This window comes from Amblyomma mixtum, chromosome 8, assembly GCF_055824585.1.
Source record: "Amblyomma mixtum isolate Tamu chromosome 8, ASM5582458v1, whole genome shotgun sequence".
In the NCBI taxonomy this organism is placed as follows: Eukaryota; Metazoa; Arthropoda; class Arachnida; order Ixodida; family Ixodidae; genus Amblyomma; species Amblyomma mixtum.
Genome location: NC_143019.1, coordinates 6,569,802 through 6,640,820, shown reverse-complemented (window position 1 = coordinate 6,640,820; position 71,019 = coordinate 6,569,802). Strand labels below are relative to the sequence as shown.

Below are 71,019 nucleotides of genomic sequence, written 5' to 3'. Positions count from 1 at the left end.
AACAGCAAGGCTAGACAACATTACACAGAAACCAAATACATCTGCCGGAGGTCCTTGTAAGTTGCCGTGAAAAGGTCAAAACGGACAGAATTATAATAATTCAAGAGCATTGGTATTGTGTACTTAAGGCACTGTTTCCCGTAACTTGAACGTGACATTGGTACTGACCAATCCTCGAAGTGTCTTGTAATGTAACTTGGAGTTCTGTCCTGTAATTGGGATAGGTTACGTATATTGTTGATATTCCTGTGGATTTCTTGTTTATACACATGGCTTAAGCGATATCTATATAGATTGTGAGCTGGAATTACACCAGAGTTGCTAAAGAAAGTTGAGGTGGAAGCAGTATAAGAAGCATTATATGTGTGTCGGAGATACTTTTTCTGTAACAGGTGGATGTGTTCTATATTAGTGGATGTTGTGTTTCCCCATACTAGTTGACAATAGTTCAAGTGTGACTGAAAGAGTGAGTGATAAAGCAAACGTTTGATGTGTGTGGGAAGGATATACCTTAAACGACCTATTACACCAGTTATTTGACTTATTTTGCTTAGAACATACTTGACGTGATTATCCCAGGACATATTTGCGGAAAAGGTGACACCCAGACATTTGAAATTCTCGACTAAAGCGATGCATCGTGAGTTTATTATAATATCTTGATGTGGAGGTATGTGCTTGTTCTTCGGCCTGAATATAATCGCTTTTGTTTTGCTTTCATTTACCTTCATTGCATTTACTCTCGACCATTCCTCTAAGGATTTCATTGCACTGTTACATTGTTCAACAAGAAGATTAATATCATTGCCAGCAAAAAAATACTAGTGTCATCTGCATAGATAATATATTTTGCTTTAGGGTTAATAGTGACGATATCATTCAGATAGAGATTAAAAAGTAAAGGTCCTAAAATACTTCCCTGCGGCACTCCACAATTAACAGCTTTAGCTTTCGATGTAAAGGCACCTATTTTCACAACTTGAGTTCTATTGGATAGGTAGGATTTCATAAGAGCTAGTGCCTGTCCTCGTATTCCATACTTACTTAATTTTTCCAGCAAAATATTATGGTTAACTAAATCGAAGGCTTTAGAAAAGTCCACGAAAATGCCAACAACTATTGCTTTGTTTTCAAACGCCGTTAATATATATTCTTTCTGCTCTAGCAACGCTAATTCAACTGATTTGTTTTTACGGAAACCAAACTGGTGTGGTGTTAACAGATTATGTTTTTCAATGAAATTTGCCATCCTCGAATACAAGACTTTTTCAAACAGCTTTGAAAAGATCGGTAAAATAGATACCGGCCTGTAATTTCCCAGCTCATTACAATCTCCTTTTTTGTACAGAACAGTAACTTTTGCGCACTGCATTCTCGCTGGGAAAGTTGCTGATTCTAAACACATGTTAAAAATGTGGGTGAGGATGGGGGCAATAATATCAACTACATGTTTGATTGGGCGTACTTGAAAACCATCGATGTCACAACTGCTAGAGTTCTTTAAGGCTTGTATAACGGACATGATTTCATCCACTGTTACGGGCTGAAGGTATATTGTGTTGTTAATATAAGTGGAAACATATTTGCTAGCATGAGAGGATATAGAGGAAGCAGGAGCGATACTAGTGAAAAAATTGTTAAAAGCATCAGCTAGTTCTGCACCAGATAATTCTTTTCCATCAACTTGTAATTTCAATGAAGGCTTATGCGAGTGACCACGGTTAAGGATGGTGTTCAACCTCGACCATAACAGACTGTTTTGACGGCACTCAATATCCAACAAAGATGAATAATATGCTGCTCGTGCATTTCTCAACTTCTTTGTTAGCTTATTACGATACTTTTTAAATTGGACAAGATCATCTGCTGATCGCGTATGAAGGAAATGTTGATATAGCTTGTCCCTCGTTTTCATTTCACTCCGTAATTCAGGTGTAAGCCATGGTTTGCGTGTTCTTTTACTTTTTTTGCGTGTTCTTGACGGGAAACTCTTGTGGTATAGTTGGGTCAGTATATCCATAAACTTATCGTACGCTTCACTGGCATTTGTGAGATTACCGATCGTGTCCCATTCCACTGACAACAGGGCGTCACGAAAGGAATTCAGTGTTGTGTCTGTTATTAGTTGGTACATTACTGGTGGGGATTTTTTTCTTATTGACCTGCTTGATTCTGCACACAAGAACACTGGCAAATGATCGCTGATAGAACATGACAAAACTCCAGATTTAACATTCGGCCCCAAGGAATTGGTAATAAATAAATCCAGAGTGGACTGGCCTTCAGGTGTAATCCTGGTTGGTGTGTCAATTAAGTTAGCAAAACCATTCGATAATATGACCATATTGAAAGCATTTGATGATTGACTGTTCACACTCATGTCGACGTTGAAATCTCCACCAGCTATTAGAGGTTTAGAGTTATGATTTTGAAGCACATAAGCCAGGAACTGATCATAGAACTGCAGAAACGCAGGCAAATCACCATTCGGTGGTCGATAGCACACAGAAAATACATGTCTAGCAGTGCACAGGGTCAGCATTTCATAGTCTGGTGAAAGCACTGTGTAAGAATCAATGATCTGACATTCTACATCATTTGTGATCAGCAATGGCACTCCGCCCCCTCGAGAGTCCGACCGGTTCAGATAGTGGGTATTATAATCAGGCAACCTAAAAACATCACATTCATTAGTGCTCCATGTCTCTGTTAACATAATAACCGAAAATTGAAAAGAGAAACCAGTAAAGAACTCCTCCAGGGATGACACCTTATTTCTGACAGAACGCGTGTTCATGTCGATACTTTTTAAGGGAGATGCGGGAAATGTTGCGACAATTTCATCTACATCATCAGGCAAGTAAAAATCCACTTCGTTATGCATCCTTCTTTTGTTGCGAAAAAAAAAACAAAAAAAAACGCACCCTTTAAAGGTCGTCCAGCTCTCCCTTATCCCTGACGTGAATTGCATTAGCTCTGTCAGCCTTTCGAACAAGGACCTTGCCGTTCACGTACCAAACAAACTTATAGCCTTTTTCTTTTGCTGCTTCCTTTACCGACCTTAGAAGGTCCCTGTTATGCCGAGTCAAGTTTTCTTGAAAGAAAATTGCAGGGGTTTCATTCCTCAGGGCGTTTTTTTTCTTAAGCCATGTGTCTCTGGTTCCCTGCTTTGTGAAATGGACAAGAATTCCCGGCACGTTGTCTTGCCTAGCGGGCAGTCGATGCACGGCTGCAACGTCAGCCTCTTCAAGCTGAGGTATCTGGAGTTTATCAGCTACCTCATTTAGACAGCATATGAGTTTTTCATCCTCCACAACAGGGATTCCATGGACCTCAAGGTTCAGTCGCCTACTTCTGAACTCAAGGTCGTTAACCTGACGTTGAAGTTCGGATTTTTTTTGGATTGGATTGTAAAACGTTTATTGCCAACAGTCTGAAGGGCATATAGGCCCCCCGCCTAAACGACGGCCAGAAGGTCTTGGCTCCTGGCGGCGTCTTCGGCCAGTTGGACGACTTTTGTTTGAGTCTCCGGATCGGAGCTGAGTAGGAGAGCCTCCCATTGTTCAAGTGACTTTATTTTTTGTCCCTCCAGGGGGGCAAAAGGGCATTACCAGAGAATATGGTTGAGATCCGCTTTGGCCTTACATTGCTTACACTCGTTTGAATATTGTCCCGGATAATAACGACTACACATAACCGGGTTCGGAAACGTATAAGTTTGGAGACGGCGCCAAGAGGTGGCCTGACTCTTTGTCAATGATTTATCAGCAGCGGGGTACTTTGTTCGATTGAGCCTATAATGTTGTGTGATTTCTCTGTAACCTACAAGACGATCCCTGTCTGCGAAGCCCTCGGTATGGCCACTGGCTCGGAAAGCAAGACCTCGAGCCAGTTCGTGAGCTGCTTCATTTCCAGCCAGGGATGCGTGTGCAGGTGTCCAGACTATGCGAATTTTGCGGTCGTCCCTTGCAGTCCGCAGGATTCCGTTCGTCAGAGGGGAGACCCTCCCCTTGGCAAAGTTCATCACTGCTACCTTTGAGTCACTGACTATCATTGACGCATCCGTGCCCACTATTGCAAGTGCGATGGCGGCTTCTTCTGCAATTTCGGGACTGTCCGTCGTGATCGAAGCGCCGGCTCGGAGATATGTCTCGGCGCTAGCTACCGCTATCACCATTCTCCCCCTCCCGCAATTAGCTGCGTCCACGTAGGCCACGTCTTCTATCGGATAGTTTTTGAAACATTTGCCGAGGGCTTCAGCCCGTTTCTCTCTGCGATCCTTGTGGTGGACGGGATGCATGTTTTTCGGTAGTGGTGGGATCATCAGCCTATCGCGCACGCTCTTAATATGTCCACTTTCGGACCTCGCTGACTCTCGTAATTTATTCCTAGTTTCGCGAGGATTTGCCTGCCTGTAACGCTTCCCGACAGCCTTTCGTACTGCGAGACTGTCACGCCTTCCACAATTTCATCCAATGTGTTGTGAAGACCTAGTTCTAAAAGTTTTGCGGTGGGGGTCCGAATTGGTAAACCCAGCGCCTGCTTGACACTTCTGCGAATGATCCCTTCCAGCTTGGACTTCTCCGCTGCCTTGAGATTAAGGAAAGGAGCTACGTAAGCAATCTTACTTATTACAAAGGCTTGAACTAATCTGATTAGATTCGTTTCTTTCATGCCATAGCGCCTATTTGCGATTCTGCGGATGAGCCGCATAGTCTGTTGCGCGCATATCTCCAACTTCTTTATTGCTTCTCCATTGAAACCGTTGTTTTGAATGTACAGCCCTAAGACTCTAATCCTGTCCACCGTCGGGATATCGAGTCCCTGAGCCTTAAGAGATATCCGCGGGGGATCCGACCGTGATTTCCTCTTTGGTTGGTAAAAAAGCATTTCCGATTTTTGCGGGGAGCACCTAAGCCCCCTATCATTTACATACTTTTCAACTTCTCCTATGGCCATTTGGAGAGTCTCCTCTATTTGACCGTCAGTTCCTTTGCCAATCCACATAGTAATGTCATCCGCATACATGCAATGACTGAGACCTTCAATCGCTGCTAGTTTGCTAGGAAGCCCGATCATGGCCACGTTGAAAAGAAGCGGGGACAGTACAGATCCCTGCGGGGTCCCCTTGCTACCTAGCTCTATGTAGTCTGATTTACTTTCCCCGAAGTTAATTTGGGCCACTCTGTCGGAAAGGAAATTTTTAACATAGTTGTAGGTTTTCGGGCCTACTCCCAGGAGGCTGAGATTATCCAGGATCGCCTTGTGCGTGACGTTATCGAAAGCCTTCGCCAGGTCAAGACTCAGAATGACCTTCGCGTCCCGCGTTTGTGAGTCCAGGATTTCATGTTTTAGTTGCAGCATCACGTCCTGCGTTGAGAGATGAGACCTGAATCCCACCATGGAGATAGGATAAAGATGGTGGTCTTCCATGTAGTTGTTGAGACGTGTCTGCACTACATGCTCCATCAATTTCCCTGCACAGGAGGTTAGGGATATAGGCCTTAGATTCTCGATCGACAAAGGTTTCCCCGGTTTAGGAATAAGTACCACCTTAGCCGACTTCCACTGCTTAAGAATCTCACCCGCCTCCCAACATTTCTGCATGTAGGCAGTGAGTGCTGTTATAGAGTTGTCGTCGAGATTTCTGAGCAATTTGTTGCTTACCCCATCCGGTCCGGGCGCTGAATTAGTATTTAATCTAGCAAGCTCTGCTCGCACTTCGGATTCAGTAATGGGTTCGTCCAAGCGATCGTTGGGTGTCCCACAGTAACCATGCAGAGGTACCTTCTCGGTGTCCCCTATGTACTTAGATCGAATCTCATCGAGCAGCTCTTGCTCTGTACCCTCATGTTTATGCTGGATCTTTTGGAGGTTTTGCCTCTGGGCCGTTTTACATCCGTCAGGGTCTAGGAGGTATCTGAGTAAACTCCATGTGCGAGCCAGACTTATATTCCCGTCCATTTTGTCGCATAGCGATTCCCAGTTTTGCCTAGAAAGTTTGAGCGCATATTCCTCTATCTCTTTGTTGTGCCTTGCTATCCTTCTGCGAAGGTTACGATTCCACTTTTGACTTTTAAGTCGCTTTTCCATACTGGTTTTGGCTTGCCACATATGGAGGAGGCGGGTGTCCATTGTTTCTAGGCCTGAGTCTTCCGCCACAGTCTGGGTCGCTTTACGAGCGTCCAATTGGAGCTGCCTTATCCACTCCTCAATGTCATCAATTTCTGTGGTGTTAGCGCTCTGTTCCCGGATTTTTCGGAAGGCGTCCCACTCAACAAGTGAGTGACGTCGGCCTGGGCGTTTATAGGGCCCAGCAGTAATTACCGTTTCCAAAATAAAGTGATCACTGCCTAAATTTTCTTGAGTGTTAACCCAGTTTGCGCTGCCGACGTTCTTAACGAGGGTGAGGTCCGGAGATGTGTCCGTACTGACGCTATTTCCCGTTCTAGTGGGAGACTGAGGGTCCGTAAGTAGGGTGAAGGCCCCTTGTTGCATATCGAGCCAGAGCTCTCTACCCTTGACACATTCTCTCTGGTACCCCCAAGCAGCGTGATGGGCGTTGAAGTCCCCCATTACCACCACCGCTTGTTTGTTAGCAATGCGTAGAGTTTTTTGAAGAAGCGACCCGAAGCGAGCTTTCTTTGTTTTGGACTGCTGTATATATTAAGCACAAATAGGCTGGTCTTAATTTTATTATTCGGAATGAGTTCTAGAAGAACGTGCTCTACGTGACTGATCCCCGTGTCATGCGCAATAGCCGTTATGTTTCTTTTGACGAGGGTGGTAACTCCCGCCTTCTCGCCAGAGGTATTAAAAGATTGATAGCCTGATAATTTTGCAATCCCCCCAGTTTCCTGAAGAGCGATCACGTCCGGGCAGTCTTTACCAATGAGGAGTTGTTGAAGAACTGCTCGCTTCCGGCGGTATCCCCGACAGTTCCACTGCCAGAGCGTATATCTATTGTCCTTATGTTGCCTGGCCATTTTGAAGTTGTTGAAGGGTTATCGTAATAGCGTCTGTCTTATTCTCTACGGCCTGCCGCCATGCATTCATAGCTAACAGCTCGTTTCCTAGCCTTTTGGTTTCTGTAGTGATTTCCTGAACAACGTTAAAAATGGACTGAATTTGTGCCTGAATTTTGTTATCTGTGGCCTGAACCTGGGCATCAATTTTGTCCTCTAGCCTCCTGCATACCTCTGCGAGGGTGAGCTCGGGCTGCGTGTTGTCACACGTCCTCTTTTTTGTAGGCGGGGGAAGCGATGGTGGCGCCACCGAGGCATCACTGACACCGGCCGCCGCCTCCACCAGTGCAGGCGTTGTCTTTGGTTGTTGAGTAAGCCGGGATTGGCCCATCTTCCGGAGTTCTGAATTTTCCTTCTCTAACTGTTCTGTTTTTTTAGTAAGTTTCCTTACGGTGTCAGTAAGGGTCTCAACCATCTTTCTCAATTGGAGGAGCTCATCTGCCCCCTTATCCGAATTATTTTGGGAGGATCGACCTACCCAGCTCACCTCTTTATGGTCGGCTGCCGTCTTGTTCTTGGCTGAAGACACCGACGGTGATCGCCCTCGGGAGCTCAAGCGGCCCCTGGACTGGGACCCGGTCCTGGAACCAGACTGGGGCTTGGATCTTGAACGGCCCCTGGAGCCGGAACGGTCCCTAGAGCTGGAATGGCCCCGTGACCCGAGACGAGGGAAGGAAACCGAGCGGCCGCGATAGCCCTCTTCCTCCTTGGTCCTAGGTCGGCTCCTCCGGTTTGATGTATTGTCTGATGAATTTGCCGTCTTGTCGTGGGTCTTCTTCTCCCACTGGCGCTTTTTGAGTATGTAAGGAATCCTATACATCTCACGGCACTTTTTGTGTCCCAGTTCATGTCCCTTGCCACAAAGAGCACACTTAAGTTCACACGAGTGGTCTTGCGTTGGGTTGTCCATGCCACATCCTCGACATTTGACCACGCCTGCGTTCGGGCAGACATCGGCGCGATGTCCGAGCTGGCCGCACTTGAAACACACTTCGTATTTTTTCTTATATAATAGGCACCGAAAGGGGGTGCTCGCGTAGTAGATCCAATATGGCACCTTTTCATCTGCGAAGAGCAGCAGAATAGAGCTCGAGTCTTTTCCTAATCTTCTAACCCCGACAATCTCAGGGTTGTACTTGTTGATCAGGTTCTCACGCACCCGTTCAATCGTGTGAGTCAGCGGAACTCCGTGAATAACTCCTTTGCCGTGTCCATCCGGCGTCACAAGATACGCAAACGTTGCAAGTTTTTCCGTCCCTAAAGTGAGATGCCCAATATTCATATACTTCCGCACTCGTTCAGAGCTGTCGGTGCCTACCAGAATGGCGTTTTGCTTCTGATTCAGAAGGACGATATCATCTCTTGCGTCAGCCGCCGCAATACCTGCCGCCGACTTCACGATGTCAGAGACCGTCTCAGTTTTGCATGCTGAGAGCGGTCGAAGTCCGCCTTGCGGTCTAATGACGACTTTATGTAGTCCGGGGGGAAGACGAACGTGCTGCGTTTCCACCGAACGCATTGCCATCTTCCTGCCCTCCGTCTTAGCTGAGTTGGCAGCCCCTCGCTGACCATCTTGTTGTCTTCCTTCGTTCCGAACGCCATCCTGGCGTCCCCCTGCCTCATGGCTGTCGCTCTTACGAGCGCTGCGTTTTGACTTATCAATCGTAAACCATCCGGCTTGGATGGAAAAGTCCTCCGGCGATAGCGTCTCACCTTCAACCGTAACTTCCATGTCGGCCTCCGAGTGCAGTCCTGGGCCACAAGAGGCCGGTGACTTGCCTCGCCGGCACCCTACGGGCGTCGGCGGCCAGAGTCGACGTTAGGCTTAGCTTGGTCGTCAAGCTGGCGAACTGAAGATCGTGATGTGAGCACAAAAAGTCAGTTCACTTGCCGTGGATTTGTTATCCCGGTAGTCCTGCAGACTTCCGGCGTCGGTCCCCGCAAAAGTTTCTGAAGACGCAGACTTAAATCCGCAGAAAGCATCGAAAAACCGCGGAGGCGATGTGAGACGCGTCCGCTTGCCTCAGCCGCTCGTAGCGCCCCCCCCCCCCTTGAAGTTCGGATTCAACGGCTGCATGCGCTGTCTCTGTTTCCTCCAGTTCTGCCACTCTTTTTCTTAACCCTTTGATTTCAGTATCTTGATTAGCAATCTTTTCTTGAAATTCATCGAATTTCTGCGACAGAAACTGAACTGCCTCTTCCATGCTGTTTACTTTTTCAACTAGAGCTGGCAGGCGCTCAAGTTTTTCGTTGATTGACGCAAGAACTAAGATTACATCAATGTCATCCTCACTGCATAAGTGTTAGGAAATTGCTGTTTGTCTTTATGTCAACATTAAAGTCCCCCACTACTAACATCGGTGTGGATCGATGGACGGTTAATGCGAGTTGCAGGAAGTGCACGACGTCTTTCGTGATTGTAGTTCAGAATGGCGCAAAAGACACACACACAGGAAAAAAGGGGATGACACAACTTTGTGTGTCATCCCCTTTTTCCCTGTGTGTGTGTCTTTTGCGCCATTCTGAACTACAATCATGAACCAACTAGCCCCAAAGCAAGTTCTTCTGCAACGTCTTTCGTGAGTGCGGTAGGGGCGAAGTAGGCACCTTCTACCAGCAAGCCGTTGGGCAACTTTGCGGCGCACAGTTCGCCAACTTCATGTGACGTGCCAAACATTTCGACTGGTACTGCAGAGAGACCTGTGCGCAAGTAGATAGCGACTCCCGCCGCTCTGTTGTGGTCTCTGCGAGCACCACAGCAGTATAGGAAATCTATGATTTCGAGAGGCTCTTCGGGATCCATCCAGGTTTCAGCAAAGCAAAGTACAGAGGAATGGCGCAGAATGTGATCGTGGTGTACGTCCTTGGCATGTGCGGCAAGGGAGCGTACGTTAAGAATGTGGTTGTGAATGATGAATCAAGTGCTGCCAGCGAATGACGCGTCCATTGGCTGTCTGCGTGTGTTACTGATGTGTGGTTAACATGTTAAGCTTCGCCTGTAAGAGTGGAACGCGACAGCGTCTTGCAACGCTGCCAAGGAGTCCACAGAACGCCATCGCCAATTCGGCTGTACCCCTTGCTGGACGGTAAATTTATTTTTTGAGGAAAGGAAATGTATCTCTCTCGCATATCTGGGTGGACACCTGCACCTCGCCGTAAGGGAAAGGGGGAAGATGGGAGTGAACGAAGACGCCGTATTAGCTAGACGCGCCTTTGTTCATTCCAAACCATTCAGCTGGCATTACGGAGTGGCTAGCGTGCTCGTATCGCACTCCGGAGACCCTGGTTCGATTCCCCAACTCGACCAATTTCGTTCTCGGTTTTATTGATTTATGCGGTCTAACTAGAAAGGTTAATTAGGCTATTTCATATTTATATTATTGTATTTCTATCTATCGTGTTCTGTCATTAACCTGTGAATTGTTGGAACTGTCTAGGATGTTCGACACAACGTATATGAAACGAGCAACGTCTTACTGAGTGGGGAAGTGCGTGGTGGTGGAGGGAACGCGGCTACGTACTTATCTGTTTTTTTCAGCAGCGTCTCCTTCCGCGGACGCTGTTGTCGCTGCGGCGCGCGTCTTTGTTTTCTTTTCTTCTGACCTCTTCATTCTCCTCTATATTAATTAGGCTAATTGATTAATTAAGCAATTAACTAAACTCAGTCCAACTTAGTTGCAGCATCACTATACGATCCCTTTGATTGGTTGCATGGTTACTATTGATTGTAAAACATTTTATTCGCCGGGAAGAGCTTGGCAAGAGGTCGCGTTAAGTGGTCGAGAGTACATAGCCCTCGACGACTTTGTCAGCCCACTCCACCGCCAAAACTTGCGTTCTGGGGTCAGAGCTAGCCAGCACGGTCTCCCACCGCTCGAGAGAAGGAGCTGTAACTAGATCACCCGGAGGTGGCTCTATTTTGCTGTCCCACAGGATGTGATCGTAGGTAGCACGTTGGCCACAGTGTTTGCAGTTTGGGTTGTAAAGATCTGGATAAATGCGCGCGAGGAGTGATGGGGTGCGTATCGATCTCGTCTGTAGACGACGCCACGTAACCTCTTGTTCTTTACTAAGTCTTTTGTCTGGAGGGGGGAAAATTCTCCTCTCTAGTTTAAAATGATTGGTGAGATCATGATATGTGATCATGGAGTCCTTCGTGAAATTCAGGGAGCCAGGCTCATCCACGGCCCGGTCGACGAAACCTCGGGCTTTATTGTGGGCTGCCTCGTTCCCCGGATTCCCCGAATGGGCTGGGACCCATATCAATTCGGAATAATTTGGTGAGAATTTGGTTGCGTTAAGGATTCTAAGGGAGGTGTTTGTAATTCGCCCTTTAGCGAAATTATTGATACCCATTTTGGAATCGCTGAAGATGATGCTTCCTTGGGTATGCGCTAGGGCGAGGGCTATAGCCGCCTCTTCTGCCGTTTCAGAGGATTTCGTTTTGATTGTCGCCGAGACGATGTGGTCACCATTCTCGTTCACAACCACAATTGCAAAGGCATTGGTATTTTTGTATTCTGCTGCATCTACATAAAGTGTTCCAGCGCACTGTCTGTATTTGTTATGTAAGGCTTTGGCTCTTGCTTGTCTTCTACCCTCATGGTGTAAGGGGTGCATGTTTTTGGGGAGTGGTTTGATTAGTAGGGCCGTCCTATAGTCGCGGGGTAAGTCTACTTTAGCATCGTTATTCGTAGGTTGAAAGTTAATTCCGAGCCTGGTAAGAATACTCCTGCCAGTTCTGGAATTGGCTAATCGCGCTGTTTGAGCCATTAAATGGGCTTCTTTCAGTTCATTGTAGGTGTTATGTATTCCTAACCTCATAAGCCTTTCAGTTGAGGCATTTAGTGGGAGTCCTAACGCAGCCTTATAGGCCTGCCGTATCATACTATCCAATTTGTCCTTTTCTGCTTTCGAAAATTTGAGATAAGGGGTGGCATAGAGTATCCTGCTTAGCGCAAAGGCCTGCACTAGTCGGCATAAATCTCTTTCCCTCACCCCTTGTCTGCGGTTAGCTATGCGGCGGATTAATCGCGCCGTCGCTTCTACCGTGCGTTTTAGCTTAGTGAGTGTGTCAGTATTCTTTCCATTTGTTTGTAAATACAACCCCAGTATTCTCATGGTCTGTACCTCTTTGACAGATCGTCCATTAACATAGACGTTTATTTGCGGGGGGGTTGTCGTGGTACGCCTACCTCTTTGTTTACGACGGATCACTAAAAGTTCAGATTTTTGCTCAGAACAAGTGAGGCCGGATTCCCATGCGCATGCCTCAATGATGTCCACTGCTGCTTGGAGTGTGTCTTCTATGTAGCCTTCGCATCCTTTGATTACCCAAAGTGTGATGTCATCTGCATAGAACGTGTGATGTAGGTCTGGTATTTGTGCCAGTTTGGGGGGAATTTTGATGAGGGAGAGGTTAAAAAGGAAAGGGGACAGGACGGAGCCCTGTGGCGTTCCTTTACTTCCTAGTGTGATTGGGGCGGACTCTATTGTTCCGACCGTTATCACTGCTGTTCTGTTAGTGAGGAAGGATCGGATGTAGTTGTACGTCCTTTCTCCGGGGTTGATTTCTGACAAGTTTGTCAAAATGGCTTTGTGGGTGACGTTGTCGAAAGCTTTAACAAGGTCTAAACCCAATATTCCTTTCGTTCCTGTTCCCTCGTCAGCTTCAATTATGTCCTTGTTAAGCTGCAAGAGTATGTCCTGCATGGTTACTAGCCAAAGTACAATTGGCCCCATTTGAAATTCGCGCACTGTGACGTCACGAGCATTTCGACCAATTGAAAAGCGTGTCATTGGGGGCGGAGCTGGTTACGAGGCCGACGACGACGCGAAACCCAGGAACGGACGCCAAAGAGCTGCGCTCTAAAATTCAAGATGACGTCACCGTGATAACAAAGAGAAAAAATTTCTCTCGAAGGTGTGGGAAATAACGTAACCCATAAGCAACAAAACCGCGTTGCTTCTTGACGAGAGAGCGGGAGAGAGAACAAAGTTGAATCTAGTGTATGCATTGCCTTACGACTGTACGCTCATCGGTAGGTGTGTCATTAGAAAGGAAGAGGAAAACAAAACAAATAATGGAAATAAAAACAGTGCTTCCGTATTCAAAGAGAATAAGCAGCCGTAACTGTCCTCTGTAATTTTGTGGTATGAAATTAAAAAGCACACTACACACGTGGTCGTACTGCCGGCCGAGCTGGGAACACGTAACATTCTGTCAGTGCGGGCTGTGAGGGAACACCTAGCAACCATGTTGCTGAACATGCCCACAAATTTGTCGTATTACCCCGGGAACGGGTGCTCCTTAACAAAACGCTCAGACTGAATCTTGAATTGAATATACAATTCAAGATAGGACCAAAGCGTGGAAACATATGGTGAGCGTCGGTGGGTCCGGCTCCGCTCACAAGTGCACTTATTAACCATCCACCAATGGCGCAGCCGTCGCTTGTCACGCTGTCTTATAGCTATGCGCTCTGGCGGAGCGCATTTTGATACTGGCCGTCAGCTCGCGCGCTCCATCCTCCAGCCGCGGTTAGCGTACCAGGCCCAATTTCATGGCCTCACCCGCCGACAGCGGGACTCTCTTGAATCAATCAATTGGGAGGCTATGCGCGCCATTACTTATCTTCCTCGTATCACACCCATACCCATTCTGCAAGAGTACGCTCAACTTAATACATTAAGTGAAATCACCGACCAGCGTGAGGCAAACAGAGCACACAAGATGTCGCTTCAGCATCATCGTTTACACTCTCTTCCTCCATGGTCATACTGATAACTTAGACAAATGCCCCTCTGCTTCGACGCCGATATCAGCCGTTCATCAGCCTTCAGGGTGCATAATATACACCGATGCATCACACACAGCACTGCAGGGAGCTGCCGCTCTTTAGAGTCCCTCCCATCTTAACTCCCGCGCTACATATAGCGCGGGTACTTGCTCCCCCCTTGCCTTGGAGCTTCAAGCGATACGCAATGCAATTGCTTCTCTTCCACTCGTACCTACTTTCGATATTGTTATCATTTACACCGACTCCATTGCCGCCCTTAAGCAGCTTAAGGCTGTCCGGCGCATATTCAAAGTTACACAATCCATTCACCAACTTTGCAAAAAATACCCCTGTCCTGTGCGCATACACTGGATTCGCGGCCATGCTCAGGATCCGCATAATATTCAAGTGGATGCAATGACGTACCTTGATACATCAGGCATCCCGCCACCTTCCCCTCTTCCCCCAGATCCGTTCCTGTCCCATGTTTCCGAGAAACAGGCTTTGCGTCAGCGAACACGCGCTCTAATTCCTCCGTGTTCGTACCCTCTCCCCCGTAGTCCCACTCGGGAGGAGGAGGTATCTGTGCGCCGGATTCGGGCAGGAGCGACTCTGTGCGTCATCGGTGGCCTTACAAACGGTTAGAAGTGACTGACAAGTCTCCCATTGTGGGCCGCCGCGGTGGCTCAGTGGCTATGGTGGTCGGCTGCTGACCCGAAAGACGCGGGTTCGATCCCGGCCGCGGCGGCTGGAATTTCTTTGGAGGAGAAATTCTAGAGGCCCGTGTACTGTGCGATGTCAGTGCACGTTAAAGAACCCCAGGTGGTCGAAATTTCCGGAGCCCTTCACTACGGCGTCTCTCATAGCCTCAGTCGCTTTGGGACGTTAAACCCCATAAACTAAACTAAACTAAACTCTCCCATTGTGGTGCTGCGCCAGACCTGTGTGACGAAGAACATTTGCGGTGGACTTGCCCGGCTACAGCCTGCGTGAGACCACGCTTCGTAAAGAAGGTAGGCCTGCGATGGGACGTTGCAGGCGATTATCGCAAGTGGACACATGATAATCGCTTTATCGAGAACTTTTGCCACTTTTTAAGCAAGGCTTCATCATCATCATCATCATCATTTATTGAACCCTTAAAGATCCCGTCTGGGACATTACATAAGGGGGGGGGGGGGGGGAAGACAGTGATGTGAAACAGTCATACAAAAGCATGTAAGCATAGAAAAGCATAACAAAAGAACAAAAAATAACAAGAATAACAAATTTGACGTGAAATTAGCGTCAGGTGATTCAAATAGAACAGAATATATATGGCAAAGCAGTAGTATATAAATTACACATTAAAAAGTACGGAAATGAAATAAGTGGGAAAACACTTAGGGGGGGGGGGGGGGGGTGTCGCAATAACACAAGCAGTTCAAATTGCACTCAGAGCATCGCGAGGGAAGTAGCTATAGTTGGATCAAGTGGTCTGTTATTAGCTGTCTGTTATTGTTTACACTCCTTCTTTCTCTCCCTTTCTCATTATGCCTAATGGCAAACATCCCGAATAAAAAAAATACTTTGCACCTTTTAAAGTAACTAGAAGATATAAAGCAGAGAAACGGTGCTCTCGCGCCTCCATGTACCCTATATATGAGTTTTTTATGGAAGATCTACACTCAAATAAATGTGAATACTGGCTTGATAGCTGCTGTAGTCTTCTGAATATCAGAATACCTCGTAATGTCAAGACTGTTCTACGCCTTTTACGTCGACGAGTCCGATATATGGATTGTTTAGTTTGTAAAGCGCGTTAGCACTCTTAATTTTATAACGGCAATGTCTCGCACTGCTGTAAGCTGTTTTGCGCTTCCAAGTTGCACCACATGGGTTATCGATATTGTCTCGAGACTTGGAACGATCGATTGTTGAGCACACACTAAATAGTGGCGATTATTTGAGAGTGGGCACTGCCACGCTTATCTCGACTAACCAGGCTCCATGGCACGGCCACCGCTGCAGCACTCCTGTCGCCAATTATTTGGAAGCCCGGGCCGAAGTGATGAAACGTAACGACAAGCGAAAGTAAATAACCACGATAGGCGCGAGTTCGGGTCGTGCCAGAAGGTGCTGTGACGCCATTCTAACATAGTTTTGATGGATGCGACATGTCAAGAGGCCTGTGTACTGCGAGGTGTCAGTGCACGGTAAAGAACTCCAGGTAGTAGAAAGCAACGGGAGCCTTCCACTACGACGTCCCTCATAGTCTGAGTAGCTTTGGGACTTTAAACCCCATAAACAAAACTACTGCAGCGTACGGGCTGCGCATGATTGACGTTTCTGAGAAAGAGGAAAGTTTGTTATGTTTATGCCATCGAGAGTGGTTCTCTTAAACCTTAAGTCCTAAGCTGGCTGCAGTGTCTTGCGCCCGGAGGAGCATCAAGGGGAGCGGCCCCCAGTGTCCCCCAAGGGTCCAGTGGGGTGGCTAAAACCCTGGAAACACTTAGGGCGTGAACCCTGAGCGACAATGGGTGGTTGCTCATTCACTAGAAGAATGCGCCTGAGTAGGCACCAGGAGGAGAGAACTCGTGGTACCCATAGTGCTGCTGTCAGAGACCGGGCAAGCAAGATGTGTAACCAGTGGGACGATGTGCTTTTGAACTCGTCGCATGGAGCAGAGCTGTTATCGGGTCTGGCGCTAAATAGCTGCGAACTTAGTAGCAGGAGTTCGTCCGTAGCTAATGTGTTCAACGTGCTTAATAGGAGAGCGCACTGTCCATAAGAAGTGTTCGGTACACTTTGCGCGTGACTAAGAAAGTTCTGAACCCGGAGTTCTATTGCAGTCTACATGCCCCTAAGCTTACATATTGAAATAGTCCCTCTCACTGGTCGCTGAACGCTCGGAGCGTCACGTGCACGAAAGAGGGAAAATAGGGGTTCAACTGAGCGCTCTTCATCAGAGAAGCGGCGTCGTGGCCCACTGACCTTTCTGGTCGTGCATGCATTGACATGGTATGCATACTAATTACTAGTCACTGCAAGAATATGGCTGATACGCCAGCATTCAGGCAGTTTTCCTATAGACGTAGTTTTGTTTTGCTCATGTAGTTGTTTTTCAATTTTTTTATAATTGGAGACAAAGGTTATAAATTTGGTAGAGTGCGAGAATAGCGGTCTTTTATATTGCTTCTACCTGAAACGTACAGTCGCGAGTAAAAAAGATTAGCACACATGACGGAGCGCCGGAGTGGCAACGCGTGGCGCTGCGGGTGGCGAAGAGGCTGATAACGAGAGTGCCGGGCCGTTCCCATTCTACAGTATTAGGGGGGTTCAGTGGACTGTCACAGACCAGCAAAATTACTGGCTAAAAGCGGCGCTATCATCTATTGTTTCCGCGAGTTCCTTTTGACAAACCATCGCGGACATAAAAAAACAGTAATAAAAAGAAATCATCTTTACTCATGATAACCGAGCCAAAATAAATGCCGCATGCGCAGTCACGTAGAGTCGGCACTTCGGCGCTCGGGAGGTGCACGCTTGATAAAGCTTACTTCCTGCCGTCCCCCCCTAGGCTTAAACATGTAAACGGCGCGATAGGCAGGTCTGCGGGCCGCAGTGCCGCGTGGTGAGATATCACAATTCTGATCGCCAGTGATGCGTGCTAATATTTTTTGCTCGCGACTGTACGCCGCAAAAGTTCTAGCGGCGAAGTACCCGTGTCCTCACTAGATATAAGAAAAGGGGAAGCGACCTAATACCGGCAATTTCTGTGGTTCAGTACGACGAAGAGGCATTTCGATATTTTTCTCGAGGTCGTACAAAGGAGTGACTGGAGCCACTTGACCAGAGACGTAGGAGATATGGCACGAACCAATGACTAGTAACGTTTCAGACGAATATGTCATGGCCCTTTCGTAAACTGCCAACGAAGAGCTAGCTAATGGCGGCAATGGCCTCCTCTGCCTGCGTAATTTTTGATGTGTTAGTTGACTCAACGCCTAGCATAATTTAAGCCTCACCTTAGGTATTAAGTGAGTCCATCATATTCGGACACTGTCAGGCACCCGACAGTTATCGGTGCCATCACAATGGCCGTCTCTTGGCAAACATCCCCACACGTGCACAGCGGCACGATGCGGACAGTCAGTTTCAAGTTGGGCTGGGCCCAAGTCGAAACAGTTGAAGTAGCAGCTGGTAAACCCAGGAAATTTATTCCAGTGCTGTATTCTAGAAGAACAGGATAACACAGATGTCGGATGCCTAACAAAGCTTTATGTCAAGAAACTGATTCATTCCTACATTCCAATTATAGGAAAATAAAAAAAAAGACGAAGACATTCATTGTAACCGGGAAAGATTGCTTATGCGCCAACGCACAAGCAGAGATGAACAGAAAATGTGTGCTGCTAATAAGAAATCCAACGCCTTATTTTGTGTCATTGAACAAAGTTAATTGACGGTAGGTAGAAAAGGAAAGCATGTTTTACTTTCGAACACTTCAGGGCAAAAATCATTACAATTCATAGCGTTTACGGAAAAACTGTCGAAAAAGCCTTGTCACGTTGTTCGGCTTCGTTGGAACAATAAAAACAGTGCGTACAGGGGAGCTAGAGGGTGCGCCATTTTTCAAAACCACGCTAAACAACCGTTTTCTTCCTGCGTACTTTTATTTCTCTGCGGACAGTTCGAAAGGTTTTGTGTAGGTGTCTTTGGAATACAGAGATGCCTTGTTCCATGGGTGAACCCACAGGCCAGCGGCCTTTGGCCGTCATATCCAGCATAAAAGCAGCCAAAACATCTATACTGCCCTAGTTTTGCGCTCTCATGAAATAAATACCGAGGCCCAAAACTGGAGATGTATTGGCACAGGCCGGCCCCATAAAGGACCAGAGTAAAGGAGTAAAACCATCTATTTCTAATATTGGGCCAATTATCTGTGCTGCTTGGGATAGCGCTGTGAGCATGACATCAGGATCCATTGCACGCAAACTTGGAAATGGTCAGCGCCAACAACAAAAAAAAAACTACAGCCGGTAGACATAGGAAACAGTGTTAGTATAAAACAATGCAATCGTGACCATATATTCCAAGAAGCATGCTAAGCCATGTAGACCCAATAATGTGACCAGAAAAATTGTTAATGGACTAATAAAAACATGACGACGAACGTTGCGAACAAGCTAGCACCTAGGCAGCTGTTATACATATTTCAGAAAAGCATTGCAGGAGCGTTGAAAGCATAAATGATGGGTACACAGTTCATCAATGAAGGAGCAGACGAGACGAGCTGAATCAGTAAACAACCACGAATAAAATGCCAAAAAAATGGCATACTAGTGAGTATGTTCAAATTAGGTGAAAGGGTGCTGGCGCTGGTTAATTAATAGAAACGAGTAGAAATCGTGTTAGCATGATAGTAATATCGCGCTAGGGTACTTTAAAAGTTTTGATTATGATTTCAATATATCTACACTGCATACCAGTCATGCAGCTGGTATTCAGTTCAGGAACACTTGCTGCTTTGTGTGAGATGAAGGAACCGAATTCCGCATCGGAGACATTTATCTTCCTGTTCGTAACGATCTTGAAAGAGGTTAGCTTCAAGTCTTAATTCCCACATCTAACACGTTTTTGAATCATCCCGTTAAAGCACACATAGACCTACAGTGAAGGGTATCTATCATGAAGTTAAACGATCTGGAAGTCTTTCACAGTCCATTTTCCTACTGAAGTCCAATTGAATCTCAACGACTGCTATAATGTGCATCGTTGTAAGTGTTACAAATAAAAAAAGTTCCATAACGCGTGCACATGCAGGTGGATTCAATACGAATGGGAACACCGAGTTTACGTTCAAGAATATAATTTAATAATTACGCGTAAACCTTCATTTAAATCGAATCCGCGACTATGACAGACCTTGGGAAAGTGTAATGGGAATCCTCCGACCAGGAAAAAAGTGCTTGAAACTATACTTTCTATTATTATTTTTCGGGAGTAATGCTTTACTGCTGCCGCCTGATAAGGTGTTCCCCTTCCTATTACCCACAGCTGCACAAAGAAAGACAAGGCAGGCGACCGGTCACCGACGCGGTGACGCCGTGACTGGCGTCTTGTCAGTGGCGAACATGTGGCACGGTTCCTTGAACACCATGCGGCTATCGGGCGCACATTTGAATGCCTCCGCGAAGTCGGCACTCCAGCGCAGAGTGCCGTTGCAGTTCACGGGCACCTTGGTTCCCGTGCATTGCAGATAGCAGGAGGACACGTAGAAGAGCTGCCGCGGCGACAGGTTCTCCAGTCCCGGCAGGGGAAGTTCCTCCTCTTGGAACAGGAAGTACGTGTTACCCCCAGAGCTATTCGTGTGCTTCCTCGCATTCGCAGCGTAGAGGGCGCCAGCGGCTTCGATGGCGCTGGCGCCCTGCACGTCCGCGAGGGGCGGAGTCCACCCGGCGGAGATGGTGCAGCAGCGCTGGAAGGCGGCCGCCACCTTGGGCTTGAAGCTCCAGTAGAGTTTAGAGGTGATGCGAGCCATGGACGTGGCGAAGGTGCCGTACCTGTTGGCGCGCGAAAGAATGTCGGTGGGGGAGAAATTAGAGAGTGGTCTTAAGCGGGGCTCGTTCAGCCTGTTCAACTTGTTTTTACGGCTGCAGATTACACTGCTGGTTAACATACAGGCCTGTTTAATTCGTCGTAAGTGAAGGAAAATAGAAGCTGATATGTAACGATAGATGGCCGAGTTACATTGAGGAAGAGGGTCCTTGTACTGAAAAGATAGCTTTTAGAAGGTTGAAAAAGTAAAAAAAGAAAAACAGCGGTCGCCACCAGCAGCAGTTTTCGCAAGTTCAGTGACGTCAAGAAAGCTTTTACACGAGCATCTCTGAGGGCGGTATAGACCACCATTAAATTCATAGCGGTGGTCACGGAGTCCCTTTCAGATCTTGTTGTCACAGGTTCGAAATCTCGCTGCGCGAAAACTTTTAAACTGATGTTTCGCCGCAGTAATGCGTATTTTGCTTCCGGACAAGCACAAGCGTAGCTAAGAGGAGCCATTAACTTTTACAAAAATTAGGTGATGATGTCCTCAGTATCCTTTACAGTTATTTACAACTACAGCCGCGTAAGTGGCTGCACCTTTGCACGTACAGAGTCTTACCCCCGTATTCACAAACGCACCTTACACTTATCTTTTCTCTTCATTCACTTAAGAGGGCCCTATCGTGTTTCACAATCAAAACTTATACTTAAACTGAGCAGTTTTGCGGCCTTAACTTATGGGTAAGTGGGCATTTTTCAAGGTAGGCTGGGAGCTACCTTAACGCGCTTCTTATCACATCCAAGATGGCTACACACTATGAAAGCTTCTCTGCGCAAGTCGACTTCGTCGCCTTGAGAAAAGAAATGGAAAGCCGGGAAGGTCGACCATATGGGAATACATTACGGCGCATACTTCGGGACCGCATCAACCCAATGGAACATTACGAAGACAGGGAATTTCTCTCCCGGTCCGTTGTGGGAGGCAATTCTTTTCTATGGGATCAGCGGCCCGGTTCGGATGACGCGGCTGTGTTACGTTCTGTGCGAGCCGAGCGAGACGCGCGCCGGCGTTCTGGGCCAGCGGAGTGTGTGGGGACGCTTTCGTCCCCTGCGTCGCTTTCCCTCAACGCGCTAGTTCCCTGTGGTTAGCTCCTCCGCAAAGCACTCCTCTCGGTTCGGTGACTTTCCACTAACAGGGGAGGGCGCTCGCGTCGCAGCGACACCAGCGCCACGGATGGCGTTTTGCTGCGCGCTCGCGGGGAGCTACGGGCCTCTTCTCCCTCGGCTTCTGCTCCGCATCGGGAAGCGTGGTGGACGTTCACGCGCAAAGCTCCGCTCTTGGCCGCGGGCGTCCTCGTGTGGAAACTTCTTCCCCTCAGCTCGTTCCGTCGGGCCTCGGAGTTTATCCCTTTGCCCTACCGTGGGCGGACGTTCGCTCGTAGCCGTGCTGGTGAGTCGGACATCCTAGATTCCTCAGTGTATTTTGTTGCTAGCTGGCGTTATTGTTGCTATAGCAATAAATGCCTTGTTTGTGTCAGCCAGTGTGTCGTTCCTTTGTTCCCGTAGAGCACGGCCCGCCGTGGTCGGCGTGCGCTCAGTAGCGCTCGCGATCACGGGGTGGGGTCAGCGCGGTTTTGAACTGAGTCAGCCGTGCTTAAACGGGGAATACGTGTTTATTTCCCCAGTTTTAACCCAACATCTGGCAGCCCAACGTGGGGCCTGCTCTTGGAACATTGGACGACAGTCTGTTCGGTTCGAGGAACGCTCTTTGTCCGGACTTGACAAGTGCTAGGCCTAGAGTGAATTTTGATCGCTAGGACCTGCGGCATGCTTTCTTGAGTGCGAGGTGTATTGCGCTGCAGCATGTTTGAACTTTTCGACATGCTCAGCATGTTTTTTTGTGAAGTTTTCTTCCTGGAGTTTCTTCAAGAACCACTTGGTCCGCATCGAGGGAGCGCGAGGCCTAGCGCCCGCGGAGTTGCCGAGCCCGAAGCGAGTGAGTACGGAAGCCGCGTGGGTGGTCCGAGTTTTCTGTATATATTTTCTCGCTGTCTCTTTTTCGACTCTGGGAGTCGCGGCTCTGGGAGCCGGGTGGCCTGGGGCCACGGGTGCCTTAACGAGCTCGCTGGTATTGCAGCTCGGCACCGGGCGTTCCGACACCGTCCGATACGGTGGGCGCCGATCACTCAGCAGCTGCTTCGTGCAGTGAGCGGGGAGGACCACCCCACAACGCTGATGTCTCCTCGCGGCTGCGCGCACGAAACCCGTTTCGGGTCTTTCTTTTGTTGGGGGTCGTCGACCTTCACAGTGGCATTGAGGCCTAAGGCTATTCATAGCCGCCTGCACCTTGTCAAAAGTGACACGACCACCGGACCGTGGTATTGAGAGGGGGCGCACTTTGCTGGCCCACCCGTTTTTTTTTTAACCTCGCATGAACCGAGCATTCTCGTTCAACTCAAGAAAGGGCTTTGTTCACTCGAACTTTGCGTTGCACAGCCGCCCGATACGTTTTGCTAGCGAGTTGAGCATTGAGCCACCAGGCCTTTGTGTACGCCGTTTCCCCTCCCGTGACCTACGTTAAAGGCATGCGGAGTGTGTTTTGGCAATCTTTCAGATCCAGCGGAGCCACTGCGGCTTGCTGTCCTGTGCACATCGTCTCGCTGCCGCCTGCTGCGACGGAGCGGCCTGTATCCTGTTCGCCGCATCCATCCGGGGCAGCTGTGGCGAGACCAGACAGCAGCCACCTCTGGCTGCTGTTGCCCTGGCGACTACTGCGGAATCTTGGCCTGCGGTGGTCAACCGGCCCTCCTCTTCGCGGGCCTGCGGGCACATAGCCCCCGGGCCATGCGAGTCGTCCCAGCGGAGACCTTCACGCCGCCTTCGGAAGACTGCGTGCACCATGTCGGCGTGACCTCCGCTGCGCGACCTGCCTCAAGTGCATGAAGACCAGGAGACTCCTCCATAGCATGTAACTTGCAGGCGCGTGGGTCTATTTAAGGTTGGGGGGATGTGGGGACGCTTTCGTCCCCTGCGTCGCTTTCCCTCAACGCGCTAGTTCCCTGTGGTTAGCTCCTCCGCAAAGCACTCCTCTCGGTTCGGTGACTTTCCACTAACAGGGGAGGGCGCTCGCGTCGCAGCGACACCAGCGCCACGGATGGCGTTTTGCTGCGCGCTCGCGGGGAGCTACGGGGCCTCTTCTCCCTCGGCTTCTGCTCCGCATCGGGAAGCGTGGTGGACGTTCACGCGCAAAGCTCCGCTCTTGGCCGCGGGCGTCCTCGTGTGGAAACTTCTTCCCCTCAGCTCGTTCCGTCGGGCCTCGGAGTTTATCCCTTTGCCCTACCGTGGGCGGACGTTCGCTCGTAGCCGTGCTGGTGAGTCGGACATCCTAGATTCCTCAGTGTATTTTGTTGCTAGCTGGCGTTATTGTTGCTATAGCAATAAATGCCTTGTTTGTGTCAGCCAGTGTGTCGTTCCTTTGTTCCCGTAGAGCACGGCCCGCCGTGGTCGGCGTGCGCTCAGTAGCGCTCGCGATCACGGGGTGGGGTCAGCGCGGTTTTGAACTGAGTCAGCCGTGCTTAAACGGGGAATACGTGTTTATCTCCCCGATTTTAACCCCACAAGTGAGACGCGCGCCGGCGTTCTGGGCCAGCCGAGTGAGACGCGCGCCGGCGTTCTGGGCCAGCGGAGTGAGACGCGCGCCGGCGTTAAACAGAAAATATATACAAAAAACAAAACAGAAGCAACTGTTTTCAGGGAGAAAAAAAAGAAAAAAGCAGCTCCGAATAACGCACGAGCAAAAACTGCGAACACACGCACACATATACACAACAGTTTGGACTGGATTGGATCTGAACGACCGCATCGGTGGCCAGACTGAAAACGACGATCGGCTGAAAAGAGCATTTCCGCTCTTACGTTTGCATTAAGCTTCGCGAACTCAAGAATCAGAACTTAATTTTCGTTTATAGTCACTAGCAGCATGTTATTTTTTAAAAAAACGTGCAATTAAGCGCTAAAATAGTTGGTAACCTCGTTCTCAGGCATACTTTTCTGAACGATAAGTGGCCCTTTCATAAGGCGTCCTTTTGGTGCGTTAAGGCGGGTTTTGGGGTCGCACTTAAGCTTTCCCTCAATCTTGTACTTTCTGAGTTCTTATGAAAGTTGCCCTTTTGCCATAAGTGTAAGGCTGGTTTGCGAATACGGGGGTTAGTTATCCCCTGCGTTCCTGGTCGACTATCGCAATGTTTGTTGTTCTACGGTAGCAATACCACATTTCAGAAGCTGTGGACGCTTGAAGGAACTGACAACATTTAGATAAGGTGACGTTGCCAGTGCCTCAGACGAAGTGAGCGCTCACTTCAAGTAGGCCGGGACATCCGGGAGGTAGTAGGGAAAGGTGATGCCCGGCGGCAGTATGACCGTGTCGCGCCCCCGCAGGAAGGGGTATAGCCTGCTGCTCTCGAGTTCTTTGCCCAGCAGCCAGGACAGCTGCTCTCCGATGGTGGCGTACGCCAGGTTCACGACGCGCCAGTTGTGCACCATGTCCGTGTCGATGTCCCCGATGTCCTCCACCGCCTGCGTGGCCCCGTCGGGGGCGACTCCCAGTGCTCTTTCTTAGCAGTTCGGAAGAGTCTGAAGAAGCCTAATTCATTTCGACGTCTTCTTCCAGTTATTTATACTCAAGATGGTTGAGTTAAAGCGGGACGTAGTAACAAAAAAAGAAAAAAAATTTGGCATCGTAGCCTCCGCGCTTCCCCAACTACCAGTTCAGCAGCCCACCAATATTCATTGCAGTTCTACATTCAAGAGGAAGAAATGGGCTTGGCCAGGGCATGTAATGCGAAGGCAAGATAACCGCTGGTCCTTAAAAGGTTAACGGAGTGGATTACAAGAGAAAGCAAGCGTAGCAGGGGGCGGTAGATCGTTAGGTTGGCGGGTGATATTAAGCAGTTTGCGGGGTGATGATGATTACGACTGGGCATAGGCAGTGCGCGCGTGGGTTCTTACGCAATACCCATCGCGATATTACTTGTGCCTCGTTGCGGGCTCGTCGCATGAAAACAGTATGGCACGCGCCATCCAGGGCTTTTGTGTTCTGCCTGTGGCGTACAAAAACGAAGCTCAGAAATCATCGCTCACGAGACTTGTCGATGACAATAGGCCGCGGCCGATCGCTGCTGTTCTTCCTCGTGGACATTGGTTTGGTTTGGTTTATTACGGTTTAACGTCCAAAAGCGACTCAGGCTATTTGGGACGCCGTAGTGGAGGGTTCCGGAAATTTCGACCACCTGGGGTTCTTTAACGTGCACTGACATCGCACAGTACACGGGCCTCTAGCATTTCGCCTCCATCGAAATTCAGCCGCCGCGTCCGGGATCGAACCCGCGTCCTTCGGGCCAGCAGCCGAGCGCCGTAACCGCTACGCCACTGCGGCGGGGTTCGTGGACATTAGAATGGTAACGCAAGAGCTACCTGTGTCTCACCTGTGCAGGTGTTTCAAGGCATGCGTTTTCGACTGCTGAATATGATAAAACTGTGCCGTTTTATTCGAAACGTCTCTCCTTTTTTATTTAGTTTTTGCGTTGTCAGCAGGTTGTTAGCAGAGGTGTCACGCTTTTTGGTTGGTCGAAATGGTTATGACGTCAGAGTGCGCGGATTCCGAGTAGTGAGGTTACCCACTAATTACCCACGGATGCCTGACGCCCCCTTTTGGGGCATAGGACAACTAGTAAAATAGTTGTCGTCCGCTCCGACAGGGGGCGTAAGGCATCCGGGGGTGACTACATTACATACCTTATTACTGCGAAGAGCCATGGATACAACCGAACTCATCGAAGCAGAGAGAGAGTCATATTAAAGAAGCAGTCAAAGTCGGCTGTCAAAGTGTGTAGTTGTAATATGTAGTAGTGAAAGTGTGTAGTGAAATAAGGCACTAGTACAGCACAAACAGTCTCGCAGTCAATGCCAAACAGTGCGCCAGGAAAGGCTCCCGCCTTGCAGAACTTTAGGGAGCCAAAGTGGCTCCTGAATTTTTTCTCCCTTACTCCGTGCGAGGGCGAAAAGCCACGAGTACACAAAATCTTCAGACTAAATTCGTCTACTGCTGAAGAAGGTCTCTGCCACTGATCTGCAATTAACCCTTTCTAGCGTCATATGTGATCCCTGCTGTTCTCAAAAACTTCCGAATTTCTTCTGGCCATCTGATTCTAATCCTGCCAGGTACGTTTACCTTCTAATAGAATCTGCTCAGCTACTCTAAGGGACTACTGAATACCTTAGGAGAGCAGAAAGTTGGGCAAGTTGGTTGATATGCATACTGTAAAAATTGCGCAGAAAAAACGAGGACAAAGCAAAGACAAGATAAGGACGAGCGCTCGTCCTTGTCTTGTCTTTGCTTTGTCCTCATTTTTTCTGCGCAATTTTTTCAGTATACTGAATACCTGCGCTCCGCACCGCTTGGGCGCCCCATTTCAATTTGCTCTTCTTGATTTCAGGTTGGATATGCACATGGTGTCCTCTAATACATTCCTCCCTGTAAGGTATCGGTAGCGTTCGCGGGGGTAATCGGAACGCGGCTGGGGGCACTCAAAGCGGAGCGTCTCCTTTCTTGGAACGCGGCCGCTCGCGAACGCGCTGGGAAGTACGGGTGTCCACCCCACCCGCGGTACCGATTCGCACACGTGCTGGCACGGATGTGTATTTGTGTTTTTTCTATTTTTATTTTGTAGTGGAGGGAATGTTCTCTGCACGTACTGGCACGACCGTGCGTTTGTATTTGTGGAAAGGGCGTTTTGCCCTACGGAAGCTGGAGGGCTGGCCAGGCTCTTGATAAACCAATCATGTGAACATTGTGACATGATTGGAAGCTACGAAATGTGGGCCGGGCCTTTAGGGCTTTAAAACCGGGCCCCGGAGCTGGAAGCGGGGTTCTGAGCTAAGGTGAGATGCTACGCATCTTCGGCAACGCCGAGTAGGGGCCTCCCCTAGTATTAGCCAGTTCCACCTTTTTGTGGTTTGCCCTTTTTGCTGCTTAATGTCTCTAGTGCCTTAATTTGTATATGCAATGTAAATATTTGTATATAAAACTTCAAGTATTCCTTTTTGTTATCCCTGTGTCTTCAAGTCTTCAAGTTGGAACAAACCGTCTCCGACGGGGCACCTCTGGTGCAAAGAAGGAGAGTAGAAGAACCTGAAATTTGCTGGCGCAGTCGACAGGAGGTGGTGAAAAACATTTATAACGCAATAAATATTTACAGAGAGGTGATTGGGGTAGGCCCTATTGGCCCTTTCCCCTAACAATACTAGGTGGAGCCCCTATTCCGGGGCCCCATTGGCAAGCAACGCCGCCCGCGTCCGGTGAACCAAGGCCTTTTGGGTCTTTAGGTCCTGACAGCCGAGCAGGGCCGCCTCCCAGTCCTCTCTGGTGGGGTTGGGGTTGGGGGGGATAGATGGGTTTGACTGACACGCCCAAACCATGTGGAAGGTGTCAGCCACCTCCCCACAGAACTGGCACGCGCCATCAAAGGATGTATTGAAATGTTTAAGCACCGCCGGGCACAGTACAGTGTTAGTAAGAATTTTGATGAGGAGGCGCTCGTCAGCGCGATCCAGACCCTTACAAGGGGCCGGGTAGCGCCGGTGCTCCTCCTTGTAGTAATTGGTGATTTGTTTGAATGTAATGGCCAGATTGTCTGATTGGGAGTACCCTTCCAAGGACAGGGAGATAGCCCGGGGAGAGAGTGCGCGGGCGGCCTGATCGGCCTGTTCGTTTCCCTGGAGTCCCTGGTGACCGGGGGCCCAAATCAGGTTGCGTGGAGTTGGATCTTCAGATCGACAGCTATATTCCAGTATGCGCCAGGCAAGCGGGGGAGCCCAACCCAACTCGTAGTTCCGACAGGCCCCTCGCGAGTCGGTGATGATGTGTTTCGACTTGGGAGTAGTGAGAGCAAGAGCAATGGCAATCTCCTCCGCGTGTGTTGCGCTGTAGGCTTTGAAAGTGAGCCCGTTGACTGTGTTTGTGTTGTGTACGACTGCGGCCGTGTACCACACCCCGTGGTGTGGGCCGGCAACGTCCACGTAATACACATGTTGTTGGTTACCATAGTATCGCGCCAACGCTTCCGCGCGCGCCTGGCGACGACCGCTATGGTCTTCTCTGGACATGTTGCGGGGAAGGGGTCGGACCCGGAGGGCGCGTCTCCAGGGTGCTGGCACTCTCTCCCTTTCCTCAATATGGTAGTCATGTTTGATGTGTAGCCGGTCCAAGAGGCGGCGACCGGACGTGGTCTGTGCAAGACGCGTGTATTGGTTGACTAAGTGGGCCTCTCGAAGCTCCCGAAATGTGTTCACCACGCCCAAGGCCAGAAGTCGCTGGTTGGACGTGGTGACCGGGAGGTCGAGAGCCCGCTTGATGACTTTCCGGTGGATGACCTCCAGTTGGTCATCATCATGTTTGCGCAGGTGCAAGTAGGGGGTTGAGTAGAGGATTCTACTCGTTACGAAAGCATGGGCAAGCCGCAGTGCATCCTTGCTTCGTAATCCGCCCCGCTTGTTGGAGACCCGGCGGACCATGCGGCCCACCTGGTCTCCCACCGTGCGAAGTTTGGCTAGGGTGGTGTCGACTCTGCGTTGGTGGTGTATGAAGAGACCAAGGACGCGGATCTCCTTGGACTCCCGGATCGGTCCCGAGGGGAGACTGATGCAAAGCGGAGTTGTGTCCCGAGGGGAGGGACGTATGTGCACAAATTCTGATTTAGACGGGGCGCACTGGAGTCCGCAGTAGGCCGCGTAGTCGTCGACTAGGGTCGCCGCTGCTTGCAGGCAGGATTCCATGTGGCCCAGGTTACCTTGCGTGGCCCAGATTGTAATGTCATCCGCATAAAGAGCGTGATGTATCCCGGGCAAAGAGGACAATTTGGAGGGAAGATGAAGCATTGCCAAATTGAAGAGGAGGGGAGACAGGACCGCGCCTTGAGGTGTTCCCCTCGAGCCGATGGTGTATGGCCCGTGTTCCGCATCTTGTATGCGTATGTAGGCTTGACGGTCTGTAAGAAATTGTTTTATGTAGTTGAATGTTTTGTGGCCACAGTTGGTGTTACTGAGGTGGTCCAGGATTACTTCGTGTTTGACGTTGTCGAATGCGCCTTTAAGATCCAAGGCCAGGACCACCTTGTCGTTGTGGGGACATTCGACAGGATCTAAGATGTCGTGGTGAAGCTGCAGAAGTATATCCTGTGCAGACTTGTGAGGTCGAAAACCGAACATGGTGTCCGCGAAAGTGTGCTGTGTTTCTAGAAAATCGGAGAGTCTGTCGCGCACCATCGTCTCCATCAGCTTGCCGACACAAGACGTGAGGGAGATGGGGCGAAGGTTCTCCACATCAATAGGTTTGCCGGCTTTCGGAATAAAGGTCACGAGAGCCGATTTCCAATCGAGAGGGAGAGGAGTCTCTCCGTCCCAAATGCTATTGATGTATTTGAGGAGCGCGGCGTAGGCTGCGTCGGGAAGGTTGGCCAAGAGCTTGACCGTAACCTTGTCGCGCCCGGGTGCAGTGCCCCGCTTCATTTTGCTCAAGGCCGCCCGGAGGTCGTGGAGCTGGAACGGCTTGTCCAGCTCCGTGTTCTCTTCGCCTGCATACGAGTACGCCGCCTGCCGGGGGTCCTTAGTGGTGCACAGGTAGCGATCCCTGAGCGTGTGCGCTAGTTGTTTTGTCGTTCCTGTAAAGTTGTGCAAGGCCCTATGTAATTGGCGTTGGGTTTCCGTGCGTGTTTGTATTGGATCGATGAGAGCGCGGAACAGGCGCCACGTGTTGCGGCCAGACATCTGGCGAGCAGCCGCGTTGCACCGGTCCACCCAGTTAGTGTCGGCTAGCTGAGTAGCATATTCCGCTGCCTGTTGTGTGAGTTCGAGGATGCGGCTCTTTAGGCGTCTGTTATGTTTCTGTTTCTTCCATCGCTTCGTGAGGCTGCGACGGGCCTCCCAAAGGTGGAGAAGGTGGTTGTCCACGTCTGTTTGTGTTTCTGTAAGCTGTATCTGCTGTTCGTGTTGTGTGAGTGTAGAAGTGAGCGATCTGGACCAGGCGTCGTATCCCGACTGGAGGGGGTCTACAATAGGTAGAGAGGTGCGGAAAGTCGTCCAATCAGGGATACGAGCTTGTTTTAGTGGGCGTTTCAGGGGACGCATGTAAATGGTTGTGTTGATTATACAGTGATCACTACCTAGAGTGTCCTCTGTATTCAGCCAGTCGGCATGTCGTATGTTGCGTGTAAATGTGAGGTCCGGGCAAGTATCTCGTTGAATGGAATTGCCGACACGTGTTGGGTTGGCGGGGTCAGTGTGCAGGGTGAGTCCAAGTGTGGAAATAAGTTCCGCAAGCTTCCTCCCACGCCTGTCCTCCCGGGGGTATCCCCATAGCCTGCTCGGGGCGTTGAAATCGCCGACGATTAGGAGGGGATCCCTACCCGCCACCTGCATAGCTTGAGTGAAAATTTCATTGAACGTGACGTTGTTAAGTTTCGGTGGGCAGTAAATATTTAGAATGTGTACAGGTGGGTCAGACCGCTTTAGGGGCAGCACTGAAACCATCGTGTATGGGAAAGACGGTGTTGTGGGAAGTGTGACCTCCTGCGCAGTGTATCGCTTGTGAACAAGTATACATGTCTGCGGGTTGTGTTGAAATGTAGTGTAGTTTGTTAGTTTGGCACCGGCGCCGGGTTCCTGAAGGGCAACCACGGCGACGAGGAACTCAAAGGTCTCAAGATAGAGGCGGAGATGAGTCCGCTTCTTGTGGTCCTTGAGACCTCGGCAGTTCCACTGCGTTAGTGTAAGCGGCTGAGTTGTTCTTGCTCGCGACTTAGGGTTGGGGGCCATGGTCGGAGGCGGAGGGTGGGGTCACGTTGTTAAGACTCCCCAGTCCGCTAGTGCCCGGCGCAGACGTGCAGGAGTCTTCCGAAAAGTCAAACTCATCGGGAATAGCTCTATTGAATTTTGAGGGGCGGTTAGCGTCCCTGATGGGTCCTACGCGTTTAAGGACGCGCGGATTATCTTTTATCCATTTTTGGATAATGTGCGTTACGGCTTGTGTCACCTGTGCGATGACACTCTCCACCTGACGCGCGATGGTGTCATGGATAATTTTGGGGAGGTCAGCCAATTGTGTTTCAATTGCGGTCACCCGGGTCTCCAGGGCCGCGGCGCGACTCTCCACAGGAGGAGGGATCTCCCTGTCTGTTATGTTTTCTGCCTCGTCGCTCGACGCGGGCGGAATATGGAATTGGGATTTGAGCGAGTTAAGCTCGCTGGCTAGTTTTTCGTTTTGAGTCGACAGGATCCTGCGGCCATCGGAAGACGGTGCAGGAAGAAGGCTGACGGCAGGGAGAAAGGCGACGATCAGTTATCAGCAGCGTTCGAGAAATGACCTGCGGAGAGACGGCGGCAAGGACGTAAGGACCACGGCAGTAGTCCAGCGACGCGGGACTGCGTCCGGTCAAGGAAGCAGCACGTCGTGAACTCGACGGTCGCCGGCGTCGCGAAGCAAGGGGACAGCAGCGGGCACAGGACCAGCGGCGTCCGACAGCTCATCGCAGCGTGCGGTGAAAGTGGCGGTGGACCCCGACGCCAAGGAGCTGGCAATGCGGATCGACGCATCGAAACCGTGAGTTTCCTTGGTCGCATTGTTCACGTCCCTGTGTTCGAGCCGATAGGACATCTGAGGGGTACGGAAGGCGGTATGGAGAGCTATCCAAGCCTGCCCTCACTTGATGTGAGGTACCAAGTGGAATTAGCGAAGGCGCGCTTAGCGTACTTTCAGGCTGAACTTGCGAAAGTGAATGGAGGAAGGGCACCGCTGTGCGAGGAGAAACCTCAGGATGTTAAGTGCATCTTGGAGGAATTAGAAGCAAAGCGCCAGCAGCTAGCGCTGGAGCTCGCTGAGCTCAAGGAGTCTAAGAGAGCTAGTGAACTAGCGAGGGACAACTACTCCGAGTCGCGAGAGGAGAGGCCACCTGTGCTGGAAGGTAAAGCGTTATGCTTGTCAAGCACAGGTCAAGAAAACAGCCGGGCAAAAGTACAAAGTGAGCCAGATTTCTGCGAAGCTAGAATCGCAGTTGAAAGTATCGTGACGGAACGCAGCGTCGCGGTATTAGAGGCGGTGAACGCGCACTTCGAGGATCCGGCCGCCCAGGTTAGCTCTACCCCAAATGACACCAGGGACGCGGACGCGAGTTCAGGATTGTTGGAAATCACTCTAATTCCAAAAACTCGGTCTCAAGCGAGCTGCGAAAAAGAGCATTTCGTTCAGCAGGGGGCGGTCGGTGAGGACAGACGTCAGATCGGCGAGCGAGTGAAAGAAGGAAGTCTGGCGTTGCCGCAACCGCACACTGTGTCGGTCATAGGGCATGAAGGGCCTCGTAGCCTTATTGATAGCAATAGCCTTTCATCCGAGGCAGAGAGCGGAGGTGGGCCCACTGGGCCGACCGGGCAGAGCGCCGCGCAGTTGTCGAACGCACCCGGTGTGTGCCCGGCCAGGTCAGTCGAGGACCCGGAAATGAGTGGCGACTTGCCGCAAGGCAAGCCCGGGTCAAGTGACTGTGAGGGAGCTCATGGAGCCTCGGAGTCAGACTATGCCACGGGGCCAGCGGGCGCTGATCAAGCACGGAGCGGCGGTTTCAAAGTTTGCTCGTGCAGTAAAGGTGCAGATGGCCCCGGGCGAGGTGGAGTGGCAGGAGGCAGGTGCGTGGCTTTCACGCTGAAAGTCGACGCGAGGAACAGTATGTTCCGTGCTAGAGGTCGGCATATCAAGTGTAGCGAGACTGACTGTACTGCTATATTTGGACGGGCCAGGGGCTATGCTCTTTACGCACCACGCGTGTCGTACTGGTGCGCCGGAGAGAGAGTGCTCTCAAGTGCGTCGCATGGTCAGAGATTTTCACCTATCGATGACCAGGACGTTTTTGATCCTGGAGGGCACCGTCTTTTCAGTTCACGCCCCGCTGTGGCACCAGCCTGACGAGCATAGTGGCCATTAGGTGTTAATCGTGTCGAATGAGGCACGTGTGGGCTCGAACGCGCACAGGGACGCTCGGTGCGACTAAGGAGGCTCACGTGGCCCGTATCAGTGCTACTGAACGCTCCAGTTGCGAGTGTCGGTGTGTGTGTGTGTGTCTAGCAGGACGCGGGTGTGCATGCTGGTGAACTGGGTGCAACGCACCAACTTGGACGCTGTGTTACGGCGCACGGCAGGCATGCCACTGTGTGTATTTAAGTGTGCATTTTGCGTAATGTTGTGTGGTGCCCGTGTGCATTTTTTTGTTTTTGGTTTTGTTTGTGCCAGTGCTAGTGTATCCGCGGCATGTAACCCACAGGGTGGTTTTGTGACCCGTACCGATCCCTTTGTTATAATTCTAAAAGTGCCATTTGAGCCCTTTGTAGAATCTTGGGAAGGGCGTGTAAGGTATCGGTAGCGTTCGCGGGGGTAATCGGAACGCGGCTGGGGGCACTCAAAGCGGAGCGTCTCCTTTCTTGGAACGCGGCCGCTCGCGAACGCGCTGGGAAGTACGGGTGTCCACCCCACCCGCGGTACCGATTCGCACACGTGCTGGCACGGATGTGTATTTGTGTTTGTTCTATTTTTATTTTGTAGTGGAGGGAATGTTTTCTGCACGTACTGGCACGACCGTGCGTTTGTATTTGTGGAAAGGGCGTTTTGCCCTACGGAAGCTGGAGGGCTGGCCAGGCTCTTGATCAACCAATCATGTGAACAATGTGACATGATTGGAAGCTACGAAATGTGGGCCGGGCCTTTAGGGCTTTAAAACCGGGCCCCGGAGCTGGAAGCGGGGTTCTGAGCTAAGGTGAGATGCAACGCATCTTCGGCCACGCCGAGATAGGGGCCTCCCCTAGTATTAGCCAGTTCCACCTTTTTGTGGTTTGCCCTTTTTGCTGCTTAATGTCTCTAGTGCCTTAATTTGTATATGCAATGTAAATATTTGTATATAAAACTTCAAGTATTCCTTTTTGTTATCCCTGTGTCTTCAAGTCTTCAAGTTGGAACAAACCGTCTCCGACGGGGCACCTCTGGTGCAAAGAAGGAGAGTAGAAGAACCTGAAATTTACTCTCCCTCTTCACGTATATCGACGTTACTCCCATTGTAATGGGAACGACCGGCAGCCGTTCACGCGGTGCGACGAAGAGGTGAACGAAGTGCTGTGCTGGTTCCTGATTGACTCCTGGGTGTGTGCCTGCCGTGACGCGTCTTCGATCAACGGCCTCCGACCTGAGCTTCGAAGACGCATCTGAACACTTGATGGAGGTGCTTCAATCCCCGTCCCGGTGCTCAACCTGGAACTTAGGAGCGGAACGTTACTCGCACCGCCAACAATGCCAAACGCTCCGACCCAGTCATCGCCGGCCATCCCTCCCACCGTCCTTTGTTCCGGAGTGCAACGCCAGCGCGACCCTTCCTCATTTAGCGATACGTCGACGACTGGCTGGCCTCATACGAGCGCGTCAGCACTTACAATCGGTGGGATGATTCCGTCAAGTTGAGCAACGTCCTGTTCTATCTCACAGACGTTGCCAACTTATGGTTTCGTAACCATGAAGCCGACCTTCCTACCTGGCCATCATTCAAGACAAGCTTCGCCGACGTTTTCGGCCGCCCCGCCGTGCGAAAACTCCGCGCCGAGCAACGTCTCCGTGCTCGAGCCCAGATACCGGCCGAAACATTCACCAGCTGTATTGAAGACGTCGTCGATTTATGTAAGCGCGTCAACCCTTCGATGTCCGAGACTGACAAAGTTAACAACATTCTTAAAGGGATAGCCGATGACGCTTTTCAAATGCTCCTGGCGAAGAATCTCACCTCCGTCAGTGCCGTCATCGAGCTGTGCCAAAGCTTTGACGAGTTGCGGAAGCAACGCGCTTCTACGCGGCAGTCTGGTGCGCCTACCGAGAGTCTTGCTGGCTTGGCCCTTGGTACCTCGTCTTCGGACCAATCCCTGTTCATGGAGCGCATCAAAGATTTTATACGCGAGGAAGTCGCCCGCCAGCTTTCTTTTCTCCATCACGTTCCAGACCCTTTCTGCCCTACTGCCGACCTAGCGCCCTCCCTCGCGCTGACTATCCGCCGTGTTGTTCAGGAGCAGGTAGCTGCAGTCCTGCCGTCCAGCCCCCCGCCTCCTCCTGTCGCAGCACCACTCACCTATGCTGAAGCCGTCACTCGGACACCGCGCTCGCTTGCCTCTCCCACGTACCGCAGCAGCCCTGCCTATTATGCTCCACCCCCGTCCATGCCACTTCCGCCACCCTAGTTTCCTCGCACACCCTACGAACCCTTGGCGCACCGCCGATAATCGGCCCATCTGCTACGCTTGTGGGCTTCCAGGGTACGTCGCACATCTCTGCCGTCAGCGCTTGGCTCGCTCTGCGGATGCTGTGCACCCGTACGGTTACGATCACGAGCCGCCCTTGCCCAATGGCTCTTCTGGCTCGTCTATGCCTCGCCCCCCGTATTCGACTCGCCGCTCGCCTTCCCCTCACCGCCGTTAAATTTCCCCAATGCTTCAGCGACCGGAACCCCTCCGAGAGGAAAACTAAATGCCGCAGTTCCGGAGGCAAGAACTGCGTCTTTTGCGAACTCGCCAAGTCCTCCGTTTCCTCCCGTTAAAGTGATTCAGGCGTTTGTCGGAGGTGTCCCTGTTCTCGCGCTCGTTGACACGGGCGCTGCCGTGTCTGTGATTAGTGACTCTCTTCGCCGCAAAATTCGCAAGGTGACGACGCCGCTGTCTGACTTTTCGCTCCGTACGGCCAGCTCGCAGCGCATCCACCCCATCGCAGCCTGCACGGCACGAGTTTCTATCAACGACGTAGCATATCTCATCGAGTTTGTTGTGCTGAGTGCGTGCTCTCACGATGTCATCCTAGGATGCGACTTCCTCTCAACCCACCATGCAGTGATTGATTGTGCTCGTGCTGAACTCGCGCTATCTTCCGTGTGTAACGTTTCCTTGTGCAACCAGCCTGTGCCCTCCGCTAAACTTCTCGTAGCTGCAGACACCGCCATACCTCCCTTCTCTTCGCCCCCGTCCCGCTCCTACCTGACTCCGCCTTCAGCAGCCTTCCTCTTCACACCCACCACAGCTACCACCCACCGTAGCCGCCTTCAGATCCCTTTCGCCGTTCTAATGATTTCCGATGGTCGCTATACCATTTACGTCTCCAACCCTTTTGCTTGCCCGTCCTCTCTCCTTCGCGGCGAATGCCTCGGTCGTATCGAAGAACTGGACCCTGATCTTGCCTACGAGTTCTCCGATCGCCGTGCCTGTCCCGAGGTTGCTCCTCTGGACATTTGTGCGACCATGCCCGATCCGCTTCCCGTCGACGTCTTTCATCGCGACATCGCTGCCGACTTTCCGCCCGCTCAACGTGACCAGCTACTGACACCTCTCCAGCGCTTCAGCACGTCTTTTGACCTTTCCCGACCTTCTTTGGGCCGTGCGTTTGCCGTCTCTCACGAAATTGACACAGGTACGCACGCCCCCTTGTGCCAGCGACTGTACCGCGTCTCGCCCACAGAGCGCCGCGTCATCCGTGACAATGTGGACGATATGCTACAGCGCGGCATCATGCAGCCCTTTCACAGCCCTTGGGCCTCTCCTGTTGTCCTGGTGACGAAACAAGATGGCTCCATCCGGTTCTGCGTGGACTACCGTTGTCTCAACCAGATTACTCGCAAGGATGTTTATCCTGTACCCCGAATCGACGATGCACTGGATTGCTTGCAGGGAACGGAGTATTTTTAGTCTTTAGACTTACGTTCTGGCTACTGGCAAGTCCCGATGGCTGCCGCTGACCGGCCGAAAACCGCCTTCGCACCCCAGACTGCCTGTATGAATTCAATGTCGCGCCATTCGGCCTATGCAATGCTCCAGCCACATTCGAGAGAATGATGGATAATATTCTCCGCGGGCTCAAATGGGAAACGTGTCCGTTCTATCTGGATGACATTGCCATTTTTTCTAAAGATTTTTCTTCTCAGTTACTGCGTCTTCAGCGTGTTCTAACGTGCCTTACTGCAGTCAGGCTACAACTAAACATGAAGAAAGGTTACTTCGGTGCCACGAAGCTGATGGTATTCGGCCATGTCATCTCCAAAGATGGCGTTCTTCCTGACCCTGCCAAACTTCGCGCCGTCGCTGACTTTCCAAAACCGACCCCCTTAAAAGAACTTCGCAGTTCGCAGGGGGTCCGTCGGGACCCCTCGGACCCTCCCGCGTCATATCCCTCCGGCGCACTCGTTTGGCTCTGGGTGCCTTCCTCCACTCCCGGCCTCGCCACGAAACTGTTTTCCCGCTATCACGGCCCTTACCACGTTCTAGAACAAACTTCTCCCGTGAATTACATAGTTGAGCACCTTGACCCATCTCCGGATCATCTTCGCCGGGGGCGTGAAACTAAACACGTCGAGCGCCTTAAGTCCTACTATGACCCGACCACTCTTTCGTCCCCATAAGTCGCCAGGATGGCTTCTTTTCGCCGGGGAGGTAACTGTAATGGGAACGACCGGCAGCCGTTCACGCGGTGCGACGAAGAGGTGCACGAAGTGCTGTGCTGGTTCCTGAGTGACTCCTAGGTGTGTGCCTGCCGTGACGCGTCTTGTACCAACGGCCTCCGACCTGTGCTTCGGAGGCGCATCTGTACACCATGTTTATCCTTTAAAGGGCGCGCTGCGCTTTCTTTTGTTCAAGTTCATAGCTTTTCCTGTTCGTACCTCCGAAAGCATTCGAACTCATTCTTATTATCTATGCAGTTTTCATCTCACGGTCTGGATCTGCGACTGGTTGCCTAACCAAATATGCTTGCATTGTCTCTGTCGTTACTCCTATACCTTACAAAATTTTTTAGACAGTCTATAGGCTGTCTATAGACAAATCCTCGAGAGACAGTCTATAAACAATCTATTGATTTATGGCCATACACTTTTAGTAGACTTTTGTCTATAGACAATCTATAGATTATTAATAGACAAAAAGAAATATCTATAGGAAGGCAATAGAGTGTATAAGAAGTCTATAGACTGTCTATAGACCATTTTTACAAAGGATCTTTTCCTTTACACAGCTCACTGTATCTTTCTGAGTTCGATTTCAAGCCTCCTGGATGGTCTGGCCTCATCCGAGGTGGTCTAGCCGCGACCACTCTTAGCGAGAATCGCTCACAGTCGCGAATGCTCACCTCTTTTGCGCGTGGCGACTGCGACCGGAGCAGGTACTCTAGCGTGCCGTTGAGCGATGCCCAGCCGTACGTGGTCTCGGTCAGGGTGGCGAAGTAGGTGCGCCGGATGCTGCGTGCCATGGCCTCCACATCCTGGCGCACGGACTCCGTGAACTGCTCCCGCACAAAGAGCGTGAAGGACACCACGCCGAAGTACCTCACCATCTTGAGGAAGCAGAACTTCTGCGAGGTACGGAGAGGGGGGCGCGAGGGATCGCAGATTGGGATCTGTCAAAGCGACGGCTACTTCGCTTCCTAGGGTAATTCACCAGCATCATCCACCGGTACGCAGCAGTAAGCAATCAATCAATCACAATTTGCACAACCTCTACTCATTTTCATACTCCGATGCATTTGGGATATAAAAGTAACAAACAATTATTCGCTAGCACTGCCTCAGTGTTCAACTTAAGAGCGTAAGCAACGGGAGTTTCAAGTGTTTACATCAGTGTGCTCAGCAAACGTAGACAAGACCAAATACAAACACGCGCGGATGTTTCCTTTCCGAAAACATCCCTTCTAAGACTCAAGCAGCGCCGTGTACAGCCCCAGTCAAAAGTATACAGCCCAAGCGGTTTGCTTCTAAGCTGTTTAGCAGTGCTCCTTAGCCCATCTAGCACTCTAAACCTTTGGAGGATTCAAAACGCAAAGTCATTCCTCTTTTGAGAGGTTACGGTCGCTGAGGATGCATAACGAGGCACACAGCAGGCCTCACAAGCAAACCCCTTGGGCCGTATACTTATGACGAGGGGTGTACCTCATGGATTTTGCACTACTACTGCGATTTACAGCCGCCTTAGCTATAGCCGGTATACTTCCTCGTTATATCAGTTAACAAATTTTATAAACGTGTGAATCACAACACGAAGAATCGTTTGACACCATGCGAAACCCCCTGGTACAAACGGTTCGGCCGTAACGGCCGCCTGAAGGTCCTTGGAATGCACGGTATATATGGGGGCGGAAATGTCGGTGGGAATCCCACAAATATTTTGGGCTTCAACTTCCTCAGGAACATGCCCAGCCATTTGACACCACTTCGAACATTCTGCTTCATATGGGTGACCCCCAAATTTTATGCAAATGGTGGTCCCTGGAATGGGGGGGAGGGGGGGTCCCACACGGTGGCCACTATAGTGGCACATATACATATATCGGATCGAAAGTATAGGTATCAATTTAGGCGCTACGCACCCACTGTTTCTATGTGATATATTGTGACCACGTGGCGACTGTTTTGGTCAACTTGACCTTCATTGAAGACAGACGCGTCCTTGACAAACGTAAGCACTCAGCAAGATAAGCCATGCACCTTCCTCTGATATTCATTGCTGAGGAAGAAATTGAGTCAGAGGTCTTGGGAGTTCTCCGAAAATTGTGCACTAATCGATAATACCATTTGTTTGAACTTACACAGATGGTTTGGCAAGGGGTCTAAAGTCCCACACAGATGGTTTGGCAAGGGGTCTAAAGTCCCGCAAGCTTACATGGGCTTCGCGGGACGCCATAGTGCAGTGCTTCGGATTGACGCTTTTGTGGTGCGTGGTTCGGCTGTGCGTTGGGCATTAATGTTTGCATGTCAAGGCGCCCTACACGCAGTGAAGAAGCCCTGTTTGACATCCGATAAGATACCACTCCATCTTTGTTCGGCACCCACCTTGTGCCTCTGCACCGGGTCGACGGTGCCCCCGCCGAAGCTGTGGTATGCCGTGGCCAGCTCGCGGTTGGTGACTGGCGCCACGTACTGCACCACGTGCCAGCCCAGGACCAGCTCAATCTCGTGCGGTGCGTAGATGCTGCTGTTGAGCACGGCCCAGACTAGGTCGCGGCTGTGCGTGAGGAACCTGACCGTAGCGAACTTCAGCGTCCTCCAGTCCCGATATTGGGCGAGAGCGCTCTTAATGAGCTCGGTTCCGTTCACAACTGCCGGGTTGCTCCGGTCATAGAACGGCACCTGGTGTGCAAGAGTAATTCTAAAATGAAAGGTAAAGCACTTCTTCTAAACCTCATTCGATGTCTACACATGATTAATGTGATTTGGTTTTATGTCCTAGGGGCGGTGTGGCCAAAGACGCCATCCTTAATGAATTGGTCCGTAGAGGGACTATATGATGTGAAAAGACTATATACACTGCGGTGACTCCCCTCGGTCCTTAACGTGGGAGGTTTGTTTCCCCGCGGCGTCCTTTTTTCTAGTTTTCTTATCAATTAAGAAAGGGCACCTACGTTGCAGTGACACTGACATTAGTGCGATACGGCGTGGTTGTTGCGAGCGTGGAGAACCCTCCTCTCTCTCTCTTCGGTATCGGGAACACTTCGCGAGCGGATGTGTCGGTGCGGCGCTCCGCTCTTCGCCGGCGGGGCGACGCTTCGCGGGAACATTTCCCGCGTGCTCGTCCCGTCCGTTCTCCGCTGCCCTAGAGCAGGCGAACGTTCGCTCGTAACCGTGCAGGTGAATCAGATGTCCTCGATTCCTTAGCGTGTTTTGCACCTAACCAGCTTTATTTCTGTTGCAGCGATAAATGCCATTTGTCGTCAGCCAGTCCGTGTTGTTCTTTTGTTCCCACAGAGGAAGGCCCTCTGTGGTCGGCGTGCGCTCGGTACTGCTCGTGATCACATGGTGAGGTCAACGCATTTACTCCCCTCTCCCCCTATTTCTATCCCAGAGCACAGGGACGGAAGTGAAGGGCCAAATATCTAAACAAAATGAAAGTGGACATTTTCAGATGAAATTGGAGATATCGAAACAGATCTGATGCACAAGTGTACAAGTCAGTTTCAATCCATGTTTCGAAGTTCATGTTATTCTGAGCTTACGCCAGTGTGCACTTTAATCAGCCCAAGAGAGCCCGAATCATATTAACACTGAGTGAGTTCCAATAAGTGTGAGTGAGATGGGTGTCCTCAGCGACTGCACACATTGGAACTTATGAGACCACGTCACGTCGGCTCGTCAGGTCAGTCCACATCAGACTGACCACAAACTAGTGCGTCACGTTATGCAAGAGTCTAGTCGAAGTCCGTATGTCAGCCTGGGAATGAGGAAACCTAACAGTTTGGAGTTGAGATGGTCTAAGCCTGAGTGGGGCGTCAAAACAAATCCGAGTGCAGGTGAGTATGCGTAGAGGTCCATCTTAGTCGGAATGAGTTGAAGTTAGTCCGTATTTTATAGGCTAAGTTGAAAAAAATTCAGGGGGGCACTTTGGTGACCTGAAGTGCGGTGAGGCGAAAGCCTTTAGTGCGGTGTTGCTGCTTGTGTCACTGATGTGTGGTTAAAATGTTAATTAAGTACACAATTCTTTTGTGAATCTTAAATGCTGGAGACACTGGAGGGCGTTTCGGAGGCATCCGTCTGATTCGACACCTTTCTGCAAACACTCTCCAGCGTCCAGACAAGGAGAACTACGTATGCGTTGGCAGGAAGTAGCGTAGCCATTAGCACGCTCGGCTGCGGAACGGAAGGATAGTGGACCGAATCTCATCGTGCACAAAAATATTTTTTTTCTTGTCTGACTAGACAAAGCGGGACACCTCTGCTGACAAACTTCTGTCCATAACCTTCTGTCGACAACGATGAGGCATTAAAGGCTCTCGCCTTAATACATTGTTGAGAAGCGTCACGATCACAAACTAGGTCATTGTAGCTAGAAAGATGTGTTCAGCCGAATGGGATGATGAGTAGTTATGAAGCAAGCAGAAGCACCATACTATACCCACAAAAGATACACAACGCCACGAAAAGCCTGCCGCTGAGGCATTGGGTAGCGGTCGTGTCGGTTGTAAGTGTATGAGGGGGGTGGGGGGACATTTTGCGTTATCCAGTGATAGAGGCATCGAAATTTATTTTTCAGAAATCTCAGTTTCTCCTAACTACGACTGCTGATTCGAAAGTAAAATGGCGGCAGCTGCCTCTCGTTCCTAGCACAACCACCACCTTTGTCGTGCCTTTTGCAGCTTTGTTGGCAACATCGTCATTGTAAGGTATAATTTAAACCATTTTGTTTTTGACCAAGCCAGCTTTGAAGATATCGTGAAGTAGCATTCGGAAGAAAGTGAAAAGTAACTTAGGAAAACTGTTGGTGCAGCACCTTTCCATATTTATTAGCAGCAGTAGTAGTAGTAGTAGTAGTAGTAGTAGTAGTAGTAGAAGTAGTCGAGCCGGAGGCGGTAGTAATAGCGGAGCAGCAGCATTTTAGTAGAAGCAGTATAGCATTAGTAGTAGCAGCAGTAGCAGTGGCACTAGCAGTAGCGGTCATGCCTGTACTAGCGTAGCACTAGTAATCTTAGTAGTAGCAGTATCAATTATACTAGTAGCAGGAACTGCAGCAGCAGCGGTAGCAGAGAAACAACCGCTTCTAGTACTAGCAGAAGTGGGCCTCAAATCGCCCTATGTCGCACCAAATCTCCGGCGGCCTTTTCGAAGGCAGTGACATTCAAATGTCGCTCCTCGATGGTCATCATCTCGTCGAAGGTGATCTCGTTGGTGGAGTTGGAGTCGCGCCTGAAGTTGCGGACCAGCATGTCGAAGTACTGGCTGTAGGCGGTTTTGTCCCGTAGCTTCCGATATCGACGCTGCAGAAGGATCTTGCTGAGCGGCGACGGGTTTACCTTGACCTGCGAGCACATTACTCATGATTGTTTGGTTTGGTTTGATTTCTGGGGTTTAACGTCCCAAAGCGACTGAGGCTATGAGAGACGCCGTAGTGGATTGTGGTTAGACGGCCAGAAAAACTGTACAGCTGTACACCCCAATCTGCAGTCAGTTCACATTAGTAGACTGCCTTTGAAAAGCGCTAAATATACCGGGTGTCACACAATAAAAATAGACTTTTTGAGTTTGAAAAGCGCTTTTTTCGCCATAGCATTAGCAGCGGTGTAGTACATCAGAATGCAGCTAATATGTCCCAAGAGCAGGCTGTTAACTAATATTGATTAACATTTTAACTGTTAAAGGCTTCTTAGTTATCGAGATGCGTGTAGCCGACGGTAAGTAATACCCATATCAGTTTTTAGAATTTTGTAAAAGCGGTTACCGTCGGCGCCGTGGCCCAACGAATTTTATCTATTTCGACGAGTTACGTGGACTGGAGAGGTTGCTTTGGTCGCAAGCTTCTCGAAAGCACATGCATTTTGACGCGATGTGCAGAGATTTCGTTGGGCCACAGCACCGAGGGTAGCCTCTTTTTCGAAATTCTAAAAACTGATATGGATACTACTTACGGTGGGCTACACGCCCCTCGGTAATCAAGGAGCTTAGCAACGATACTTAAAAAGTATTCAATATTAGTTAACCAACCTACTATAGTTAGCAAAACTTAGCTATATTGTGATGTGCTACAGCATTGCAGTACTATGCCAAAAAAGCGCTCTTTTAACTTAAAAAGCCGATTTTTAAAAAAATTTGTAAAGTCTTAGGTGAAACACTCTGTATAAATTTGCTACAAAGTACACTTTCTTGAGCGACAGCAAAGTGCGAAAACTGGATGCGTGGGCCCACTCACCACTTTCCACCACTGGCAGCGATGATGAATTTGATGCTTAAACTGGATTTCGCTAGCGTGTTTAACGAGATGAATAAGCTATTTGTATTTGAGTAATGTGCAGGTCTCGTCAAGCTTACAGAAGGCTTTTTGCCTACTCTCACTGCATAAATATGTACCACGTGATGTCGGAATAAATTTATGACTGAATTATGAATGTTCTGCGATATCCGTACGTTGAGGACTTTGGGGGTAGATTGTGCATTTGCCTGGCTCGCCGTAGCTATCTCCTGGCTGCAGCGCCAAAGAAACGGCTGGGTCTTCAGTATAGTTGAACAGCTATGTACTCTTATAGATGCATAACATTTAAAACAGCTATGTAGTCTTATAAATGCATAGCTTTTATAGAGCTTCCGGAGTACCACCGACGACGGCAATTGCAGGATGGGCTTTAGGGACAAAGAGGATATTTGTACGCCGACTACACGTTGCTGCCGAGTGTGGACTGAGGAGGAAACCTTCCCCGAAACGCCGCAACCGTGGTGCAGTAGGGCACTCGCACTTTTTTCACCTCCTTTTCCACGAGTCTAGCTGAGAGCCAGCCCGTGTGTCCGGCTCTTGGACAGAAGTTCTCAGCGGCAATTTCCCGTACAGGCGCCATACCTTTTGCTGGACATGTCTGTCGTTACATGCCGGACAATACAAATCTGTCAGCACAGTGCTACGGATTGGCTGTGCAAAAGTTAAGCATCCAGAGAGTATTAATTACCAAGTAACAACCACATGAGCGCATTCATACGTAGGCAAAGGAAGGCTATAAGCCTTTCTTGTGGGACCAATGCCTATGTGGTCCAGTCGCTCTAGCAGCTAAGCTAACCTGGAGGGCTAGGAGATTGTACCGCAGCGGTGGCCTAGTGGTCTAAGCATCCGCCTGGCATGCGGGAGGTGCGGGGTTCGATCCCCAGTGCCGCCGGGCACCCACCGGTTATACAATGGGTACAGGCTTCCCCCTGGTCTGGTGCTCGGATTATTTAGGATGAAATGCCTGGATATTTGGTCTTTGAACCCACCTTCAGCAACCGAAAAACACCTTGTGCCATGGCGCTCTTTGGCCACAGATGCCCTTGCGCCATAAAAATCTATCATCATCAACAGGGCTAGGAGATGGCACGGCGGGAATTAACCGATCTGCACCATGATGCGGGAACATTAGAGTAGCGATATCCTCCTATCGGGAGTAGGAAGAAACAGCTGTACGACTAAAAAGAGAAGCTATACAGTTTTCTCAGAACGTTCGCATCATGGCTTGCAAGTGGACGTCAATGCGTTGCTCATCGCTTGATTGAAACCAACTCCTCTGCGGGGCTAATTAAATCCTTGTAGCGAAAAAAATCGATTTTATCGCCAATGCATTTGCCGCCCGCGTACCTGCTTGCCCCTGGCGACGTCATCGAGGACAGCGAACTCCAAGATGCTGGGCCAGCCCACCTGCGTCGCGAGTACCACCATGGCCCGCAGGACGTCCACGACGGCGGTCGACGGTGTCGGCCAGTGGATGCCGGCGTCGTCCAGCACGTCCACCACGGTGGCCACGTTGTCGGTACCAGCCATCATGACGTCCTCGCAGGACTTGTAGAAGCGCCACGTCCTCTGCAGCTCGTTCTGGCCCGTGGCGATCAGGCTCGCGTTCTGCGCAGGCCGCGTTATGTCGTCCCGGTGGCGGAGGATGGCTTCCTGAGAGTGGTGCAGTCCCAAACAGCGTACTATCACCGTTATTGCCCCCGAAGCACGCTTGGACCGGGAACATTTAGGAACTAAGGGCAGATCTGACGGCCGATGGCCTCATTACATATATTGTTGAAGAGCATTCAGGCCACATCGTACGACTCTTATCCACAGCAGTTAAAGGAGCGCTGTATGAGTAACTATCATTTTATGGGTATGGTGTTTAATGGGCATATGAAACGTGGTGCTCATGTGACCGCTGACAATAGGTTACGGACCTTGATCTTTGACGTCGGGGTGGAGACAGAACAGCTGACCCTGTTAAACTTCCGGCGGCTACAGCGTCCTTGTGCCGAGCACTAGTTAAGGCGTCGTTAAGCAAGCGAACAGGCTCTGACGCCTTGCTCCTAGTCATCGCTTTCACTTCTTAGAATAGTGGAAGCGAAATGGCTGACGGCATGTTGTAACTGACTCTTTGCGGGATCCTATCTGCTCTGATCACTTTAGTACCTTACGGCCACTGACGATTGATTTCTAACCAGGCAATTATCGTTCAAATATGCGACATAATTAAATATGGGCTGCGTTCACTCAGCCAGAACGCGCCTCATTCCAGCTAATCAACGTCTGCTTTGCAACTTCGACAGACCGATAAGCAGATCCTTTTGGCCTTTTTTTTCTGGCGCTCCACCAAAACAAAAAGCGAGACGAGAGGACAGCAATAAGATCACACTTCAATGTCAGAATGAAGCAATACGCAGAACAGAAAATTTTGCTGTGCAAGCAGCGCTTCATAAGGCGTTTAGCATTCGCGCCCTCCATATCTAAGATGGCTATTTCATACCCAGCCTTCGGTGAGGCTTGCAAGACCAAGGTCGCCCTTGCAAAGCTCCCTGAAGGCTCAAGTGGAGGACACGGTAGGAAACTGACAAGTCCACTGAATTTATTTCAATTGATTTCGTTGCCACATGCCAGCGTAGGCAGGTAGCTCACAACCCAGTGAGCAGGTCGCCAGATCCTTTGGCGGCCAGGTTGTGATTGATGACTACGTGAAGTGACCTCTCTCTCGACCGACCATCAACTGGCACCTGCCACTGGAGGCAGTTTGGGAGCAATCCGGTGGGCAGGTTGTGACGACATCGTATTGTCACGTGACCTTGGTGGCAGGCGGGCCACCTGCTTTTCTCGACCCGCCGACGCCGGGTTGGCCCCCGAACGTGACCGTTAACGCTATCACGTTAGAAGCTGGTTGAGACGCTCTCTTCGAAACAATCGACAATGGCTTCATCGCCGGCATTCTAATGCGATAAAATTGCCGGTCTCGTCCTCGAGGAAAGCTGACGTTCGTCAGTCCGTGTCACGAAAAAGAAAGTGGCCCACTTGGAAACCTGCCCCAAGGGTTGTGGCTAGCCTGCCTTCGGTGGAAGGTGGTAGTTAAAACAATGATTTGTCAAGAGAGGTTACGTGACCTTCTGATGTTATGGCCAGGCCAAGAAACAGACAGTCTCTCGAAGAACTAACTGGGCAGAAATAAGCATTAGGAGAGCTTGGAAAGAACAGCCTGGGTCTCAGAAGCGCTCCATCAGGCGCTGTGTTTGAAACAGCCGCTTACCGTGGTGGTGGTAGCGCACAGATTAACCGCTACACAACACTGCGCCAGTAGTCGCATGAGCGACTGCCCGCGATCTATGAATTCGACGCATTTTAAAGAACCTTCGCCGAAATGAAAACATTAGTCTAGCGGGAATTGAACCATTGCCCTCTTGCGTAGTGACCCGGCCGCCCTACGGATACACCACTGAAGAGCGTTCGTCTAGCCTAAGCTAAAGGAAAGGAGTACTTGCGCGGGAGGGGTCTCTAATCCTATTGCAATGCACTTTTAAATGTAGGCTAAGCTTCACCAAGTTTTAATGCGAAAGCATTACTAGTCCCATTACGAGAAAAGCCGGAGGCGTGTGTGTGTTGGTGTGCGTACTCGCAAATGGCACAAAAATTCCAGCGATGGCAAGAAAAGTAAGGTGACGTCATCAAGTAGCCGTATGACTCGCAAAGCAAGCCGAGCACTGCCATTTCAGGCAGTCATATTTAGGTCGTTGGTCTCTAGTATATACTCCCACTGGCCAACGTCAGTCTGGCGCCAGTTTTCCTGACAACATTCGTACCAGAATTGTGACGCCACCATTTGTCGCGCAACGTTCGGCGTGATGTCATACGATTTCTGGTTGCGTATAGCTTACAAGTGTTAGTCAAGTTGGAGGCTAGCTTGCGACAGGGGTTCGAACCGACGACATGTGCACCTTCAGCTGTATGCTTTCCCAGTCTCTACGCCTCTTCCCTTAAGGCGCGGTGTAGGTGTCCACCGAGATGTGAGCCTATAGTTACTGCGTTATTCTTTTTCCTCAAAAAAAAAAAAATCGTATCAAAATTGTTATGCAACTGTCCGTCGTAGAGCGTTCCGGGCGGTGTCATACGCACCCCTGCTTTTGTAGGCGTTGCTTGTGTGGGTGGGTGTCAGTGCACTCAAGGACAGTAGTGCTTTCAGATTCAAACACGTAAGCACTCTCAAGTGCCTCTGGCGAGTTCTTTCGTACCCAGAAATTCTAGATAGAACCCTTTTTGAGCGGGAAACCGCCTATGAACGCAGTTTTGTCATATAAAGTCGGATTTCACTGTAGTAATCAATATATCAGCAGATCACTCGACGGCGGTCACGTTATTTTTTTTCCGATTAACCTTTTTGTTGTCGTCAAAACCATTCCTCATTGGTTTTCTGTGGCAGCCTTAACTGTTCGATGCAATCTACGGAAACTATTTTAAAAGAAAGCTTTTGCTACATATCAAAAGAATAAACCATTACCTTCAATAATTCTATAATAATCTGTTACAATTTTAAAATTTTCAAAATTTTTGCCCCAATGTTTGACATGATATACCAGCTGAAAACTAGCGTGGTGGCGGGGCTGGCGAGTGAAAAACTGATTTGATCGCTTGTAACATTAGGTTTATGTATGTGATCAGTTTGGACAATACAGCTGCCTGTCAAGACAAAGGGGGCAAATCCGTGCATTGACAATAATATTTTTCCCACGAGGGATTCATCTATCAGGAAATAACACCAGTACTTGCACGAAGTCCACGCGAAGTCCAGCGCCCACCTTATAAGGACACTCACTATTCATTATTTATGATCTTAGAGGACGTGTTTTACCGAGTTTGCCAGCATGGAATTAAAATACACAGTAATTAAACCCGGACTTTAACTGTGAGGCGTAGACCGCCGCTGTGCTTGTAGTTCGCACCTCGAGGACGGACAAGTTCTTGGGGTTCGAATACCGTCCGCACACGTATTGGCCGAAGTCTTCGCACGGGTCTACGGACATGTCCATGCTGTCGAGCAGGGCTTTGCTGTAGCGGCGGCATCCCTCGGTCTGGCACGAGGGGTCGGATTTGTGCGTCTGACGGTTTTGAAGCATGAGGGTTGTGACGACCACGACGAGCAAGACGCCAACGCAGCAGGACGCCGCCACCAGTTCCGGTCGGCTGCAGGCTGCGCGCGGCGAAGACTTGGGACCCTTGTTGCCTTGTGCAGATAAGGGGGGGACAACAGGCCTGCGTATGCGGGAAATATCAAGCATTACGCTGTAAAGTGGACGGTGGTCGGTATTGTATTGGAGAAGTTTTGTGGTGTATGGCGTTGATCTCACGGCCTAAATGGACTCGGGGTCGAATACAAATTGGCCTGTTTCTATAGGTTACTGCGTTTTAATGGCGAGACGCCTGCTTTCAATTAAAACGGAGCTACTGTAACTGCCATAGGTTTCTCTCGCAAGAATACCGCAGTCACATCGACACGGTTCTTTTCTCTCCGATCTCAAGGGCCTGGGCACAGCGGTGCTCACATCGTACAATCTAAACAAAAAGAAGTAGAAAGGAAGTAAGTTGTGCTTAAGCGCACTGCCTCTATTGAAAGGTACTGTGCTAGAGATCCCTTATTCCTTTTTACTCTATTCACATTATTACTCTATTCGCATCCTGGTAGTGATCACGTACTCGTCGGTTTTGACGTCGCGAATTTGAATCCACTGGTGGAAAAAAGGGCCACATTTTTGTCCAATGTTTCTGAGAAAATATTCCTTCTTTTGCTGCGAACACATCAGTACATCCAGGAAGAACCATAAAATCAACTCCTACTAAGACCAAGAATTGCACGGTTCTTTCCTCGGGGCCCCTTTTAAGGTCCTATGACATGAAATTTCTAATATTCATGACGGATATAATTAATTTGTTCAGCGAACAAGGATGCCACTGACGAATAACGTGTAATGAGAACTCAACAAAATACTGGCTTCTTACGTCAGTCTCTTGGAAAAAAAGCCGTCAGGAACATTACTCGCAAAATAAAATCCAGCTACAATCAATACTTGAGCTCCGTTCCGCAGCCAGGCTGCTTCTCAGGCAATCTGCAGACTTACAATGTCCACTCACGCTTCTGCTTCAGTACTAGGCCACAGGGAGGCAGCAGACTTGCAGCCGTATCTCCGGCCGACACTTAGGCTGATACGCAGGTACTGTATAGACTTCTTACGATTGTCACTAGTCATCATAAAGTCCTCTTCGAGCATAGTGCGTATTGTCTGGATACCCATGCATTGCACTCCAGTTCTCTACTGGCCCAGAGGGAGCCTACAGAATTGTGGTCGCCATTCACTACTCACGCTGCGGTCCCTGCCCGGGGTACTTCCATGGGCACGAGGGTTGTCCCCGGCTGCGTTTGGTGCTTCGATTGCTCTTGCGTGGAACCGGCCGCGTCCGTAGAGGGCAGCGTCAGAGTGGCCATGTCGGTGGGGCCCTTGTCGAGCGCGGTGGACACACCAGGCTTCTGCTTGGCCCGCCGGCTCTCCGCTTTGACCGCCTGGCGCTTGAGGTCGTCGACCAGGGCGGTGTACTGTGGATGCTGCTGCTGCCCGCGTTGCTGGAGATACGACACGGCACGTCTTCGCATTTTCGCTCAAATCAGTGCTTATTTCTCGTTCGCTTTTGCTTAAGGGTTTGCCGATAGTTTGAACTAAGTTTGGTTACGGTTTACGGTGGTTTAACGTTCCAAAGCGACTCAGGTTATGAGGGACGCCGCAGTGAAGGGCTCCATCAATTTCAACTACCTGGGGTTCTTCAACGTGCACTGACATAGCACCGTACACGGGCCTCTAGAATTGCTCCTTAATTGAAATTCGACCGCCGCGGCTGGGATCGAACGCACGTCTTTCGGGTCAGCAGCCGAGCGCCACAACCACTGAGCTACCGCGGCGGACTATAGTTCTAACTTAAATCATGCAACTGAAAGGTAGTATAGCACATATCTACTAGGCATGGAAAGGAAGCCAGCACATGTAAGATAAGGAGAGAGAAGGACAGGACGAGGGAGAGGCAGGAGTCCTTTAGGTGCAGTGCCGAGGGGCGGTGGGGAGGTGGCTGTGTGAGATGCTTCTGGACATCTGGCCTATCACTTCGTCTTTGAATTAAATTTGGCCGTGCCTCTCTTGTTGGGCTGGTACGTGGGGTTCTATTGGATGTACGCCTCTAGGAGGGTGCAGGTATGTGGGCTGGTCGTGGGAGGCGCATCTAGAAGGTAGCTTTGGGCGATGGATGGCGCTTCTCGTGGGTGAAGGTGGGTGAGGTGGGCTGTAGCGGTGAATCTAGGGTAGAGGCGAGTTGGTAGGCAGCCCCCTAGCTAGGGGGAGCTGTAGGGTGATGGCTGGGGCCCCAATACTTCAGGAGGGTGAAGGTTTGGTTTGGTTTATTGGAGTGTAATTTCCCAAAGCATCTCAGGCTATGAGGGACGCCATAGTGAAGGGCTCCAGATATTTCGACCACCAAGGGTTCTTTAACGTGAACTGACATCGCACAGTATACGGAGTGTGATGGTTGAATGTGGGCGCTCCTCGGGACTGGAGGTTTCACTTCAGCAGACGTCAAATTTCCGGGGTGGGAGCTGACGCTAGCAGTACTTTTGCAGGAAGAGTAACTGCTAAGAATTAAAATTATTTATATTATTCAAACTATTTGTACCATGTCGCTTGGATCACGACAGTCTCCCGATTGTGAAGGCAGTACTCAGTAAAACAGAAATAGACAATATTCAAGCTTATTGCGTAAATCAAGAAATTAGCCGAAAGCAATGGTTGGTCGAGGAGCATCGCCACTCGTAGCTCGCACTAATTACCGGGCATTCACCACAGCGCTCAGTTCAGGACATGACGACAAGCTGTGCAACGCGTTGCCTTGCCTAGCTGTTCATGCCGTCATTCTAGGTGATGTGCGAAGATAGCGTTCCTTGCGGTGTCGGCCACCTATAGGGTGCGTTCATAGCGCCTACTGCGTTAAACTGAAAACACCCGAGTCGACGCGCTCTGGCGTGGTGTGACGCCCAACCTTGCATTTCCGGAGGACGTAATGCAAACAGCTCTCGCCTTGGAATGGTACAGCGGAAAGCGTTTATGTAAACCATGGTGCGTCTGTACGCAAATAGAGAGTCGTGAGGGGACTGAAACAGTGAAATGAGTGAGCGAAATGGGACTTAATTTGAATTTCTTGTACCCCATCTTAAACAGAGTGCTATGGTCTTGCCAACCTCACAAGTAAGGAGGAGGAAGAGCCTTCTCAGCAAGCGAGCACGACAGACGACACAAAGTAGTCCTATCGGTCGAGGGAGGAGCTAGTGCGAGAGACATGAGCGCGCACTTTATAAGACTAAGGAATTCGCAATTCAATGGCTTGCCCGCCGATTTCCTTCGAGTCTGTTCCTTACTCGATAGAAAAGGAGCAGCTCAGCTATGGTAGCCAGTTGGGCTATCAGGTGAAACTTGAAGGGCGCAGAGGGCAGGAGGAGAACTCAAAAACATGGACTGGGCCCCTTTGACTCACGCTTAAGTATTGCACTGGCCCGCGTGCCACGGAGCTTAGTGGCTGCCCTGATGAAGCGCTGAGCATCGCACTCACCGTTGATTTGGTCGACTTTTTTGACGGCATGGCGGGGCGGCAAAGGTGAAGTCTTCCTGTCCGAGGCGGGTCCCGTCCTGGCGTCAGCTGGAGCTGGAATCGAAAATGCATAGTGTTGGAAGATTCCACAGAAACATCTAGCCTTATGTTTTTCGTCCAACTAGCTGTTCTCAGGCACGGTGCATTATACTACGTCCCATGAACGTGGACAGTTTTACTTTGCACCCATATCATACCACGGCGCACACCAGAACATTAAGGCGGCTGCTGGAACGTGTAGAAGAGTAGCTGGTGTACCGAAACGCGACTCAGACGGCATCGGTACTCGCTGGAAGCTGGTGGTGGAAAGCATTTATTTAGGACTAGGGAGAGTGGGGACTGGCCTTAAGGGCCAGCCCCTTAAAAATTCTAGGAGAAGCCCCTAGACCGGGACCCCTGTGGCTTCCGCGGCAGCTCGGGCTCTAGCGACGAGGGCTTTTTGGCACTCTAACGTAGAGCAGCCCAGAGCAGGGCAGCCTTCCAGCTCTCTCGGGTAGGTGAAGGGAAAAGGGGGTAAGCAGGGTTAGAGGGGCATGCCCACACCATGTGGTACACGTCCGAGAACGCGCATCCGCAATGCGGGCACTCCCCATTAAAAGTCGGATTAAAATATTGCAGCACTGCCCGGCATAGTACCGTGTTGGTATACAAGCGAAGGAGCCAACGCTCTTCGCTTTTGGTTAGCCCTTTCGCAGGGGGATGAAAGCGGCTATGCAGTGCTTGATAACATTGAATAATTTGTAGGTGATAGCCGGATTAGGTTCTGGTACCTCAGGCGGCGAGTGTCGAGGTGATGTGCGGTGGTTGAGCGCGTGGGCTGAGGCGTCTGCAGCCTCGTTGCCCTCTAGTCCCGCATGCGCTGGCGTCCAGATGATGACACGTGTGCTTGGGCGATCCTGGTACTCGCATCTAAGTAAATTTTGGCTGCGCGTTGGGATATGCTTCCTTGTTGAAGATTTCGACAGGCTTTCTGGGGGTCGGTAATGATAACCCGGGAGCCTGGTTATGCAGCGGCGAGTGCTATGGTGACCTCCTCCGCGTGTGTAATGTTGGGGGCACGGAAAGTGAGTCCCTGAACGTACGTATTTTGATGGATTTCTGCGGCCGTATACCATCCCCCGTGGTGTGGGCCAGCAGCATCCGTGTAGAAGACTCCGTAGCGAGAGGCGTAGCGGTCGTTAAGGGCCGTCACGCGCGCGGTTCAACGGCCGTCGTGAGTCTCCTTTGTCATGTTCTGTGGTTTTGTGGTTTTGTGGGGTTTAACGTCCCAAAGCGACTAAGGCTATGAGAGACGCCGTAGTGAAGGGCTCCGGAAATTTCGACCACCTGGGGTTCTTTAACGTGCACTGACATCGCACAGCACACGGGCCTCTAGAATTTCTCCTCCAAAGAAATTCTAGCCGCCGCGGCCGGGATCGAACCCGCATCTTTTGGGCCAGCAGCCGAGCACCATAGCCACTGAGCCTTTGTCATGTTCTGTGGCAGAGGTTGGACCTGTAGCACGCGGCGCCAGTCCTCTGGAACCGTGGTCCTTTCCTCTGCATGCGCTTTGTAGGCAATGTGCAGCCGGTTTAGGAGGCTGTTGCCGGCTGAGGATTTCTTCAACCGAAAGTACTGATTATTTAAGTGCGCCTGGCGTAGCTCCGCAAAGGTGTTGGTGATCCCGAGATCGATGAGCCGTTGATTGGACGTCATTATGGGGAGGTCGAGGGCGCGCTTATAGATTTTGCGAAGGATCACCTCTAGGGCGTTCTCGTCACATTTCCGCAAGTGGAGATAGGGTGCCGAATAGCTGGTTACAAATGCATTCGCCAGCCTCAGGACGTGTTTGCAGTGTAAACCCCCCCCCCCCCCTTCCTCCCTCCCGTTTGTTAGATACCCGGGGGACCATGCGGCCCACCTGGTCTCCAATCTTGCGGAGCTTTTCCAGCGTTGTACCGATCTTGCGGTTGCGGTGAATAAAGAGTCCCAACACTCTCACCTCATCCTGTTCAAAGATGGGGCCACTAGCACGGAAGAGGTCGATTTTGGCGATGCACTTCGGGTTGGGCCGAAGGTGCACGAATTCTGATTTGGTCGGGGAGCATTCCATGCCACAGCGGCGAACGTATGCGTCCACGATAGCCACCGCTTGTTGCAGGTTGGCCTCGATCTGTCCCAACGACCCATGTGATGACCAGAGCGTAATGTCGTCGGCATACAGGGCATGTCTGGTGCCTGGGACATCATTAAGCAGTTAGGCGAGGTGAGCCATGGCGATATTGAAGAGGAAGGGAGACAGGACTGCTCCCTGTGGAGTTCCTCTGGTACCTAGAGGGTACGGGCCATACTCCTGATCTTGGATACGTATATAGGTTTGCCGATCAGTGAGGAATTGTCTGATGTACCTAAACGTCTTGTGGCCACAATTCGTCTGGGACAAATGTGTGAGGATGATGTCGTGGGTCACGTTGTCAAACGCCGCCTTCAGGTGCAAGGCGAGAACCACCTTGTCGTCACTGGGGTGTTCGACCGCATCCGAAAATTCCTTGTGTGATTGCAGCAGAACATCCTGCGCGGATCGGTGTGTGCGTAATCGGAACCTAGCATCCGCAAAGGTGTGTTTGGATTTAGATATGTTGAAAGTCTGTCTCTGACAAAAGTTTCCATTGACAACACATACCCCTTCGGCCATAATGTATACCTCAACCACACAATGAGGAAGGAACAGAACAGAAAGTCATTTCCTTTCTTCAAAACCAATTTTCAATTTCACTGGGGAGAAAATTGCCACAATAATGGCCACAATCTTAGTGTATACCTAAAGCTCACAATGAGGAAGGAAAAGAACAGAAAGTACAAGATAGCAGAAGGAAAGAATCAAACAATGGAGTAGACAGCTCTGGTATAATTTAGATCAACTGGGGCTCTGCAAGCTCCCGTAACGTCGCTGACGACATTCGCGTCCTTTGAATTTCGCTTCCTCTGAAGTTCGATCGCCGGACAGCGATTTCGATTCCGCTACGTTCTGCTCAGCAACCGAACACCATGGCCTCTGAGCCTGCGAAGCTGGTCCGCGTCCAATCATTTGATCGTTCGCGAAACTCCAATTTGTTTACGCCCGCCAAAACACAAAGTGAGTGGGGACTGGCCTTAAGGAACAGCCCCTTACAAATTCTAGGATGGGTTCCTAGGCCCGGACCCCTGCGGCTCCGCGGCAGCTCGAGCCTCGGCCACGAGAGCTCGTTGGCTCTCTAAGGTAAAACAAACGTGGCTGCTTCGTGTAAATACCGAAATTCAAGAACGGTCGGCGTCGCGACAGCCTACGTCAGCGGCACTGCCCCGATGCCTTCTTGGGCGTAAGCTCACCAGTAACAGCAGCAGCCACTCCTGAGGCACTCTCAGCAGAAACGACGTGGTCCCCAGGCGGATGGAGCGTTTGGAGTCCTCGACGTACGTGCGAAAACGGAGCTGGTCCGGGACGCTCTGGACAACAGTGCCGAAGTCAGGGAACCGCAGGGAACCAAGAACGCTGAACTGTCACGAGCAGCCTTCTTCTTCTTCTGTTCTTTGAAGGCTAGCACGTGGCGGTTGGCTGCATCGCGCGGATAATCGTCGGATCGCATGCCCCACGTGCAAACACAGCGCCTACATCCTAGGTATAGTTCACTATAATCGTAGGCCAGTGTGTAGAAATTGGCCAGGTTGTTGACGCACAATTAGTACACGAGAGGTTTGCTTTGTTTATGGGGTTTAGCGTCCCAAAGCCACTCAGGCTATGAGGGATGCCGTAGCGGAGGGTCCAGAAATTTCGACCGCCTGGGGTTCTTTAACGTGCACTAAAATCGCGCAGTACACGGGCCTTTAGAATTTCCCCTCCATCAAAATTCGACAGCCGCGGCCGGGATCTTTCGGGTCATCAGCCCAGCGCCATTAGGACTGCGCTAACGTTGCGGCCCGGCTATAATTTCATCTTTAATGCAATTCATCTGGCAGCTGAACGCAGCATAATTACCAAAAATTTCTTATCAGTTGCCTTTGCTCAGGGATTCTCTCCAACATCTCTCAACTCCAGCAACAAAAGCAGTATTGACCGGCAATCTTACAAAATGAGCAGTAGTCGCCCCTTAAAAGGGACCCGCGATGCATTCCTCAGTGCCGAATTATATCAATAAATGGATTCATCATGCGTTCGAGAGACCGGTGCAAAAAGAATTATTGAAATCGGAGCATGCAAACGAAGGTTATTTCACTTTGAAATTTCGAAATAAAAAGGTCAGACGGAAACTTTTTTCACTTGCCCATTTCACTCACCCAATACTGTGATTGGGCGCTACCAATGAGAACCGCGCCTGGCACACACGCAGCAGAAGCTTCCATGAATTTTTTGCTTTGTCGGGGCAACCTCAGCCACACATTTTGACGGCGTCATCCTCCCGTGTACGCTCCATAAACTGGGCAGCGGTGACGAACTCAGTAAACAAAGCTCCCCGATGTTTCTTTGTTGGTAGGATTGAAAGGTTGTCTCCCTCCCTTTCCCCCTCCCCCAACGTCGCCTCCCGGCCGCCCCTCCTGTCCAGCCTGCTGTCTCTTTACATTTCTGGGTAAGGTGTGCCCATCGTTTTTTTTCGCTGCCTTCTTGGAGGAAGATGGCTGCCTTCTTGGTGTGGTTTGGACAACTGCGCTGACCCCCACGAAAGGCCGAAGCGGAATGGAAAGTGTCGCCCCCTAGCACAAATATTATTAGCTTTTTTTTTTCGTTTTCACTGCTTGTTTTCAGTTTTTGTGGCATGCGAAAAGCTTTTAGTACTCAGAGAAATAATATTTTGGATCCATTTCGCAAGTATAAAGGAACAATATGCAAACTGGACGCCCAACCAATGACAAAGGCAGCGCCCAATCTAAATGTCACCTCATTTCCGCTGCTGAAAATGGCCGCTGCGTTGCGACACCACCGGCTCGAAACGAGCATTTCTGGAGAAGATTACAATATTAAATATTACTATTTTGGAGACCTGTTTGGGCGTATAGGAGTCTTATTGTCCTTTACTCTGCATACAAATAATAAAGACTTCATTTTTTATCTACGTTACATGACCCCTTTAAGCAGGGGAAGTTCCGTGTACAATTAGAAGCGGAATGGAAACGTTCTTGGACGTGTTTCTTGAGAGTGAGAACAGTGACTCTGAACACATGGCGTGCCGGAACTTTTAATAGGAGAACCCGCATGGTTCTCAATGCGCGGCTTAAGAAATACAGTAAGGTGGCGACCCGCGTGTTTCAAGGTATTCATCTCCTCTTCCTTTTCTGTTGATGCTCCAGTATCCCATTTCTCCCATGCTGGAAGGATTCGCGTGTTTTTTACAGCTTCGATATTTTTTCCAGCCGTCTTTGCAAATGTATGCTTTAAATGAGCATTCGCGGTTCTTCAGAGATTCCAGAAACATGGCCGGCGCTCGACCGTGACTGCAGCCCACGTCCTTGAGTCCTGTAAATAAAACTTCATGAGAATACTGGTTGTGACCATGGACCATACTAGGTGGTCTCAGTTGGGGACTGACGTGGATAGTTGGTGACGCTGAGAGACCTCATTGCCTTTCGGTGTACGAAGCTTGCCTGATGGTAGGCTAAGAGTGTGTGCTAGTTGGTGATCCATAACATATAAATAACAGCGCAAAAAAATCAAGACACGTGACGAAGAACGGGGACACACAAGCGCTTGTGTGTCCCCGTTCTTCGTCGCGAGTCTTGCTTTTTTGCGGTGTTATATATATGCCTGATGGTGGCGATTCTAATGTTCGTTCATTTCGAATAAAAAAAATATTCCATATTCTATTTCTTTTCTGCTCCCGTGGGCGAGCTACTGGGAGGTTATGAAGTACGACCATAGTACCATAACATGCTTCCTGCAGTTGCATTCAGGAAAAAAGATATAGCTTGCAGATTTCGCTATGCTGAAATTTGGAAGTTGCCTCTAGCACTGTGCAAGAATCTCACTCTTGTATGGGCATAAAGTTGCTATGACAACGCATTTTACGAAAGCATATCTGCATTGCTGCTATTCTCTGGGGTGAATGGTTTCGGACACTTCGTCTTTGTATGGCATAGACGAAAACTCCCTCGGTCACCTGCTGACCACGCACTGTGAATGGTATCTATGGACTGCCAGGCTCGATGGTTGTGTGGCCTCTCAGCGAGCGCTTTTGAAAGCATGCTGCATGTGACAACGGGATGCAGCTTGCGCTTACGGTAGAAACAGGTACTCTCTTTGCGGATGTGGCATAACCATGAGGCATTTCACCCGAGGAGCGATGAAAAGTACGCAGTTTTTCTAGTACGGAATGACACTGAATATGCAAGACACCGTCAAAGAGTGCAAAAAATGATGGCAGAGCACAGCACGCGGCGTGGAGAGGTCGTGGGTTCGGATACTAGCGGCGGCATACGGTTCTCTTTTTTTGTTGGCAACGGTAATGTTCGTTTTACTCTTCTTTCCTAGAGTTCAAAGACTCATGGCTTCTTTTACTGACAATACAAAGGTTACGACAAGTTTATTTTCACGTTTTCTTTAGGATTTCCTGCATATTTAGCTTTGCCTTGAATTTTCCCACGGGTTAGTTGATACGTAGTTTTGGAACTCTCACGCCGTGAGTACTGCTCACGTCTTGAATTTCTCCTTTCACGTTAGCTAGACATTCAGAATCAGAACGTCCAACAGAACTGTAACATACGCTATAGTCCAAAGACTACAAGAAGTCTCTCTGAAGTCTTATTATGAGAAGAAAGTTCGTGGAGCTTACTGTCGGTGCAATTCGGCTGATTTGATCCTCCGTTGGGGTGAAAGTCAACGTGTCCCGTAGAACTCAAGATTCCAAATTTATAGTCCTTGAGGTCGCCAGCGTTAGTGTGAATAATGTCAACAAACTTGGCATCTGTTTTCGACAGAGCCACCTTTGTCGTCCGAAACAAAGGACCAGCGGGGTCTAGACCTGAAAAGCAAAGCGTAGACTATAAATCTGGCTGCCCTGTACTCGGGCCTGAACAATGTTTCGAAGCGTAAACCTATGTAATGCTCGACGTACACTCGTGAACAATGTACCCGAACTGACAAAGCGACATTTAGAAAGTGCTGTGGTTGCATGCGCCCACGAGTACACAATCCAACAGTGATGAACGCAGTCATTCGAGTTCTTCCTGCGTCGCCTTTCCAGTTGAATTATCCTGCCGCGATCATGATGTCCAAATACGTTTGAGGAACTTAGGGACAGACGGGAAAGGTGACGAAAAGATTTTTCGAGAATGGGAACACTTCAGGGGCTCAGAGGAGGGATAATGGAATAGAGCACACACAAAAAAGGCGCCCCTTCTCTCGCGTAATGCCATGGAGGAAGCTAGCACTAGAAGGGAGCATAGCGTCACACGCTCGCCCTCCGCAGGAAGTCTTCTTTTGACGACGCTGTCCTCTGCGAGGGCCCTTTTGGACTCAAAATTTTGCGAATTAGGCCCTTCGTGGCTGCCATACTGCAATATAGCTTGGTTCATGGTGTTTTTTAGTAAACGTTATTCCCGCGGAATGCGTGCCCGGGTAGGAATCAAACACCGGCTAGAAACTACTGCTGGCTTGTCACATGGGGCGTTTTCACAATATGCTTCCCATTTTAGTTTTGATGTTTAGGCTCCAAAGATGTCACGTGACGCGCCCCCTGCGTTTCTGTTCTCGTGCCTGCGTTGATCCCGTACAGGCGCTAATTACTCGCAGTATCCTTCGCGGGGAAATTACGGCATTTAACATTTTGACAGAGAGCATGCTAAGGACACACAGAAACCATTCCCGTCTTCTTCGAATTATTAATTACGCAATTTCGGCAGAACAATTATATATCTTGTTTGTGATTGATAGCTGCTCTCAGGGTCTCCAGAATACTTCTCTTGACCGATACTTGTCATACGGTACTGTTATGTAAACAAGTTCGTACAACTTAGGAACTGCAAAGCGATCATTCTTGCAAAACAAGCAAAGAAGAACACGATTACTGAAGCCTTGTCAGTGCTACCGCAAAACAGGACTGTCTACATTTTTAAAAACGATTTACTGCGCGCATTTTTTATAGCTATCTTGATGTGGGCCGCACACGATTTTACAGGTCTGAGTACATATCAATGCACTCCCTAGTAGAGGACATTGTTCTGTGCATGATAGGAAGTTGGCAGTGTTTAGTCGCATTCTAATCATGTGGGCGGAGCACCTGAAGACACTGTCTCGCTACCAGCTCACGTTGTCGAAACTTCACCGCGGCGGCGACACACGTCCTTTGTTCCTTTCGCGGTTAGTCCTTGTTTATATTGTAGCGCAGTGACTTTCTTTGAATCATGGCATGAAAGTATGGAATCGCACGGGTAAACAGAGACGCTACGGGTGTGCTCCTGCTTAAGCATCAAGATTAAGTAGACAAAGTGTCCATACTCATTGCGGAACCATAGCTGCGATCTCTAGCTCGTTCATTAATTGCGGCGTCGAGTATCCGTGATCCTTCAGTCGCGGCACGTTTTAGGGTGGTATGTAGCTACGCGGGAGCGCACACATAACCACGTTACGATTTTTAAAGTTTTCGGTGCTTTATTTTATACTAATGAAACACAAATTACACTACAATATCTTTGAAGCAAACACCGGAATCCAATTTTTCTCAACTTCTTCGACAAAAGGAAATGTTTGTTCAAATCCAAGGGTAAAAACGTAATTATTTGGACCGATTAACAAATTAGGCTAATTTAAAAAACATGCTTACGCCCACAGAAAAACTGCCTACATCATGCTCCAGTCGGACCATCCTATAGCGCACCACTGTCGCCTTATAAATATTAGCACAAGTTACCTGAAACGCACTGTATAATGAAATTATACGTTCCATTACGCAGGGAAGAGGTACGGAAGGAAAATGAGCTGCTTGAAATGCGTATGAATTGAAATAAGACTGTGCATTTTACGTCTACACATACCCTGCACAGAGTGCCGGGTTTATGATCATTTACTCGGAGGACACAGGGTTCTGAATCACGCCATGGTCGTGGCAATCTTACCTGTAATTCGGTTGAGTTGGTTTCCCGTAGCCTTGTAGAGATGCCGACCACAGAACCCAGCGGCCTGCGCTCCAAGACTGAACCCCACGAGGTGAACTCTCGAGTAAAACCGAGTTCCTTCAGCCGACTTAGCTATTTCTCTCAGCAGCAGAGACAGCTGGGCTCCGGGAACCGGGGTGTTGGCTGCTGCGATGGCGTAGTTTGGGGGCGCAGCTCCGGGACCCCAGTCGACGATGACGACGTTGAAGTCGTGCTGGAAGGGTGGCCACGTCCGGGTATGTAGCCAAGGGAAAGTAATAATTTCAAAGGAAGGCCCCGCGCCATGAACTACTAAGCAGGCTTAGTCAGGATAGCTGCAAATATTTCTTAATACTCATATGTGAGGTCAAATTAGATTGTCTACAGAGTGATGCAAGGACAGCAGTACCTGAAGGTAAGCTTCTGGGTTTTAGGTGGTAAGTGAAGCCGGGCAATTCAGCCAGCGCTCAATACAATTCCCGAGTATACTATAAGGTAGCGTATTGGGCTAGTTTGGTGTGACAACGATAATACATTTCAAATAATTTCAAACTTTATTTTCACTCCTTTGCCTATTATTCCACTATTTTTCCGTCCACGTCTGTTTTCCCGTCCATTCACTATATCGACGTCCGCGCTGTTTCGACTTTTTTTGATATTTTTGGCTCTAATTATTTAACTTATGCTATCGATTTTTTTTTTTTTGCGCAGCATTATCGTATCTTCCTGTTTCGATTACAACCACTCGCGCTGAGGACGTCACAACTGCTGCGGACACGTTTTGGTGACACGTTTTGCGGACACGACCCCGCCGACATAGCCTAGAAATATTTTCGCATTAATATGCTTCTCTGGGGAAACCGTGCACATTGAGCGAATATGTCTTCTTACTCCAGCTCTGAACCTCGTCCTGAGCTTTAAGCGCATGCACCAGCCAAAAAGATTTGTAACTCTCACCGTGCGGTCAGCCGGTGACGCATCTATTGACAGCCCTATCAAGCAAGGTATTTGTAGCAATGTTCAAGCTTCTCGAAATATTTCACTTCATATCACTAACTGTCCAGTGGATAGACGGGTTAGATGACGAAGTAACGAAGAATGGAAAGGGCAATCCCACTGTTGGTGGACACCATAACAACTAAGCACAGGCGCAAATCTTAAGCGGCGTGTTTTATATTTGCATTAATGTGGAAAAAATTAGTATACAAGTTACAGAGAAGTAACCGATTGCATTTACAATTACTTTTTCTGAACTGTAAGTGATTTTAGTGGGCAACTGCAGCTGCCGAAAAGTAATTGAACAATTGCAGAAAGTAATCGATTGGTATTACGCCGTTTTCCTTCCCGCTGACACTCGACTTATTCACACGGACTAGAATGAGCCGGAAAGGCTTCCTTCACCTGTTATCTGTTGCAGTTCTTACGAAGTTAATTTTCATCAGCAGTTCTGAGTTTTCGTTGCTTTTTCTTTCATGTTCCCCTGTGAAAACATAAGCATGGACAGTGAAGACTCTTCCGGTGTAAGCGCTTGAATGAAGGGTGGAGTTTTAACGTATGGGTACCCTGGGCACCTGCTCGGGCTTACGCAAGACGTCGAGCTTTGTTGTAGCTGGCTCTCTGAAAGGACAAAGCTTAGGCTCAATAAACACGGCATTATGTTGTGCCGTGAGCCGCAGAACACGGGGATAGTCAAATGCATGCCGCTCCAACTTGAGTGTCCGGACACTCTTGCGTGCGCCGTGTTTTTTTAACCTCGACATTGTCTCTCATTATTTATTGTCAGCAAGGGATATTCCGCGCTGGCATTAATGTATGCCACCAAGTTCAGGTTCTCTGAGTTTTCTGAGTTTTGAGTGAGTTACAAATCGTTTTTCGAATAGGAAGTCACTGATTACTGGCAAAAAGCAAATATAGTTTATCGAGAATTTGACTCATTGAAAAGTGTAATCAGTGCGGTACAAAATTCGAAGATACGTAATTAATTAAAAAATAAGTAATTTCATGCAACGCGTCACGTAGAACTCTGGTATGTAATCACAACTCCTGGGAAAGTGGCATTGGTGCAGTACGTATGTGCATTTCTTTTCGCTCTTCTTGTTAGTATTAATTTGTTCCTAACTGTGTGTTCGCCGCATCACAGCCTTATTTGAAAAAGCTGCATTAGCTTTCCTTTGTAGCCGTATGGCTGCGCTCGGGTGGATGCCAATGAGTAATTACTCCCTTATTACAGCCTTATTTACTTGTGCACTATTGAACCCAACATGATCAGTTAGTTATCAATCACGATCGCGATCAATCAAACCAAAAACTGCGGCATACTCATAAAGGGACTTCTATCGGAGCTTAGTACGACAGACTTGGCAGTTTGTCGAACGCATCTAACAAAAAAATGTGCGTTTTTATCATCTGTGCGGCAATACGTTGACAAAGATTTGCTTACGTATTCGATGAAAGCATCCTTCATTTGGTGCATCCACGTAGCTTGACCGCTTTCAGTGAAACCGTGTATTATGGCGGCAAGCGGCTTCGTAATATTCCAAGAGTGACGCTTATAATGCCTCTTCCATGTGATGTGGTTGACGCGCACTCCCGTAGCATTGCGACGGCCGAAAAAGGTCAACCTAGTCCCGACTGCGTAGGGATTCGCTGGACCACCAATGGGCAGCGCCATTCTGCTCTTCTTATCGAAGCAGCCCAGTTCGTGGAAGCAAGTGTGGTTCCCACGTTGAATGTTAATGAAATTCAGCGCCTGCAGAAGTAAAAGAAAATAATTAAATGGTGCTCATTTCTGGGGACTAGAATCGTTAAAAAAATTGGCAGTGGCTTAGCTCGGCTATGCCAGAATATAAGTAACGAAAGCGAGCGCAACGACGAGGCAAGCGGTGTGACGTCATACCAAACGGCAGCGGCGGCTCCGCGGCGAGGCGCGCTGTGTGACGTCATGCCAGATGACGCGGCGAGCGCGCGGCGTCCGCCAGCTGCGGCGGTTACTAGGCGACGGCTCAAGGTCGGTCTCTGTGCCTCCTCGTAGCACCGCCACTGCGAAATCGCAGGTTCGTGGCCAATGTAGCTTTCGCTACAAAATAAGTCTGCTCCGTTTATGCTGCTATACTGATATTAGTGCACGCGTAAGCTGCTGGGAATTAGTTTTGTTTAGAGTGTTCGTGTAGCCAATTGCCGTAAACATTCAGGGGCGCGCGTGATAAAGAGGAGAGGGGAAGAGGGGTTGGGTCGGTGGAGATCGAAACCGACGATGACGACTTAATTTCGCCTAGCCTTCTATATGGGCGCTTCTCTCTTTTAAAAGAGCGCACATTGCAGCCAGCAATCGGACTCGCGACTGTTGGGTGGGGACCCAAATGGACTTCCTCCAGCGTAAGGCGCAGCCACTGCGTTTTTTATTGGCTGCATGCTTAACGCAAATTTTCCTTTTTCCGCACCTTATAGTCTGGTATAACTTTATTCACAACATAGCCTGGCCTTTAGGGGCTTTCACTGGCCCATACTTATGCGTTAATGTAAGAACTGAGCATTGAAATAATCAAAAATTAAACATAATCAGCTTTAAGAGGAAACGTGCTCTGTGGATTTTTTTAATCCGCTAGCTACTTAAACAACAAAAAAAAACAAGTTTCTAACAAATGGACCTATTATATTTTAGGTTATTGTGCCAATAAAAACGCATTCACCAATGAACTCTGAGCCACTGCTATGAACACCACAGAAATGTGATGAGGCGTAAAAGTCACCTTGGTACTGCTCTTAATTTGTGAGCGGAATTCGTCAAGTATGATCCGAAGCCTATCATCATTAACCGCGTAAGCATGCGTACGGCGATGCTCATTGTAGGAATTAAGCATCGCGTGTTCGGGTTTCGGTTTGACTTGGCAGTGCAGCAATTTTCTTCTATGTATAACAACAGAATAATAAGTTCAGTGTTTCAGTAATTTTGTCCTATAAAACAAAAGAACAAGTTCAGTGTTTCGTACTCATATTCCTACCATGAAACTCTATGCAGTGGGCAGGCGAACTGTAACCGCCCAGTATATTTACAAGATACAGCTAATATTTTTTACTGCTCTACCGTTCGCAAGGATGGCGTCTCTGTGCACCAGCAGCGAGGCGTAGTCGATCGAGAAAACTAATTCAGTAAATAGGAAGTAGACATGGATCTTACTTGTTTCACGATAGTCGTCTTTACATCGCCCTTAATCTTCCCCATCAGCCTGCTAACCATTCCACCAGGGAACAAGCCACGCGGCGAAGGTAGTTTTGGGTTCTTTTTCCTCTTTATGTATTCAGATAGAAGACGATAGGCTACGTAGAGTGGCAGCCTTCGCAGTGCCTGCAAGATGAACAAAGCAACGCTCAGTTATAACGAGTTCACTCTTTTTCATTGGTCTTCTGAATGAGGTGCGTATGCACTCGATGAGCTCGCGACATCGTATTCAGTACGCGGCTTTGATCTTTTCTCTAGTGATATCTAGAGAGCTTTATTTGCCATGAAGTGCATCGAACACTGTTTTATGCGATATCCGAAAGCTGGGTTGATCTTCAACTCACTGACGATAATATTGGCCAGGTAGGCGGGGACTCTCGTTAATGAGTGTTTGTGCCAGGTAAACCACATGAGCTTTGGCTGTACCCGTTAGGCAGATATTTGCGCTTGTGGGTTACATGGGCCGGCCTGCTGGAACCCGCACAGCCTATGAGATACCAACGCCGGGAAGCTCTCCAGATGTTCCAATTGTATTACAGGAGCGAAACCTATTGGCATCTATTGAGCAACAGGATTTGTAAGGACGGGAGACTGTGCGTAGAGCTTCACACTGAGTGTGCCTTCAAACTGAAGAGCAAGTGCTTCAGATATGATGACACATAGGCACTCGCACGTTTTAAGTGGCCACAGAAACTTAAGGTGTCAATGATGGTGCTCTTTGCTCTAACAAGCGCACTAATGTGAATGAGCTCGAAGGATTTCTATTTTCTGTACCGTAGTACGCGCGTGGAACGTAATAGGGCGGATGTGGTATTCACTGACTGACGCAGAAAAAAAAGCGTTAACCGGAGAATGTGGCCGTTTTTTTCTTCTGTTTCTTCTTTCTTTTTACCTTTACAGAGCCAAAGTAGTGAGAGAATTTGGTCCTGGAAAGATTAAAGAACAGAAGTGCATGTCTTACAGAAGAAAGAGGAAACTTGCCTGAAAAGACGATACAATACGTTATTTGAAATGGAACATCCTGAAGCTGAAAATGGGTTTTGCAGGAACGCACGTGTGTGTGTGTGTGTGTGTGTGTGTGTGTGTGTGCGTGCGTGCGTGCGTGCGTGCGTGCGTGCGTGCGTGCGTGCGTGCGTGCGTGCGTGTGTGTGTGTGTGGGCTTATGAATCTGTGCGAGAGTCAATGCATGTGCGCGGACATGCCCCTGTACGTGTATGCGTGCGTGTGTGCGTGCGGGAGAATGTGAGCGCGTGTTCCACTTCACGAACTATAAACATGCGGGCAAGAACATAGTGCGTTTGTCGATGCACTGAACTTTACAGCTGATGCTGCGCAGTTAGGCCTACGTTGTGCATATCAAAAGCGACATGGCTGAAATCACATGAACCACTACTTTTCCGTTGAAGCAACTGCAACCACGTTAAAGATTGTAGAGTGCAAAAAACCATTCAGTCACTCGCTCTTTACAGCGAGCCTTTTGTGCACTATACCTTACAAAGCCCTGCCGATTCAGCGCACTCGAACATATCGGCAAGACACGTTTCTCTTCCTTAGATGGACACGCGCAAACTTTCTTTCCAGTGCCTCCTCGAGCACTGCTGGCCGCATCGCAGCAGAAATTCTCCATTATCGCCGCAAGAAAGCACAGTCGCCTTCAAATACTGCCCTGAGGCCCCATCTGCCCGTGCTGCGCAGACGCGCAAATGCTAGCGGCGCAGTGTAGTGCTTCAAACAATCGGGGGTCGGCTCTCTGACGCCTCGGAAAGAGAGCAGGAAGACGAAAAAGCTCAAGGCAGTGTCTTAGCTACTCTAGAAGCTTTAACGCTGTACTGCTGTACTCGGATGCAATTCAAGGAGGAAGCGGCCAATTCCTCTCAAAGAAAGCCTTCCAGCCAATGGTGTCGACAGGTTCTCATGACGTCGTGGCTACTCGCTTTGAGCCTGCTAGCGTAACATCGCATGAAACCGGTACAAACAAGGTGATTAACCGCGGATTAATGGATTAACAGCGACATCATGAGAATCGGTCGTCGTCTCTGGCTGACGGCCTTCCTTTGAAAGGCCGTTGCCCTTCATTTCTAAGTTGTGTCCGTTTATATCACGCCTTCCGTTGCCGCCGCGCAGAGCTCTGCGCCTGTGCTGCATAGCTGTGTGGACACTGGAGCATGTGATTTCTGTCCAGCTTACTACTAATAGCCATCGCTGTAAAATGAATGCTGCCAAAACGAAGTTAACAGTACTGCTTGTCGTCGGCCCGCCATCAAAGTCAGGAAGTAGTGACGAACGTCAAGTATTCCAATGACTTTTCTTCCGAAGACCTTTCAAATAAAAATAGCACTCGCTCCAAATGGTACCCTCTCGCTTAGCTAAGGTTCAATTCCTACTATTTATGCTTAGTATAAGCTATTTCATTTGCTACGCGTACCACCATATGTCGTACCGTACGTACAGTTCGTAACGACCATTGAAATCCTCTGTGTGTTAGTTGCAGGAATTCTTCGAATACGCATAGTTGGACTATCGTTCTCTGGAAGTACTCAGCTCAATATAGGCGTGAACAGGAGAGCATTTCTCACATTCTAGATATCTAGAACACTTGCGTCATAAATTTAGCTGCACTGCATGGCTAAAAAGCAACTCCAATGGGCGGAATATTTTTGTCGAAGGCCTTGTGTGTACATCAAACTTTATGGGACGCGGTTTGACGGATAACTATTTATTTCTGCGTTCCGTCTCGAGCCAGCGAACTGATTCATGCTTTCTATTCGCCTACTTTGGCTGTTTGCTCAGAAACTTTTTTTGCCGCGAACTCCCATGAGACAAACTTTTGTCCGTCACTGTACAGGATCTACATACTTCGAACATTGCGGGATAGGTTGCGGCAAGCCAGCAAAAAGAAACTTGCCGGAATCACACTTAACAGTTCTCTTTATAATCTACTGAAAAAGAAAAAAAAAAAGCCTCGGGCGATTACCTTAATCAGTTTAATCAAGGCGATCGTGAGGTCGACTAGTGCTGGGTTCCATTTTTCCCTTCCTGATCCATCTTTGCGCAGTAGCGCTAGGCGTGTTCCGAGAATTGCTTTGCCATATCCGGCTTTGGTGGTGGCTGGCGTTACACTGATGGCGGCTGTAAAGAAATCATAGCAGCGTAAAAGCAATGTTCTCATGAACACAAAAATACACGTGCCGAATTTTATTTTACCTATGTTACACTCATTGTGAAAACGGTGGTTGGTGCGTGTAGTGGCTGGTGGGAGCTTTCGTGCTGCCATCTTCGAAGGTGAGATGACGCATACGCAACTTTAAGCGCTGTATGGTGTATTCTGGTCGCTTCATTCATTCGTATACACGTTTTTCCGCAGATTTGTTCGGTCATCGCGCTTTCGGTGTATGTTCAGAACTTTCTGTCTTATGTCTTTAGGCGAAAAAAAATAACCACTGAGGCGAAGCGCATATATATATATATATATATATATATATATATATATATATATATATATATATATATATATATATATATAGCAAACAAGGGAGGGGGAATGAGGGGCTCGTTATAAATATGAGAGAAGCCAACAGCCACAGAAATTAGCTTTAAGCGATAACATATTCAGTAAATATTCTAAATCGAACAGCAGAAAATAAATAAATAAATTAAAAATCCCCTGTGTCCCTTGGTTTCTGTGGCTGTTGGCTTCTCTCATATATATATATATATATATATATACTCCCCGCGAGGCGACACCTCCTCTCCCTCTACCCCAGCGGAGCACAGCTGGTGGAGAGAGCGGCGATGGCAGCGGCGTCGACGGCGGCGCCATCTGTTGGAGCGCGGCTGAGGCGTTGCTAGGCAACGGCGGCTCAGGGTCGTTCGTGGGCCACGGCATACGGCGGAAGTGCGACCACGCGACGAGCCGAGCTGGCTGGCGTAGTGTTGCTTCCGCAACAAAAATTGCCTCACGTGTCTTCTGAAAACTTAAGCTCATCATGTCCTGAACTCTGTGGTCAGCAGTGCGCTGTCTTCAGCTGCACAGATTCAGTATTCGCTTACAAATATGTTTAGCCTAGTCTGTATAGAGTTGATGGAGTTCGTATTGAATCCGCCAGAATTGACCTGGGTTAAGCTATCCTTGTCTTCAGGCGACGAAAAAAACTGAAACGTGAATTTTCTTATTCCGCCGGAGACAAGGTGATAAGTGGCGCGATATGAAAGGACGGAGTAGAACGGAATAGAAGTGCATGTGGTAGCAGTGGCTCTACTTACCTGAGGCTGAAATAATAAGCAAAACAACCAGCAGTGCTTGATGCATGTCGACAATTTCGAGATGTGGGAGAAATGGCTGCAAGAAAAGTAGTGATGACAGCTGAAGCCGTTACGCTTTTCATGCCATGTTCCAGAGATAACTCATGGTATACATTCCTCTCGAAGGAGGCTTTCTAAAATAATGTAGCTTGTCTACGAAAAGAACTTGCTGGTTCTTGCTTTGCTGACTAGTTATTAAAACGAGCGTTTAATCGCAAAACACGATCGTAACTGCGGTGCTTTTGCATTTCTTAGTTCATAAGTACATTGTGCACAAGCCATATGTTTATGTTTAGCTGATCGTGAGCGTTGTTTCTTAAGTTGAAATGCCTCCACAGATGCAACCCTTGATGTTTTACCGAGAAGCTGGCTCTTGAGAGCCTACCTGAAATTATTTCGTCAGTTTGCTAGCCTTATTGCATTGACCCTGGCGTCGATCTCTTCGCATGAACTATTCCGATTGCTTCAGCTGTGACATCTGGCGCCACTGGCTTCAACAAGCGTTCTACTATTACTGATCTGATTAGCTTAAACCAGCCGTGGTGGCTCAGTGGTTACGGCGCTCGGCTGCTGGCGCGAA

At 49.5% G+C, this 71,019-nt stretch overlaps 2 protein-coding genes and 1 pseudogene across 2 annotated transcripts; all 3 read right to left on the bottom strand.

Annotated features, from left to right (window-relative positions):
- Window positions 1-19,874: 19,874 nt before the first annotated feature.
- On the bottom strand, window positions 19,875-52,831 carry LOC149331215 (endothelin-converting enzyme 2-like). The gene is made up of 9 exons (XM_089555908.1): window positions 52,802-52,831; window positions 50,521-50,777; window positions 49,105-49,414; window positions 45,509-45,814; window positions 42,999-43,214; window positions 40,258-40,554; window positions 38,562-38,783; window positions 24,687-24,904; window positions 19,875-20,349 (listed from the first exon to the last, which is right to left on the bottom strand). Exons 1-9 carry the CDS (start codon window positions 52,829-52,831, stop codon window positions 19,875-19,877), a joined length of 2,331 nt encoding a protein of 776 aa, XP_089412034.1.
- A 391-nt stretch (window positions 52,832-53,222) lies between these two features.
- On the bottom strand, window positions 53,223-55,094 carry LOC149331214 (uncharacterized; annotated as a pseudogene).
- A 2,971-nt stretch (window positions 55,095-58,065) lies between these two features.
- On the bottom strand, window positions 58,066-70,446 carry LOC149331213 (pancreatic lipase-related protein 2-like). Its single transcript, XM_089555895.1, has 7 exons — window positions 70,401-70,446; window positions 69,112-69,266; window positions 66,096-66,263; window positions 64,359-64,667; window positions 61,901-62,153; window positions 59,620-59,808; window positions 58,066-58,307 (listed from the first exon to the last, which is right to left on the bottom strand). Exons 1-7 carry the CDS (start codon window positions 70,444-70,446, stop codon window positions 58,066-58,068), a joined length of 1,362 nt encoding a protein of 453 aa, XP_089412021.1.
- Between the last annotated feature and the right edge of the window lie 573 nt (window positions 70,447-71,019).

Coding starts and splice junctions, on each gene's coding strand:
- LOC149331215 (XM_089555908.1), bottom strand. CDS start 52,831: ATGCCGTCAAAAAAGTCGACCAAATCAACG. Junction 45,815..49,104: donor AGAACTTGTCCGTCCTCGAG/GTGCGAACTACA, acceptor CACCACTCTCAG/GAAGCCATCCTCCGCCACCG. Junction 40,555..42,998: donor AAAAGGCCGCCGGAGATTTG/GTGCGACATAGG, acceptor CTTGCACACCAG/GTGCCGTTCTATGACCGGAG.
- LOC149331213 (XM_089555895.1), bottom strand. CDS start 70,446: ATGCATCAAGCACTGCTGGTTGTTTTGCTTATTATTTCAGCCTCAG. Junction 62,154..64,358: donor AGGATGCTTTCATCGAATAC/GTAAGCAAATCT, acceptor CCACCCTTCCAG/CACGACTTCAACGTCGTCAT. Junction 59,809..61,900: donor CCAACTCAACCGAATTACAG/GTAAGATTGCCA, acceptor TTTGCTTTTCAG/GTCTAGACCCCGCTGGTCCT.